This window comes from Nannospalax galili, unplaced genomic scaffold (genome assembly GCF_000622305.1).
Source record: "Nannospalax galili isolate Female #2095 unplaced genomic scaffold, S.galili_v1.0 scaffold63, whole genome shotgun sequence".
In the NCBI taxonomy this organism is placed as follows: Eukaryota; Metazoa; Chordata; class Mammalia; order Rodentia; family Spalacidae; genus Nannospalax; species Nannospalax galili.
The window spans coordinates 2552790-2624878 of NW_008355272.1; the positions used below are offsets into that span (position 1 = coordinate 2552790).

Here is a 72089-nt window from a genome sequence, read left to right on the forward strand (position 1 = left end):
CTGGCCCCTGCTCAACCTGATTTCTTATACAACATAGGCCCACCTGCCCAGGGGTGACACCATCCACAGTGGGCTGGGCCCTCTTACATCACTCAGTAATCAAGATGTCCCACAGATCAGACATGGCCACAGGCCAGTCCAATAGAGGAAATTCCCCAATTGAGGCTCCCTCAACCCAGGTGTGTCAGGTTGACACTAAAGCTATCCAGCACAATTGACCCCTTGTCAACTTGACACACAAACACATCACTATCAAATTAAAAGCCTTCCAATTCTTGTCCCCAAGATATGATGTTAACATTAATATCACAACATAAGGCAGTACAACCTTAAAAACCCCACAGTCCTTAAAAAATCCAAACACTTAAAATTCCATAGTCTCTTTTAAAAGTCTCAACTGTGGGTGGGCTTCTGTAAAATCCAAAACAAGTACTGTCTTATTTCAAAGGGAAGAATCGGGCACACCTAAGCAAAACCAAAGTCCAGCAAAGTAGCTCAGGGCTAGACATCTGGGCTTCACTCACGATCTTCTGGCCTCCAAAGGGTTCTGGCAGCTCCACTTCTCTGACTCTGCCATCCACTGCACAAACAGCTCGTCTCGCAGACGCAGGCCAGCTCCACTCTACACCTACTGAGGTCCTTGGTAGTCATCCCATGGTCCTGGCATCTCCAAAAAGCTGGGGTCTCTACTGAAACTGAGGCTACACCTTCACCAATGGCTTTTTCTTGCCTCTCTGAGTGCAAAACCTCAGATTTTCTCCAAGACGCCTTCAATCCTGGGGTCTTAACTGCAACTGAAGCTGCACTTTCACCTATGGCCTTTCCTGGCCTCTCAGAGTGCCAAGCCTCAGCTGCTCTCTATGACCCCTTCATGCTTTCAACACCAGAATCATGCAGGATACTCTTAAACATTACCAAGTCCTGCTTCCAGCTTGAAATAGAGGTGCGGGTCCCCTCTGTGTGCTGACCCTGAGGAAATACCTCCCAGAAGACTCCATCACAGTGATGCTAGTCTCTTGTTATTTACATCTGATTTTTCAGCCCCAGCTAACCAGCATCAATTGTCCCAAAGCAAAGGTTTTGCTTCAGGTTCTGGTCTCTTTTTAATCACAGCTGATTCTTCAGCCCCGGCCAACCAGAACTCACAGATTCTCAATCCAAAAATCTCACATGAACAGCCCTGATAGTCTCAGCTTCCCTTTGAAGCTTCACAAGCCAGGCCTCCATCGTCTACAACTCTTTAAGCATAACTGTTCCAAGCTCCACTGCAACAAATCCTGAGCACACAATGGCTTTTCCAGCCCAAAGTTCCAAACACTTCCACAGTGCTCCCCAAAACACCAAGGTCAGGTCTGTCACAGCAATATCCCACTCTCTGGTACCAATTTCTGTCCTAGTTTGTTTCTTCATTGCTGTGACAAAATACTGTGACCACTACCAACTTGGGAAGAATGGATTTATTCAGCTTACATCTCCCAGGTTGCAGTTCATCAGGGAGCCCAAGGTAGGACTACACACAGGACAGGAACCTGGAGGCAGGAGCTGGAGAACCAGGGGCCACAGAAGAATGCTGCTTACTGGCTTGCTCGACTGGCCCCTGCTCAGCCTGCTTTCTTATGCAACAAGGGCCCACTTACCCAGGGGTGGCACAACCCACAGTGGGCTGGGCCCTCCCACATCACTCATCAAGAAGATGCCCCTCAGACATGGCCACAGGCCAGTCCAATAGAGGAAATTCCCCAATTGAGGCTTCCTCAACCCAGGTGTGTCAAGTTGACACTAAAGCTATCCAGCACACCTTCCATCTTGTCTTCTGTAGAAACTGGCTTATAAGTGAACTTTGTACTTGTTTTATCTTGATGCACCAGATGCACCCTGTAAATTCCAGGAATAAACTACCCATAAAACCCTGGAATGTTCTAATCTAGGGTAAACAGCTAACAGCTAATCATAACTTCTGCTTCTGTAACTTGCTTGCTTGCTTGCTTTGGCTGGGTTGGCAACATGAGATTGGCTACTTTGAAAATAACCTAAGACCACTTCCTATTTGCCTAGAAAAACTGTGCTTGAATTCTGGTTGGGGTTGCTCTCTAAGTACTCACCTGGAATCCAGGGACAGCCGGGCCATAATAAAATTTTTACCTTGCTTTTTGAATTCCTTGTGTGGTTGCGGTCACCGCCAGTGGTGGCTGGTCCTCTGTTCTCATGGGTGCTGCTCCTTCGTTCTCGCAGGCATTGAGGCTGCTCCTCTGCTTGCCCTGGGCTGAGGCTGCTCTTCTACTCACCTGGTGCTGAGGCAGCTCTTCTGCTTGCCTGGTGCTGAGGCAGCTCTTCTGCTTGCCCTGTGCTTCCTCCTGTCATTCCTGCTTCTGCCCAGTTCCAGACCCCAGGGATGGTGAGGAGGCTGTGTCAGCAGAGCTGCATTCAGACACAGGAGACCAGGTTCAGTGACACAGGTCTGCTTTATTGCAGGAAGGCACAAGCTTATATAGGGGTAATGGTCCAATCACAGTAGAGCAAGTAGGATACCTCATTAGCATAACAGGTTTAGCATCCTATCACAGTACAGCAAGTAGGATACCTTATTAGCATAACAGACAGCATCCTATTAGCATAACAGACTTAATGTCCTATCACAGAATAGTGGGTAGGATGCCTCATTAGCATACTGGGTTTCAGATTACGGAGCCTTGATTCTTGGAAACCATGTGACCCTGACTGTTGCAATATCTAAGTGTTGCAATTTTGGATTCCAAATGTGGTGATTAGGGAGTGGAGAGCTCTAGGCATCAAGTCTCATGATCTGCCAATGGGAGCAAATGTCAAAGGCATTCCTTGTGGCTCCAGTGGTCCAGCCATTGCCTCGGGCCTGCTGTATGGCTGTCAATAAGACTTTCACCCTAGGCTCAAGCCTGTCTCCCACATGTGGTGACTCCTGATTTGCAACCTGTTACATTTGAAGGTCCACTGAGATTGCCTTATCTGAGGGGATTGTGGCCCTGAGGTGGGAACTGCCAGAGGAAGGCCTCTGAGAGACATTCCTCAGCTCTGGCCTTCCTCCCTTGGTGCCAATCACCACAGGCTGCAAGGTAAGCATGCTTTCAGTTTTTCTGGGCCTGGCTTCTGTTTTAGTGCCTCTGTTCTGTTCTGTTCTGTTCTGTTCTGTTCTGGTCAGATCTTAGTCTAGGTGGGAAGCTGGATGCAGCACTAATCCCCCTAGTCGGTTCTCAGAGAAGATGTCCCCAGAACTGCCTGAAAGTCTGGGACATTGACAGGCCCAGGATCTGGATTATTTTTCTTTGTCTCTCAGTCCTTCTTATTGGTGTGGTCCTTTGTCTGACTTTTGTTATGGGCCAGTCTCAGTCTTCCACGTCTTATTCCCCCCTTGAATGTATGTTGACTAACTTTTCTGATTTCAGGAAATGAGGAGGCGATATGGGCTTTAAGCCCAAAGGCCCCTGGCTATAAACCCTTTCTGAAGTCGAGTGGCCACAGATTCCAAATGTTGATTGGCCATTGCAGGGTTTGTTTGATCTTAAACTTGCTTATGCTGTTCACAGGAACTCCTATGACCACCATCCGGACCAGATCCCCTATATCACCACCTGAGTTGATCTTTTGGCGAATCACCCTCCCTGACTAGTTAAGTGTCAGGAGAGGCCAGTCCCCTGACACTTCTCCCCAGCCAGTTCTCCCAGTTACCCAACCCTCCAAGAAGATTTATCCAGTCTTTCAGGATCTGAGCCCTGAAGACAATATATCCAACCCCATCTACTTGCCCCTGCCCCTGACTCCCATCTGAACCCCTGTTCGCCCTTGTATAATCCCCTCCTGGACCTGTTCTTGGCCATTGCTTTTGTTGGAACACCCAGGAAATGACTCCAATCCCTTATTCAGTCCACCCTATACCCATTCAGGCAACCCCTATCACTGGGGACCCTTCTCCTGTGCTTCTCCCTCCTGCTGCTGTTCTGCCTCTCTGAGAAGTTGCTCTTCCTCCAGGCTGGGATCCTAGCTGATCCGTTCTTGTTTATGCCCCCTTTTTCACCACTGACCTTTATAACTGGAAGAGTCAAACCCTCGTTCTCTGAAAACCCTCAGGGGCTCATTGACCTTCCTGGTTCAATCTTTACCACTCATTTACCCACATGGGAAAACTGTCATCAGCTTTTGCAGATCCTCTTGACTTGGGAGGAGTGGACTGAAGTCCTCCGAGAGGCAGCTCACTCTGTTTTGGGACCTGATGGGCTTCCCACTCAGAATGCTGACAGACTTGAGCATGTGTTTCCTTTTACCTCTCCCCATTGGGACCCCAACACCGATCAAGGTAGGGAGCACTTGCTTCAGTATCACCAGACTCTGTTTCAGGGATTACTGGGGGCAGCTGGAAAACCCACCAACCTCACCAAGGTGAGTGATAATCTTCAAGAGCCAGATGAGTCACCTGCCACTTTTGCGGAGAGGCTTTATAATGCCTATTTCCTCCATTCTCCTATTGACCCAGAGGCACCTGAGGACCAAAAAACGAATAGCTTTCATTTCTCTGTCAGCCCCAGACATATGGAGAAAACTAAAAAAGTTAGAAGGGTTTGAGGGAAAGCTGATCTCCAAACTGGTGGAAATTGCCCAGAAGGTCTATCATGGTCGAAAGGAGATTGGAAAAATTTTGGTGGCAGCCTGGGGAAAGCTGCCTGGCACCTGGCCCTGACCCCAACGAGGTGATAACAGACAGCCTAAAGGGGCAGGCAAGAAATGCAAATTGGAGAAGAACCAATGTGCCTACTGTGAAAAAAAGGGCCACTGGAAAAATGAGTGTCCTCTAAAACAAAAGAAAGCAGCTTCTGTCTTGCCTGCCACTGAGCAAATGACCAGGCCAAGGCTTTTCCCTGAATCCCCTGGAGCCTATGGTGACCCTTAAAGTAGAAGGGAAGGATACCAAAGTCTTCATAGATACAGGGCCTACTTACTCAGTTTTAAAGAAACCTGCTGGGCCATGATGATCAAGGACAACATCTATATCCAGGGAGCAACAGGGAGGACCTAAGAATATCCTCAAACTCGGGCAAAAAATTCTGATTTGGCACAAGAACTGTATCCCATTCAGTCCTTCTTATACCTGATTGCCCATACCCTCTCCTTGGATGGGATCTGTTAATATAAACTAAAGACCCACATTTCCTTCACTGGAGACACTATTAATCTGTACCTCCAATCACCCACTGTTTTGGTGACTTGCCCTGTGACTGAAGAGTGTTAGTTATATGAAAACTGTGGTGAACAGGACTCCCCACTTCTAGAAAAGTGGAAAGAGGAAATTCCTACTGTTTGGGCTGAAGCCAACCCTCCAGGGCTGGCAAAGCATCAAGTGCCAATAGTTATCCAATTGACCAGCATTGCCACCCCAATCAGGGTTAGGCAATATCCCATAAGTCACCAAGCCCATCTGGGAATTGCCAAGCATATCAACCACTTGAGAGAAGCAGGAATTTTGGTGCCCTGCACCTCCTCATGGAATACTTTTCTGCTTCCTATTCCGAAACCAGAAACTACTGAGTTTAGGCCTGTTCATGACCTAAGCGAAGTCTAAAGGGTTGAGATTGTATGCCCCGCTGTCCCCAAACTTTACGCTCTGCTCAGTGAACTTCCACCTGACCGATGGGCCTACTCAATCTTAGACCTAAAGGATGCTTTCTTTGCTTTGCTGATAGCCAAGCAAAGCCAGCCCATCTTTGCCTTCCAATGGGCTGATCCAGATGATTCCTACAATGGACAATTGACATGGACTAGACTGCCTCAGGGGTTTAAAAAATTCCCCTACTCTGTTTGATGAGGCCCTCAGGAGGGATATAATCCCCTTCAGGGAAGCTAACCCTGAAATCACTCTGTTGCAGTACGCGGATGACCTACTCCTAGCAGCAGACTCAGAGGAGGCATGTATTCAAACTACCAGGAGTCTACTAAAGGAGCTAGATACTCTGGGCTACAAAATTTTTGATAAGAAGGCCCAGATGTGCCAGGACTCTGTGACCTGCTTAGACTACAGGATACATGATGGCAAGCACTTGTTGGGGCCAGACAGGATCCAGGCTCTATTAAATATACCCAAGCCTAAAACCAGGAGGCAGATCAGGGAGTTCTAAGGAGCTGCAGTTTACTGTTGCCTTTGGCTACTAAGCTTTTCTGAAATTGCTAATTATATGCAGCAACAGGAGGCCAGGGAACTGACCTGGTTTGGAGTAAACCGGAGGATAAGGCCTTCCACCAACTCAAGATGGCCCTAACCCAAGCTCTGGCGCTGGCCCTGCCTGATGTGACTATGCCTTTTCAGCTCTTTGTGCATGAAACAAGAGGCATATCCAAGGGGGTTCTCACCCAAACCCTGGGACCTTGGAGGAGGCCAGTGGCATATTTGTCAAAGAGATTGGACTCAGTGGCCACCAGATGGCCAAGTTGCCTCTGGGCCATAGCAGCCACAGTCCTACTAGAAAGGGAGGCCTCTAAGTTAACACTTGGACAGGATGTCCAGGTCATTGGGCCTCATGCAGTAGAGTCACTCCTCAGGTCCCCACCAGACCTATGGACGTCCAATGACCACATCACCCAGTACCAAGTACTGCTGCTGGATCCACCTCTCATCACCTTCCTGAGGACCGAGACCCTGAATCCTGCCACCCTGCTGCCTGATGATGATCCTGAAACTCTGCTCCATGACAGCCTGAAAATTGTGAGTACCCTTTCTGGATTAAGGTAGGACTTGTGAGACCAATTTCTACCTAATGCAGACCTTGAACTGTATACAGACGGTAGCAGCTATGTTAAAGAAGGTGTCAGGTATGAGGGGGCAGCGGTAGTGACTCAAGACTCTATTCTCTAGGCCCAAGCACTTCGGCAAGGAACATCTGCCCAAAAGGCTGAGTTAATAGCCCTCATGCAACCCCTAAGATGGGGAAGGAAAAACTGCTAGCATTTACACAGACAGTCGATATCCCTTTGCTGTTGCTCATATCCATGGAGCTCTTTATAGAGAAAAAGCACTGTTAACATCTGGGGGCAAAGAGATTAAAAACAAGGAGGAAATCTTGGCACTACTAGAGGCCCTTTGGTTGCCCAAAGCCATAGCTATCATCCACTGTAAGGTCCATCAAAAAGCAGACACCCCACAAGCCAAAGGAAATGCCTTTGCTAACCATGCAGCTAAGGAAGCAGCAGAAGGGAAAGTAGTGCTGATTAAAATTCCGCCTTTACTGCCCCCTTGCCTCCTCCCAGAGGAACCTGTATATATAAAGGAGAAAGCTCAGCTAGCAAAGAGTTTAAAGGCTAAACAAAGTGCCCCAAAATGGTTCTGGTTGGATGATGGGAGACCCATGTTGCCAAAGGTGTTGGGAAGAGAATGGCTACAAAGGATTCATGACTCTACACACCTGGGAACCACCAAACTCACTGAGCTGGTTCAAAGGGAGTTTTTTTTTTTTTTTTTTTTTTTTTTTTTTTTTTTAAAAAAAAAAAAAAAAAAAAAGAGGACGATAAATCTTTCACTGTGATATATCAAAATAACCCTGCCTCAACGTTCTAGTTTTCAGGGCAGAGACTGAGAGGACAAGCACCAGGAGAAGTTTGCGAACTTGACTTCAGGGAAATGACAGATGGGTAGTATGGCTATCATTACCTCCTGGTTCTGGTGGATACCTTCTCCAGATGGGCAGAGGCTTTTCCTACCTGAACAGAGACAGCTCAGATAGTACTTAAAAAATTACTAAATGATCTGGTCCCAAGATTTGGCATCCCTATCAGTCTGGGATCTGAGAATGGCATGGCTTTTATAGTTCAAATATCAAAAGCTATTGTAAAAAGCTTACAGATTGACTGGAAACTACATTGCGTTTATCATCCTCAGAGTTCAGGACAGGTAGAAAGAATGAACAGGACCCTTAAGGAAACTTTAACTAAGCTAATTTCAGAGACTGGTGAAAACTGGGTAAGTCTTCTTCCTTTGCCCTGTTAAGAGTAAAATGCACTCCTTATGTGAAAGGGATTACCTCATTTGAGATTATGTACGGGAGACCCCCTTCCTTGATTCTTAAACTAGGACTGGAACATGTGACCGAGGTTTCTAATCATGATCTTCTCAGGTCCCTACAGGCACTGCAGCATATGCTCCCCTCCATTCACAGCCTTATCAGGGAGACGAGCCAAAGCAGCTGTACCTCAGGGATCAACTGGACAGGACTTGGGACCTGGAGACTGGGTCTGGGTAAGGAAGGTGTCACTTCACACCAGACTTTGAGGCTTCTTGGGACAGACCATACCCTGTCATCCTGGTTATACCCTCAGTGGTAAAAAGTGGCCAGATGCAGTCAGTGGATTCACCAATCCCAAGTCAAAGAGGTTCATTTGGATCATGTTCCTCAGTCACAGAGTCTAAGGAAAACCAACAATCCCCTAAAGATCAAGTTAGTAAGTGACCTCTCTGGATAATCTTCATCTTAGGTAATTTACTCCCTGGGTCTAGAATGTCCCTCCCAGTGAAGCATAGACATGCTCCAGTACAGTATTTTTGGGCTCTGAGCCACACTACTGATGATTTTATAAAAAAAAAAAAATCACCTCAGTGGGGGTGGGGGTACGCTTCAGATGGACTTTGACTTCTGTGTTCTTTTTAATATATCACTCTACATGTCGATATCTCCTATAGACCCATGGCACTAGAGCATAGAAGGCCATAAATCAGATCTAATTCAGAGGTATTATAAATAAGCCAAATTTTATGTCTGTCCTGCTGGAGAAACCCCAAGCTGCAAGGCCCTTGGTGAATGGCATTGTGGAGAACGGTAATGTACGACTATTCCCTGGTTACCTTCAAGTCAAGATAATTGGATAGCTTTAGACAAACGAGTCCCCAGTCCTACAAATCCTTCAGGATGGAAATTAACTATAAAACAAAGTAGTCATGAAACTTGGGATACGGAGAAGACATGGGGAGTCTGTATTTACATCTCTGGTACAGATCCAGGGACTGAATTCACTCTTCAAAGATTTAAAATCTCTACCATCCCTTTCACTTCCATAGATCCTAATAAGGTTCTTAATCCACTCTCTGATAAAACAGAGGATCCCCTTCCCAAAGTGGTTAAAGAGTCTACCCTAAATCCTACTCAGCTCTCACCTGTTCCTGCACCCCCAACCAGGCACCCTTCAGCAGGTGCGGGATTTAGAATACCTAGAACTTTATGGGTCCATATATTGCACTTACAAATTCTTCAATACCACAAAACTCAGCCTCACTCGGGATTGTTGGCTATGCCTGGATCCTTGCCTGCCCTATTATGTGGGTATAGGGGCGCTGGCCTCTCTAGTGCCCAACGAAACTAACGTCAGGAATTTCAGTGCCATGGAAGTTACGAAACAGACCGCACTCTGCCCCTGAGGATCGCAGTCAACTCTTATCCTAGGGAGACCGGAAGGACAGGGATCGTGTCTTTATTCTGGGCACTATGCTATGAGCCAGTCCCAATACCAAGCCAATTGCAGCATACCTTACATCTAAACAGCTTGGCTGAGGGAACAAAACCCCATTATTCAGTTCCCCCTAAGGGCACTTGGTTCGCCTGTAAGTCAGGCCTCACACCTTGTATTAATCCTTATAGCCTTACGGAGGCAAAGTATCTCTGCATATTTGTCCACCTCCTGCCTCAAGTTTACTATTACTCTGGGGAAGGGGGAAGAGAATATCTAGGGCTCCTACCTGGTGGGACTAGACATCCCCAAGCATTATCAACTGCCTCTGTCCTGGTGCCTCTGGTGGTGGGTGTAGGTATCGCTGGATTGGCAGGAATAGGAACGGCAGCCTTTATAGTCCAGGATCAGAATTTTAAACTTCTAAGTAAACAGATTGATCAGGACTTGTCAGAGCTGGAAAAATCAGTAAGTCACTTAAGCACATCTCTTGACTCCCTTGCAGAGGTGGTCCTTCAGAATAGTCAAGGGCTAGACCTACTCTTCATGCAACAGGGAGGTCTATGCATGGCTTTAGATGAGCAATGTTGTTTCTAAGTGAACCATACTGGTATAATAAGAGGAATTTTGAGCTTACTAAAACAACATCTAAGAAAGAGAGAAAAGCTAAGGACAGAATCCCAAAATTGGTATGAATTCCCATTTTCCAGGTCCACCTGGTTTACTACCCTACTTAGTTCCTTAGAGGCCCCCTGGTTCTTATCTTATTAGCTCTGACCTGTGGGCCCTTAGTATTAAATGCTATAGCTAAGTTTGTTAATCAAAGAATTAGTTCTGTAAAACTTATTGTGCCCAGGAGCCAATACGATCAACTTAGACCTATAGATGAGGAAGAATCTTCAAAGGTTTGAATATTCCCCAACAGAAGTGGGGAATGTAACAGGCTAGAACCAGAGTGCTAATCAGAGCAACTCCATTTTGTTAAAAACCCCTCATCTTGTCTTCTGTAGAAACTGGCTTGTAAGTGAACCTTGTTGCACCAGATGTACCCTGTAAATTCCAGGAACTAGCTAACCATCAAACCCCAGAATGTTCTAATCTAGGGTAAACAGCTAACAGCTAATTGCGACCTCCACTTCTGTAACTTGCTTGCTTGCTTTGGCTGGGTTGGCAACTTGGGATTGGTTACTTTGAAAATAACCTAAGATCACTTCCTATTTGCCTATAAAAACCGTGCTTGAATTCTAGTTAGGGTTGCTCTCTGAGTACTCACCCAGAGTCCAGGGACAGCCGGCCATAATAAAAATTTTACCTTGCTTTTTGAATTCCCTGTGAGGTGATTCCTGATTTGCAACCTGTTACAAAGTCACTTCCTCTCCTTTACCTTCAACTGGTTGTCCATCATGACTGCACCTTCTGTTACATATGTAATCAATTGTGAACATAAACACTTACTCAAATGATATTAGTGATACAAATGACTGGGAAAACTATTGGAGTGGAGGAGTAAAGGCAGGGAAAGACAGCCAACACTGAAACCATATACATCTTAATTAGGAGGGTGACTATGGGGCTGGAGAGATGGCTCAGCAGTTAAGAACACTGGTTCTTCTTGCAGAAGACCCGGGTTCGAATCCCAGCACCCACACGGCAGCTAACAACTGTCCTTTACTCCAGTTCCAGGGGATCCGACAGCTTCTTCTGTCTTCTGCGGGCATTGCATGACATGGGTACACTTACTTGTATGCAGGTAATACACGCATACACAAAATAAAAAAAATAAATAAAAATAAAGGAGGGTGACCTAGGCAAGGTTAGAAGTGTAAAAATGGATGCTTGTCATTTTCTTCTCAATGGTGAGGCCTGTCTCTTCCCTTTCTCTGATGCCTTCTCATCCCTTACTGTCTCTTCTACTTTCTGATTTCAATAGGTTTGTGTGTGTGTGTGTGTGTGTGTGTGTGTATGTGTGTGTGTGTGTGTGAGAGAGAGAGAGAGAGAGAGAGAGAGAGAGAGAGAGTTATGTGTAGGCAGAGATCTTAAAATATTAGCATTTAAGTTTTCTTAGGTTTTAAGACATGTGTTTAAAGAGTGAAGATATTCTCAGAGGCTTATTGTGGAGCCTAGCACCTTTCTATCTTTAGGGCCCTGTTTCTCTGCTCACTAGAGACAAATAATTTCTATTGTATTTTCTTGTTTGTTGCCTCCAAGTCTGTAAATGACATGTATATCTCTTTCCCTCTCCATTTGGGGTATGGTACTTAAGCATTCTCTGATTTTCCTCTTCACCCCTTTTCTGTGCACAGGCACACATCTTGTCCTCTATCCCACCCTCTCCCCGAAGCTGGATCACTTTAGTTGATCAATATTCAGCATTTATGTTTTTAAAAAATATTTTATTATTTTTATTTTATTTTTATGAGTGTATTGCCTGCATGCATTTAAGTGCACCCATGTCATGGATGTCAGAAGTGGGCATTGGATCCCCTGGAACTGGAGTTAAGGATGGTTCTTAATTGCCATATGGGTGCTGGGAAACAAACCTAGGTCTTCTCCAAGAGTAGTCGGTGCTTTTAACTGCTGAGCCATCTCTCCAGCCCCAGCATTTATGATTTTGAAACTATGTATAAATCCTAGTCATAGCAGAGCCATAAATGTGTAGTATGATAAAATTACCTTTCTGGTATAATGTTTGCTTTCTCTGAGCTAATAATTGTTTTTTGAGTTGCTCTCAAATCCTCATGCAGTTATTACGAACTCACCCTCAACCTCTCACTATTGCTTAATTCTTTAACATTAAGTAGCACCAAGTATTCTATGACTTTTATCTGTATGAAAATGTCTCTTCTAGAAATTTCTTCTTTTATATAGTGTTCATTCTCTAGTCACTATAATATTGCCAACATGCAGTCTCCTTGTACTATAAACCTGGGAATTAATTTGTCCTTTCACATTTTACTGGGTTGGATCTCTATCTCTTAGGTCCTCTGTCCTTTTAAAATTTCGTTTACATTAGGTTGGAGAGATGACTCATCAATCAAGAGCACTTATTGCATTTTCAGAGTTTGATTTTCAGCATCCATGTCAGGTAGCTTAACTCCAGAGATCTGATGCCCTCTTCTGAGCTCTGTGGAACACCTGCACGAACATAGCATACACATATAGTCACACAAGCATACATTTTAAGACAATTTCTTTCACCCTTTCATTTGGTGGAATATACTCTCCAGTAACTTCTTAAAGAAATGATGTAGTGAAATATTTCTGAAAATGACTATATTCTTCATTACTGTTACATTATTGGTTTGGATATCGAATTGTAGATTGGAAATTTTTTTCTCATTCAGAATTTGAAATTATTTCCTGGTCCTGGTGTTGCTCTTGAGAGGCCTGAAACCATTTCACTTTTTATGATTTTGAATACTTTAAAATGTCTGGAATATTTTGTGGCCTCTTTATTTTGTTTTCCAGATATTCAAGATGGCATACCTTGGTATGAGTTCCATTTTTTTTTCAACTTGGGAAGTGTCTTTAATTTGTGTATGGATGTTTTCTTCCTGTCTGTGTCTGTCTTGAACTCCGATCACTGAGATATTGGACAGCTTTAATTTTCCTGTCTTTTTGCTTCTGTGTTTCAACTTTCACCTTTCAGCTTTATTCTGGAGCAAATATGGGACTTACAACCAATTTTGTCCTCTACCCCTTCTAACGAGAATATTTTTTAAAGACCCTCTGTAGTATCTTAAATTTCCAATGGCTTTCTTATTTTCTGAATCGGGTTCTTCTCTCATGAAAATAATGTCCACTTTTATCTCTTTGAGGATGCACTCTGTGGCTGAAGGTTTTATCTCCAACATGGTCCCCTTCCATTCAGGTTGTTTTGTTTGTCTGTTGGCTCTGATCTGTGCCATTCATGTTGGAGCTTTGCTTAGATGTCTGGTGACCCATAGTGCCTGTTCCTGCTAAAAAGTAGAACACAGAAATGCTAAAAGCCGATGAAAGCTCTGGGATTGTTGTTCACTTGGAAGGTGAGCTGGCTGGGTCAGTTTCTGGGCCTGTTACCTCTTCTCATACCAGCAGCACCTTCAGAAATTTTCACTTGGGATGGTGAAATTCTCTCTAAGAAGGACTTAGTTCCTGCTTGGGAGTGTTTCATATTCTCCTTGGAACTTATGGGGAGGAGAAGTGGAGGCTTTCAGTATTTAGGATGGAAATGATCCCTGTGTGTCCTGTTCCAGCACTCTGTGTAGAGAATCTAGAGACCTCACACTTCCCCTTCAGAGAAGACACCTCCAGGCTGCCCCCATGAAGGGTGTGGGAACTTCTTGCTACTTCAATAAAATCCAGTGGAATTCAACCCTCATTTCATCATTACTTTTGTTTTTGCCTCAGAGATAAATAATGTTGCCAGTCTGAGTTTTGAGGGCGTGCCTTTGCATTTTCATTTCTGGCTTACAATTCCACCTACTTGCCTCCACCAACGGCAGGCACCACGTCCATATTTTGCATTCTGTCCCACTAAATGCTGTAGGTACTGTCCTTTCAAGTCTTGTTTTTTTGTTTTGTTTTTGAAAAATATGCCCATGTTACTTTAACATGCTTTATTATATTAACAATTATTTATTTTGTGTGTCTGTGGTATATGCAATGTCTGTGTGGGCCCGAACTTGCCATATTGCACATATGGAAATCAGAGAACAACTTTCTGAAAATTAGATTTCTCCTTCTACCATGTGGGTCCTGGGGATCGAACTCAGGTTGTCCTGTTTAGTGGCAGGTGCCTTCACTTGCTGAACCACCTGATTGGAACTATTTTGGTATGGTTTAATGAGCAAGTGGATGCATACATGTTTATTCAATCATCCATATTAGCTGAAATCCATATATTTATCCTAAAAATATGAATTTAGAGAGAGTGAGTTAGAGTGAATAGTGTGACAGATGAGTCTAGAGGTTGGTATAGCTGAGAGTCAATAAGGATTTAGCTCTGTTTCCTCTTTGAAAATAGACACTATTTATTCGTTGATTTATTTATGGACACGTAGGCTGATCTCACAACTGCACTATTAAGAAGGGTGAATCATCAAACATGTATGTTCAAGTATTTCTGTGGCATGCTGTCTTAGAGTCCTTCGGGTATATGGTATATACCTAGGAGTGGCATAGCTAAGTCATATGCTAATTCCGTTTTTTTTTTTTTTTTTTTTTTTTTTTTCCTGAGGAACCTCCACAATGGTTTCCATAGAGACCAGACCAATTTGCATTCCCACCAGCAGTATGTAAGGGCTTCCCGTTTCTTCACACGCTCACCAGCATTTGTTGTTATTTGTTTCTTTCATGATAATCATTCTTACTTGGGTGAGACTGTCTCTCAATGTAGTTTTAATTTGTACTTTCCTGATGGTTAAGGTTATAGAATAAATACACAATGGAGTCTTATTTAGCCATAATGAAGAATGAAATCAGGTCACTTGCTGGAAAATGGATGCAACTGGAGATCATCACATTAAATTATATAAGCATTATTCAGAAAGACAAATATCCAATGTTTGCTGTCATTTATTGATCAAATCTCTCTCTCTCTCTCACACACACACACACATACATTCATATATGACATGTACAGTAAGGGGAGTGTGGGGATGGCAGGACACTAGTACAGAGAAGGGTGAGGGCATTGGGGAGTAAATATGATCAAAGTATAAGATACACTTGAAAGAAATTGTCTTATGAAACTCATCATTTTGGGCAGTGAATAAATACCAATGATTTTTAAATTTTAAGAAAAGGAGATTAGAAATAAACAAGAGGATTTGCCAAGATTGTTTTTTAAAGAAGCATTATTGAGAAAGTGACCCTAAGACAGTTCACAAATCTCTGGGGCCATGTGGGCAAATGTTCATGCGTTCAGATTTTAGTCTTTAAACTGAAGGAGAGAATATTTTTAAAAAATGCATTTTAAAAGAGTTTTCCAAAGTACTTTCTGATTAGTCTTCAAATAGCTGCACTTGAAAGCTGGTCCACATGTCTTTGAGGTGTTCTCTGCCAGTGAGTTCTGTATTCATATCATTTCTCTTCAGCTTAGCACCAAAAAGAGAGCGTAGGGAACTCAGAATAGTTGAAATAAAAGGAACAGCTCACCCCTACCTCCCACCCAAACATCATTAACGTCTTGCTATATTCTCTTTCAGTACTTTATTTTAAGCACCATTTTTCCCCAGGTATTTTTGCTCATGAAATGTCTTACATGTTAACTAAGTTGCCTCTAATCCTCACATTCACTCTCCCCGCCTTGAAGGTGATTGACTTGGGAGTCTCGTATCTGAACTTCACAGTGTTGATGTCATGCCTTGTCTCTGTCTGCTCTGTGGTGTTCTCATTATCCTTCTCTTCATTCTGTTTCTGAATCTCTCTCTGTTTCTCTCTGTCTCTGTCTCTCTCTCAGTTTCAGACCTCTACCCACATGCAATAGGTCAGAGCAGTTCAGGTAAAATATTTGTAACTGTTCCTCTCCAAAAGGAGCGGCAGTCACACATTTACAATAGAAAAATTCAGCTCTGTTTCTGAAGGTTTGGCAGGGTTTTTCGTTTTCTATCCAATTGGAGTGTGTGTGTGTGTGTGTGTGTGTGTGTGTGTGTGTGTGTGTGTGATGTTTGATCGTGCACCCGTGCGCACATGGTGGCGGGTAGATTAAATGACAAGTGCATTGTGGGAAGTTCATCCTGATTGAACTGCGAGCAGGAAACTGCACAGTTGTTAATAGGAACTTGGAATGCTTCGTGGTGCCAAGCCTGTCAGAAACTACTCCTGGGGTCTGAAGGACTACAGCGAGATTCTGTGTTCATCTGACAACCACTCAAAATAGAATGTGGAGAAGCAGAAAGAAGCGAAGATGTGGGACAAGCCACCAAATTACTTCCTGCTTCTCCATGGATGCCTAGGATACTGGCCATGTGAAGGGCATGGACGGGAGCATGCTTTGGACAGGTGGAAACAATTCTGTTGCCAAGCCATGTGACTACTCTTGCAAAGGTGAATTTTCTTAAATAATTGGAGAGACTGCTCACTTACTGACATGGGTTCTAGTTTCGTTTTTTTTTTTGAAGTGATCATGTGCTTGATGGTGGCAGGGATCAGAAAATGTTTTCAGTGAAGGTCTAGGTAGTAAATATTTTGGGCTTGGTGGCCATATGGTCTCTGTTGCTACTGCTTTGCTCTGCTGTTGTGTGAAAGCAGCCATGGAAATTCATAGGAGAGTGTGGCTGAGTTCCAATGTAAATTCATTTGTGGACAGTGAAAATTAACTTTCATGTAATTTTGTATGTGATGAAATATTCTTATTCTTTTGAATTTTTCCAAACATTTAGAAACATAAAATACATTTTTCACTCGGGTTGTACAAAGCAGACCACAGGTGGGGTTTGGTCCCAGGCCATGTTTGGTTAAACCCTGGTCTATGTCCAAATCATGGCAAGGTAGAGGGGAACAGAATGTCTGAGGCTTCTTCTATCCCTCACCTTTTCAGTCTCCTATTGGGCTTATTTGGAAGTCAGAAATCTTAGACTACAGGTTTCGTGAAGGGTTTCTTGCTGAGCCAATTAGTTTAGTATTAGGAAATAACTCCAGGACTGAAGGGACAGATTTTACAGTCCAGACCAAGAGTGTTCTGTAATTTTGAGATTCCAAAGGGAAATTTATCCTCTATCTCCTCAGGGTTGTAGCACATCGGAAACTTCCTTCTGTGAAGTACTATTTGTTAAGATGTTACCTTTTGGGTTTTTGCTATTGGAAATGAAAATTAAAAATAAAGTAAAACACTTTTAAAAGCTAGCTGAGGCATCTTGCTGAGGAATAAAGTTTATGTCAAAAACTTCTTGAAAAATACATTGTGAACAGGAGAGTTATTTCAGCAAAAATTTCATCCAAATTGTTGAAGCAGAAAGGTAAGAAGAGGAACTCAGATTTTAGTCAGCCACACACAAATTTAGATCATCTCCATTATGTATTAAATGTATAATGTTAGAGACGATGCATTACCTCAGTTTTCCTATTGTAAAGTGGGACTGTGAGTACTTTCCAGGTTGTAAGGATCAGAGATGCTGTGTATAATATACTCTAAAGTATTTAACATTCGTTAAATGTGCTCATCAGGCCCAAAATGAGTTTGCTTTTTGGGATTAACTCTGGAACAATGAGATAAATTAATCAAACTATCTTCATTTCTGTTTTTGAAATACGTGTCTTCTTTGATTGGGAATGAAGTTTTCTACAGAAAAATGTGACACTTCCCTTCTGAATTGTACTGGAAAAACGATGTTTCCACATTGGATACTATCTTTTGAAAGTGTTATTTGTCCAACTTCACTTGAAAGAATAGCTAAATGTCACATCATAGCTTTTGCTAATAGCTTTCAATCATAGCCATTTTCCTCCTGCTCAAGGTTATTTAAGAAACATTCTTCAAAATATAGCATTGTTGAACTTTTATATAATAAAAATTGTTTTTTCCCATATGAAATGTACATTCCCTATAAAACATTTGGGAAACACAGAAAAGTTCTAAAACTTGTTTCTAGTTAGGATGCACAGAACTAGCTATGGTTAAATCACTGCTCCTGTTTTGATGTTTATTATTATTTCCTTTTTGCTATTTTTATTCTTTTTCTACACCATAGTAGGTTGAGGTGATGTATGTTTGTGTAAATGCATACGCATGTAAGATGCACACATGTATCTTCCAAATGGTATCTCTTTACTGAGTGCTATACTGTCCATATTATCACAGAGAGGTTGAGAAGTACTAAAAATGATACAGGATGCTCTAGGTTCGTCTCTGTTGCTGTGATAAACCACCCTGACCAAAAGCAACTTAGAGGAAGGGTGTTATGAGTCTCACAGTTCCAGGTTACAGAGCATCATTTTAGGGAAGTCCAGGCACAAACTCAAGCAGCTAGTGACATCACATCCACAGTCAAGAGCAGAGAGAAACGAATACCTACAGACTGTCTGCTTTCACTGAGCTTTTTTTCTGTTCTACGTAGTTCTGGAGCCCCTGCCTGGGAAATTGGTGCCACCTGTAATGGGCTGGGCTATTATATCAATGAAAAATTCAGACAATCTCCCATAGACCAAACTGTTAAGGAAAATTACCTAGTTAAGATGCTCTTTGCAGGTGATTCTAAGTTATGACAAGTTGACACTTAAAACTAGACATCCACGGGAGTTATGCAAAATACCGTACAAGCTTAGCATACAGAAATAAATCCTTAACATTCTTTTTGTTGTGGTTTTAGAGTACTAAGACTGTACTACATTCTCTGAGTTTTGAGTTATTATCATAAGAAATACTCCAGAATAAGTTATTTGGAAAAGAATTTGTTCACAATTTGTTTTTTGGCCAGAAAGTAGTCTTTTTGCCTAAAGAAAGGTCAGTGTGAATGATCCAGATTATTCAATAGGAATTTTAATGACAAACTCCTCTACATAAAAGTTAACATTGTGGCCGGGTGTGGTGGTGCACACCTTTAGTCCCAGCACTTGGGAGGCAGAGGCAGTCAGATCTCTGTGAGTTCGAGGCCAGCCTGGTCTCCATAGTGGGTTCCAGGCCAGCTGGGGCTGCAGGAAGACCCTGTCTCAAAACCCCTGTCTTTTCCAATCGTAGCTTTATTGAGTAATAACTGACAAAAATATAATATATTTAAGGCATATTACATCGTTATTTGCTATATGTATGTTTTTCAAAATGATTACCACAGTTGAGCTGAATATTATATATATTTCCTCTTGTAGTTGACATTGTGTTTCAACAACTTAGTATGTTTTGAATAAATTTATTTTATATAATAGTTTTAGATGAATAAAAAAGTCAAAAAAACCGAGAATTTCCACATGCCCCACCCACTCAAATGCACTCCCTCTTCTCTACCAACAACCCATCAGACTGGTACATTTGTTTCAGTGGATGAGCCAACAATGGCATATCTTGTCACCCAGGATCCCTGGTTTACAATGGAGTCATTTTTAGTGTTCTGAACTCCCTGGAGTTTGGCAATTTACAAAGAAATTTGTCCACATAAGAGTGTTACAAAGGACAGTCTCACTGCTCCAAGCATCCTCTGTCTTCAGTTTTTTCACTCCATCCTCTTCTCCCCCTGAAGTGACTAAGGTAGTTCTCATGGGTCTCCTTATTAGTTCTTTCAAGAGGGATATTGTAAAAAGAGCAAGACTGACCCTACTCCTCAGTCTGGCTTTTGGATAACTCCATAATCTCTTCCTCTTGCATGCATTCCTGTCTTCCAGAGACGAGCCTCTTACCGGAGACCAAACCAATGGAGCCAGCCTGACTGTGGACCTCAGCCTCCAAAACTGTGTTCTAAACAAACCTCTTTGTAAGCACCCACCTTTGAATATTTTGTTATAGCAATGGAAATGCATATAATGATAGAAATATATTTTTTCCTTTAACCAATTGAGGTGATATGACAGGGAGTATTGATTTTGCTATTTAAAAATGTCTTATTTCACAATCAAATGGGACTTATTCCTTATAGTGCTGGAATAAATAGCACTCAGTTTTAAAAATTTAATTAATTTATTTACTTTTGAGATTTTCTTTTTTTTCTTTTTTTTTTTACTTTTGAGAGTTTCATGCATGAGTATTGGGTTAACATTATTTCCACTCTTCCCAGTCCCCCTCCAATTCCTCCCATGTCCTCCCACTCTCTTAAAATTTCTTATCCTCTTCTTTGATTATTATTGTCTTTGCTGGATAGCTTTAGCGTCAACTTGACATACCTGGATTGAGGGAGCCTCAATTGGGGAATTTCCTCTATTGGACTGGCCTGTGGCCATGTCTGAGGGGCATCTTATTGATGAGTGATGTGGGAGGGCCCAGCCCACTGTGGGTAGTGCCACCCCTGGGCAGGTGGGCCTGTGTTGCATAAAAAGCAGGCTGAGCAGGGGCCAGGGGAGAAAGCCAGTAAGCAGCGTTCCTCCATGGCCTGTGCTCCAGCTCCTGCCTCCAGGTTCCTGCCCTGAGTTCCTACCTTGGGCTCCCTGATGAACTGCGACCTAGGAGATGTAAGCTGAATAAACCCTTTCCTCCCCCAAGTTGGTAGTGGTCAGAGTGTTTTGTCACAGCAATGAAGAAACAAACCAGGACATTGTTACACACACACACACTACACACACACACACACACACACACACACACATAATTCAGTGGTGCATATATGTACCTGTGTTTAGGGCTGCCCACTTGAGATTGCCTCTCAGGGAGCTAGTCCCCATAGAAAACTGATTATTCCTCACTCAGCATCCATTGACTGCCTCTAGGTCTATATCTTGATGTGGGACCTAATGAAAAGCTTCTCATCCACTTTGGCATGCCAGTTGATTTTGTCATTATCTAGATCTTGTTAGACTACTATACTGTGGAGATTTTGTTGGTGCAGTTTCCCTATCATGTCTAGAATGTACTAATTAGTAGCAGGTGTCTTGTACCTCTGGCTCTTCCAGTCTTTCTGCCCCCTCATCTGTGAAGGTCTCCAAGCCTTAGGTGTAGAAGTTGCATTGCAGATGTATCACTTATGGCCAGGAATCTCACAGTCACTTATTCTCTGTGTTTGATCAGTTGTAGAACTTTGTAGTAGTCACCATTTGTTGCAAAAAAAAAAAAAAAAAAAAAAAAGCCTCCTTGACGAGTGCTGAGAGGGGTACATTTGTCTGAAAATATAATGATATGTGTTTAGAATATAGTATATAATGATATGTATTTAGAATATAGTAAGAAATTACATTGGTCTAGGAAAGTGACAAAAGAAGCTTCTTCTCTAGGGTCTATGACGCATGACTCTCCGATCGTATGTACCTGTCTATGTTTATAGCACCACACACAAATTCCCTCCTATTGAATGTGCCTTAAGTCCAGTTAGACAGACGTTTATTACTCCCAGGATAAAAGTGCCACTACCGCACCAGTAGAGAGAATTCGCTGGATCAGTCATTGTTGTCGTTCTTAGGTTTTACCGCTGAGTAGGACCACTGGTTGATTTTCTCCCTTGGCCGCTTGCACAGTATCTTCTATGAGAGATAGCCTTCAAGGGAGGAGGCTTCAAAATCAGTTGCAGCTCAATTACTTCAAGTCCTGTGTCTGAAGTATGTCATATATTCAGCAATAGTGTCTAACCTTTCAGTTTGGGGAGGCAATCAGGAGATGTGGCAACAGCCTATATTATTTTTGGAGTCTCTTGAACTACCCTGACCAACAACTACAAGGGAGGTTTCCCATGCCTGGCACTGTGAGTTATAGCCATCAGCTATACACACACACTCACATACATAGTATATCTGTATTTTTCAGTAGCCTTATGAATGCCTTATGAATTTGCCTTTGGCTTTTCACAGCACCTAAGCATCATTTATGTCTCTTTCCTCTCTCTCCCCAAGAATAGCCCTCCCTCTTGCCTCCCCAGTTAAAGTATACCCCGTTTTCCCCATTTCCTCCTTGATAAAGCCTGTGTCCTACTATCTCCCTTCTCTCAAGCTCTCAAGCTCTTTCATCCCCTCTCTCCCATAGTTCATTTCTAGTTTCCTGGATCTGGATCTTGTGGTTATACCAGGAAAGATATATATTCATCTCTAAAGATTTTGGAACTAAGATCCACAAATGAGTGAGAACATGTTTGCTTGTATTTTATTTTGTGTGTGAGTGTTTTACTTGCATGTATGTAACTGCACCTGTGCATGTAATGCCTGCAGAAGCCAAAGGGTCTGTTGGATACCCTGGAACTGTAGTTATAGATGGTTGTTAGCTGCCATGCAGGTGCTGAAAATAAAACCCAGGTCCTCTCCAAGAGCAGCCAGTGTCTTAAACAGTATGCCTTCTCTCCAGCCCTCACTTGGTTGTTTTCTAAAGCTCTTTTTATAAATTGTTATATTTGATTGTATAATATTTTGTTGGAAGTGTTTGTATCTGTGCTCATGAGAGATACTGGCCTGTTTGTCTTGTTTTAATATTAAACAATGCTGGTCTATTAGGATGAGTTAGAAAATATTTCTTCTGCTTTTCCTTCTGGGAGAGATTATAGGGAATTGATGTCATTTCTGACTTACGTGTTTCATAGAATTCACCAGTATCCCATTTGTGAAAGGCTCAATTTTGAAAAAAGGAACAGCAAAGGTACTTTGCATAGCTGTTTCTTTATAGTCTCCTAATCTCATGGAGACTCTTCTCTTTTCTCTAGATAGAAGTGAAGGTAAAAAGTCATTTTGCATTTAGTTAGGTAGAGTTTTTACAAAAATATACTTTAAAGAATAGCTGTAGGAGAGAAAGATGCAGAGATTCGTAATATATTACTTCCTTCTCACAGGCTCTGGCTCCTCCGTTAGCACCCCTCCCCTACAGTGGTACATTTGTTTCACTGAGAAGCCTACATAGACATAACTATCTAAATTCTGAAATCTGCATGAGGTCCACTCTTCATGTTACACATTCTATACCATTTGACAAATGTGTCATGACATGTACCCCCACTGTAGTAGCAAAGAGCATTTCCCCTCCCTAACAATCCTCTGTGCTCCTCCTCTTCATCCCGTCACCCCATCCCAGGCTCTGACAACCTCGATCCTTTTTACTTTCTCCATAGTTTTGCATTTTTCAGAAGCCATATAGCTTGCGATCATATCAGATGTACATTTTAGATGTACACTTAGAGGTTTGCATTTCAGTGTTCCTCCATAGTGTTTCAAGGCTTGATAGCTTACTTCCTTTTAGCACTAAAGAGCCATTTATTTCTCACTCCCTCTCACTCCCACTCTCTCTGTGCACTCGTGTGTTCCTGTGTGTGCACACATGTACAGGTGTGAAGTGCAGAGATCAACCTCAGTGCTGTTCTTGTTTTCTAAGTCAGCGTCTTTCATTGGCCTAGAGCTTGCTGAGTAAGCTAGGCCAGCTGACCAGGAATCCTTCTGCTTTTGCCTTCCCAGGACAAGCTTTGTGGGATCCTCTTATCACCCAACCCAGCTGAATTCCCAAGTGCCAGAAGTCTTTCCCTGACTATTCCATTCTTTTTTTTTTTTATTAATTTTTATTGCGCTTTTGTACATTTCGTACAACAGTTCTTTTTTTTTTTTAAATTTTATACATGCATATAAGGTGTTTTGATCAAATCCACACCCACTCCCTCCCCTCTGACTCCTCCCATATCTCTCCATCACTTTTTCCTGAATAACTTCGTGTACTGTTTCTTTTTTTATGGGGCTTTTTGCCACTCAAGATCATTTATTAGTCAGTGAATTTCTTCAGTGTTTTCAAGGAGGATGTGTACATGGAATGCCTCCTGAAACTGCTTGTAATACTGACTTCTGTAAAAATAAGGTTACATATTTTGCACATAGTAAGAAATCACATTAGTCTAGGGATTTGAGTCTTGGGTTTTCTCTAAGATCTATAACTACTCCTGCCATGTGTATTTGATTACGTTTACAGTACCATACTTGAGTTTCCTCCATTGAGTGGGCTTTTAGTCCAATTAGGTAGCTATTGATTGCCCCCAAGATAAAAGTGCCACTACTGCACCAATGTTGTATGCTATGCTGGCCATTGATGTGGTTATTGTGTTTTGAAGCTGGTGTTGGATCATCCATTGATGTTTTCCCTTGGCCTCTTCATAACACTTTCCAAAGCTATGAGAGCTAGCCTTCAGGGAAAGAGCCTTCAGGTCAGTTGCAGCTCTATTGCTCCAAATCTTGTGTCTAAAGTATGTTCTGTCTTAAGCAGTAGGGTCTTCTCTTCAAGTTCTGAGAGGCCATCAAGGGCTGTGTTAATAGCCTGAGTAATTTTGGGAATCTCTTGGACCACGATGGTCAATAATTCAAAGGAAAGCATCTCCTGTCTGGCACTGTTTCTCGGTATGCAGCCTTTATCTATACACATAGACTCATGTAGGGATGCTGTATATGTAAGTTGTCATTAGGTTGTTGGACTAATATGATTCCCTCTGGTTTTTTAAAACTAGGTATGCATTATTTATCTCTCCTCTCTCTCTCACTGTGTAACCCTTCTGGCATGGTTTCCCCATATAAAAGTCCCCATTTTTCTCATTTCTCTGTTGATAATACTAGTCTCCTATGATCCCACCTCTCTTGAGCTCCTTCTTTCCCTTTATCCACAAGATTCCTTATATAACCCTTCCTCTCCATTCCCATTTAAATAGCCTCAGTTTTATTCTTTTGTCCCTTAGTAACATCTGTCTCCAACTGTTCTCTCTCAAGTTCTTTCTTTCTCTTTACCTTCCTGGTTCTTTTTCATATTCTGGTTCATGAAGTTACATCTGGATACATACTCACATATAAAGATTTGGTGCTAGGATCCACATATGAAGGAGAACATATGCCATTTATTTTCTGGATCTGTGTTACTTCATTTAGTATAACAGTTTCTAGTTCCATCTATTTACCTACAAATTTCATGATTTCACCTTTCTTTACTGCTGAGTAGAATTCCATTGTATGAATGTACTACATTTTCATTATTCATTTAGCAGTTGAGGGACACTTAGGTTGCTTCCAACTCTTAACTATAGTGAAAAGAGCAATCCCCACTCATCAAAAAAGCATTTTGTACCAGTTGGACATTATTACCAAGCACCACAACTGGTCACACATGAACACTGTCTATGAATTACCCAGGTCTAAGTGACACTTCTACAATGCAACCTCTATACCTAAGGCTCATAGAACATAGAACAGGGGTAAAAAAGAGGACACTAATGAATCTCTCAGTTCTCATTAATGAAGCTCCCTCATGCAGCAGAGGGTCAGGAACACAAAATGTCACAAATGACCAAAGCATAGAGATCAAAAGTCTTCTGAATACTGGTCCTTGGACAGGTTTCCTTTATTAGACTTAATCCACCCAAAGTTGAGGGACCATCATGGAAGAAGTGGTGGAAAGAGTATAAGAGCCAGGGAGAAGGTGCTGGACCATATTGAAACAAGAGTCCTACAAGCTCCTGGGACCTTGCTCATATGATTTTATGGCAATGGTATCAGCATACACAAGTCCCATGCAAACTCAGACAAACAAAAACCCAGCCTAGAACTGGGAAAATGACAACAGATCTCAATCTTATTTGAAGAATATTGGCAACTCATTGCTGCTAGATGAAGAGCTGATCTTCCTAAAACAAGGGACTCTAGATAGGCTGATTAGACCTCAGTGGATTGACTTGCACTGGGGAACGCCTGAGGACACTGACTTGACACTGAGGGCCTTAACAGGGATGACAGAGTATATGGATTCCAGTGGGAAGGCTATGGGAGGGGGCCAGTGAAGATGGGGGTATGAAGATGACTAAGATTGATTGAGATGCTCTGTATAAAAGACACAAAAATTCAACAAAAACAAAAAAAAAGAATACTGATTTCTGTTGTTTCATACATAAAAATGTGTCTTGTGTTCTTAGGCCACAACTCTTCATACTCAAATTTATATAAAGATTAAATTATCTTATGTGGGTTGCTTATGAGAATTTTCTCCTTTTTTTATATTTATTTATTTTTACAGGAGAAGCCAGGAACAGTGATGCATACCTTTAAATCTAGCACTCAGGAGGCAGAAGCAGGAGGATCTCTGTGAGATTGAGGCCAGCCTGGTCTACATAGTCAATTCCAGGCAGGCTGGGGCTACAGGAAGACCTTGTCTCAAAAGCAAGACAAACAAAAAAAAACAAAACTCAAGACAAAACAAACCAATAAAGAAATGCTAGGACAGATGTGGCTTTTTTTCCCCCCATGCTGCTTTTGTTTGGAAGATACAAGCTTGTTGGGAAACCCTGCTGTTAGGGTTGTAGTTCTCCATGTCAGGATAGCCCTAAGGGGCTCGGCGCCAAATGGAAGGACTCCCCTTTTCAGCAGGGGGCCTCCTGCTTTCTTCCTGGCTTACCTGGAAAGTGCCACCAAGCACGGATGCCTGACTTTATTCAGAACATGACCTTTGGCATAGTTACCTGGAGTAAAAACTACCCCCAGGTTTTTTCTATATGATAATCAGGCATCGCCTGGTAGTTGGTCGATAGGAGCCTACTGCCACATGTAAATAAAGCATACCATGAGCACCTATCAACTGAGGCTTTCACTACTGCCTCCACACTATAAATTCTCTAGTTCTCCCACTGAATAAACGGAGCTGTTTTCACTGTGTCTGGAGCTTTATCACTACTGTTTCACTGCGCCTGGGACCAGTCTCCCCGGGAGGGCTTTCTTCTGTCAGCCCTCACTGGCTGTCCTGACCCCGTTTGCCGCTTCTGCTCCCCCTGCCCTCGTGGGCCAGTGGCCAATGACCCACGAAGAGAGGGAGAGACTCCCGCACAGTAGTGACACACACAAGCTTCAGAAATTTTATTTATGTTTTAAGAGATATTCTCAAGTCAGCATTTCTTTTTCAGCATTATTTACTATTTATTTTTTTGACTTATGGCCCTGTTACTATTTCGTGGAAATTCTTTTATATTATATCCATTTTATAAAGCTTGTTTCCTAGCCTTTCCCCCCCCTTATATGGTATGATTACTGCCACAACAGGATTGAAAAAATTAAACTTCAAGTTCTGTTCAGCATGTAACAAAACCCATTACCTGTTTATTTGTATAGCAGCTCTGATTCTTATGATGGACCATGACTTCCATGGCTAATTGAGCAAAGCATGGGATGAAATGGTAAAGCGCACAGATGCTGTTAGTTTAACAGCCTCCCCACTTAATCCAGTTTGGCGAAGCTATTCTGGTAGACTCACTGTCTTTAGGGAAAATACTCAGTCTTCGTCTCCTGTTCTGCCATGCAATTCTTTAAGACCTTGAGAAACAGGAAATTTGGATCCGTAAGGTGTACTCTGGATCTCTAGTGGTATCTGCTGTGCAGGGGTGGGTGAATCTGGTCAACCTGGACTGAAGTTGACTGGGGAGCAACAGGCTTGGACTGAGGCTTGTGGGCATGGGACAGTGGTGTCTGCTAGTGAAGTTCTGGCCATTTGTCTCAGGTTTTGAGGTCCTTACACTCAAAGGCCTTTTTGTGGCAATTGAAAGTTCTGCTGATCCTCCAGCACAGTTGGCAGCTTCCCTTTCTCTCCCATGGGCACATGGAGACTTCTATATCCTTTAAGCTACTCTTTGGGCATATGACCTCTCTAGCCATATTCCTTGATAGATCGGTTTTTTTAGGTGAAATGCTGTTTTGATGACAAGCTATATGTCAGTGTTTAAAAGACTTAAATCAGCACACAACAGAGATCCCTACATATCCATGTTTACTATGCAACTGTCCACCATAGCTAAGTTATACAGCCAGCTTAGGTGCCCACCAACAGATAAATGGAGACAGATGTGTTATATATACACCCCAGAGTATTATTATACTATAAAGAAACCATATCATTTGTAGAAAAATGGAGATGGAACTGGAAGATCACCATGCTAAGTGAAATAAGTAAAGCTCAGAAATACCATGTTTTCTCTCATGTGAAACCACGATTTAAAAAAGAATGAGACATGAAAGCAGAAAGGGGCCATTTGGGAAGAGAAAGGGACCAATGGAAGGGTTGAAGTTTGAACCAGAGTATAAGGGGGATGTGTAAATGTGATCAAACTTCATTATGTACATGAAAATGTCAACCAAACTCATTATTTTGTACAATGTATGCTAATAAAAAGGAAGATGACATAGCAGAGATACTTGAACATCAGTGTTTATTATAACCTACTTATAATAGATAAGTTATGGAACCAAGCTACATGTCTGTCAAGGAGAGATGAACAAAGACAATGGAATTCTATTTATCCATAAAGAAAAATAACATGCCGTCTTCAGGAAAATGGATTCAACTAGATATAAGGACAATGAAGTCAGCCTCAGACAAACAGTGTGTTTTCTTTCATGCGAGGATCTTGGATTTTATGTAAAGTCATGTGGATAGGTGACATGAGAGCAGAAATGAAACTGTTAGTGGAATGGAGGGACTAGTGGGAGGAGGGTGGAGAGAAAGGGTGGAATGAGGGGACAGGCCAAGTACAGGATCCACTTGTGTGAAAATGTCTTTATGAAACCCATTATTATTGCAATAAATATATGACAAAAAGGAAGAAAAGACAACATTTTCTGGTCTAAGAGTGCGGGGGAAAAGTCCCACTGCTCTGGAGACCTTCAGCATAGTTTGTTTGGGTTCTCTGCTTCTCCCTGTTCTAGAGACAGCTGCATCTTCTCATGCAGTGCCAGCCTCATCCCTGAGACCTGGTGGTAAAGGCTAGAGTGAATGGATCTGGCCATATTGGGCACCTGCTCACCAGGGCTGCCTTCACCTCTGGCAAAGTGGACATTGTTGCCATCAATGACCCCTTCATTGACCTCAACTACATGGTCTCCATGTTCCTGTATGATTCTACACACGGCAAGTTCAACAGTACAGTCAAGACTGAGAATAAGACATTTATCATCAATGGAAAGGACAGCTCCATCTTCCAGGAATGAGATCCTGCCAACAGCCAACATCAAATGGGGTGATGCTGATGCCGAGTATGTTGTGGCATCTACTGGGGTCTTCACTACCATGGAGAAGGCCAGGGTCCACTTGAAGAGTAGATTCAAAAGGGTCATCATCTCTGCCTCTTCTGCTCCCATGTTTGTGATGGCTGTGAACCATGAGAAATATGACAACTCCAAGATTGTCAGCAACTCCTGCACCACCAACTGCTTAGCCCTCCTGGCCAAGGTCATCCATGACAACTTTGAGGGAGTCATGGCTGCAGTTCATACCACCACAGCTACCCAGAAGACTGTGGACAGCTTCTCTGGGAAACTGTGGCATAATGGATGTGGGGCTACCCAGAGCATCATCCATACATCTACTGGCACTGCCAAGGCTGTGGGCAAGGTCATCCCAGAGCTGATTGGAAAACTAACTGGCATGGCCGTCCATGTTCCTATGCCCAACCTGTCAGTCATGGATCTGACCTCCTGCCTGGAGAAAGCTGCTAAATATGATGACATCAAGAAGGTGGTGAAGCAGGCATCTGAGAGCCCCCTAAAGGACATCCTGGGCTATACTGAAGACCAGATCATTTCCTGCAACTTTAACAGTGACAACACTCTTCTACCTTTGATGCTGGGGCTGACGTTGCCCTCAATGACCACTTTGTCAAGCTCATTTCCTGGTATGACAATGAATTTGGCTACAGCATCAGGGTGGTGGACCTCATGCTCCACACAGCCTCTAAGGCATGAGAAGCCCGGAACCACTAACCCCAGAAAAAGTAAAAGAGAGGCCCTTGGCTCGGGGGGGGGGGGATCTCTTCCCCAACTCAGCCCGCAACACATTGAGTATCTCCCTTCACAGTTTCCATAGTAGACCCCCAGAAGAAGGGGAGAGGCTTAGGGAGCCCTACTGTCGTGAATACCATCAATAAAGTTCACTGCACCCCCCCCCACACACACACAAAATGCAATTGGTTTGTCGGCACAGCCCCCTGGGGTGCTTTTTCTTGGCCTAGGTCCCCATGTCTGTTCATGGATTCATCCTTCTCTTCAGATGCTCGATCTTTTGCCCTAACACTTCTCCATTTCTTTCGTGGGCAACTTGAACTTCTCTCTATCACATGCTGAGTTCCCCAGCTTCTTACTGTAACACTCTGTGCATTAGGCCTCAATACGTTGATGAATTCAGATTTCATTCATACCTTGTATTTGGCTGGATTAGCAAGACTCATTTTCTTGTTTCTTAGTTTCAATTTTCTTTCACTATTGACAAATGTTGACTTCCAACCAAAGTAAGTAAATTTTTAAATTTTATTTTTATTTTATGTTTAGGAATGTTTTGCCTGCATGTATGCAAAGTGTGCCCATATCATGCAATGTCCACAGCGGCCAGAAGAAGGTGACGGATCCCCTGGAACTGGAGTTGTAGATGGCTGTTGCCATGTGGGTGCTGAAAATTGAACCTGGGTCCTCTGCAAGAGCAGCCAGTGCTCTTAACCACAGAGCCATCTTTTAAGCCCCCAAAGTACAGTTTTTAATAAGTTTCTAGCTCTCACCATTCAATACTATGGGTGATATGTCATGTGGCATCACGATTCATGGCATTTACAAACACATCTGTAAATCCCAAGTGTATCTGGTCACTAGCTATTTGGAATATTTAGGGAGGTCAGTGCTCTATGGAAAACATTTTGAAAGTTCTGACTTTCCTAAGGTTTGAAAGTTTTCGTTGTGAAACCAGCAGAGAAGCTTTAATAGCTCAGAAGGGAGAAAGAGGGGGATCCCTGGGGCTAGTGTGACTAATGCATTGTAAAGTCACAGAGTAATTCAGCCTCTTAAATAAGAGCATTTACAAGTTCTTTTCTTTCCCTCACTATATTCACAGAAGGCGTCCACTGCAGTGACTCAGGGGTCTTGGGAGCCAACATGCAGCACACAGAGGATCTGGAGGATGGAAGAGCACAAACTCCCAAAAGGTCTTGGCTTCCTCAAAGACTGCTGTTGATTAGGAAGACTTTGTTTGGCTTCTCAGACTTAACAATTATAAAGCGAGTATTTATTTTTACAGCTCAGTTGCTTAATCTCATCTGGTAGTAATAAAAGCTGTTGTTCAGCTGTTAGAAACATGTCGCTTCTTTCAAAAACACTTGGGCTTCCTTGAATCCAGGCACCAAATTTATCAGCTCTTATCTAACTGGTGTTTGTTCTTAGTGATAATATGTATTTCTGTCTGCCTTCTAGTCTTTTTCCCAGGCCCTGTTTATACAATTTCTACCAATGACAATGGAGATGCTATACTCACCTTAAATCCATACTGTAAGTCTATCCCTAGATTCCCTAGTGTGCTTCAGAGCCCCCAGGAGGCCTCCAATTCCTAAACACTTTAGTCTCTACCTGAGTTCTATGGAAAGATGGGTTTGGTTGAAGGTAACATAGAATATGACCCAGCAATATTTTTAAAACTTATAAATGTGTATTAATTGTATATATTAGTGGGGTTCTGCATGGCATATCTATGCATGCATATAGTGTGCACTGATATATCTAGTCACCCTTTTTCCATACCCCACCATTTCTAGTCTCTAATTATTACTATTCTACTCTCATTAGACCTATGAGGAAGAGCACGCATTTCTTGTCTTTCTCTGTCTGGCTTATTTCACATGGCATAATAATCTCCAGTTTCATTTTCCTGTAATGACAGAATTTCACTCAATTTTATGACTGACCAGTAGTCTGTTGTACATCTCTACCACATTTTCTTTACCCATTTATCCACTGACGGGCACCAAAGCTGAGTTCATATTTTGGCTGTTGTGCATTAAGCATGGACATGTAAGTGTCTCTGATTTGCTAATACAATTTCTTTTGGATAGATATCCCACTGTGGAAGAACTTGGTTTTATGGTAGATTTGTTTTTAGTTTTCTGTTCTCCATAGTGGTGGTATGATTTACATTCCCATTAAGAGTATACGTGAATTCTTTTTTCTCCACATCCTATCAGCATTTGTTATTTAAAAAATAATAGTTATCCTACCTGGAATGAGAGAATAATTTTGATTTTGATTATCTTTAATGATATCGAGCATTTTCCATGTATTTGTTGACCATCACTCTTTCTTTCCTTCCCTTCCTTCCTTCCTTCCTTCCTTCCTTCCTTCCTTCCTTCCTTCCTTCCCTCCCTCCCTGTCTATACTGGCAGTACACTTAAGGATGGGCTAAGAAGCTGACCTGGGACCTTCTTCCTAACATCCCATTGGATGAATATAGTCACATGGACACCCCTAGCACCAAGGAAATCATATGGAAGAGGGCAGACTTATCAGAGGATAGGGACTGAGCATTCAACAGCCTCAGGTACAGTTGAAAAATTATTTTTTCTATATTTCTGATTGTTCTGGTTAGTTTCTATTATCAAGTTGACACAATCAAGAGTCACTTGGGAAGAGGGCCTCTCAACTGAGGGATTGGCCAGATCAGACTGATCAGACTGACCTGTGGTCATGTCTGTGGGGAATTGTCTTCATTGCTGATTGATATGGGATGGCCCAGTCCACCAAGGGTGGCGCTGTCCTTGGGAAGGTGGTCCTGGGCTGAGCACAAGCCAGAGAGAACTAGCCAGTAAGCAGTACTCTTCCACGGTTTCTGCTCCAGGTTCTGGTCTTCATTTCCTACCCAGATTTCCTTTGGTAAAGGACTGTTACCTGAAAATGTAAGTCCAAATAAGCTCTTTCTTCCCCCAATTTGCTTTTGGTCAGAGTGTTTTTAAACATCTTTTATTGTTTTTATTTTATGCATATGATTGTTTTGCCTGCAGAGACCAGAAGAGGGTGTCAAATTCCCTGTAACTGGAGTTATAGACGATTGTTACCCACCATGTAGGTGCTGGGAATCAAACCCAGGTCCTCTGGAAGAACAGGAACTGTTCTTAACTGCTGAGCCATCTCTCCAGCCCCTGGTCAGAGTGTTGTATCACAGCAACAAAAAGCAGCTAGAACACTTATAAACTAGTCTATATCTAGAGCTTTTTTTTTCATTAGAGGCAGGGACTCTTTTTATTGATCAGGCTGCTTTTATACTTGTGATCCTGTGTCAGTCACTTGAGTGCTGGGATTGCACGTTTGCACCACCATGCTTGGTCACAAGTGTTTTTATAAAGGCATCAAATGTTTTCATAAAGGTACTTCCCTGAGTCACGTTTCTGACCTACTTGATTTGAAAATGGATGCTTATTTGATGAGTTTTATTTATTTGCTCTTAAAAGCTGTATTTAGTATTATTAAAGTTCTATTAACATTGCTGCGTTAGTTATCTTCTCTTCTGAAGGCCTGTCTTTCATTTGACATGTTAGTGTGCCATGCTGTGTTTTGAAGAAAGGAAATTCTAAAACCAATCTTGCAGGCCTTTCACAGAGTAACAGTAATAGCTCTCCAGTGGGCAATGGACTTCTGGAATATTTAGGTCTGCAGTGTTACTGTTGGAGGGTGGCAGAGCCCAGAGCAAGGAATGATTGACCTAAAGGGATTCGGGTCACAGGTGTTTGGGTTAGTGGCGTTCCTCTACAGTTCTGCTGAGAAGCTCTCTCATAAGCTAGAATCCCCTGAGCAGACAATGGAGCTCAACAGCATAAAATGAGACATCCCAAACTCCTTTATTGCTTCTTAACAGCTAACAGTAGGACAAAGTTTGCCCAAGGCAGAAGTTCCATTGTCTGTTGCTTCCCTTTGCATCCATGCTAGAACCTGACCATAATAAATGAATCCTCATTCACTCAAAGAAATTCTGAGGGCAGATCCTGTACTAGATGACACCCAGAAATCTGACAGACTGTATTAGGAGGCATGGTAATGCTTTGATAGTCCCTGATAGAGCCCCTTCTATGCTGCAAACTACTTTCTCAAGCTGCCTTGCCAACTAGTTGGGTTCAATGAATGGAAGGAAATCAATGTTGGGAGGAATGGAGAAGCTGGAGTACTTCTTATCTGTGTCAGAGCTCTAGGTGGTATGTCCATTAGCAACTGTGTCTGGAAGTTCCAAACATCTCCACTATGAAAACTCCAGGTAGCCCAAGATTCAGATCTCTGGAAACACCACTTTGTCTCTCCATATACAGTGATAGACTTTCACTTCTCACTAACTGCTTACTTTTTCAAAATTATCTTTTAATTCATTTGTTAGTAGTTGCCATTATTAAAAGTTTCACAGAGCTTTGGACAAACTGCTACAGGACACAGATAACAAGCAGATCTTTGGATATCTACATCTCTTTTGTTATTATCTTTAGTAACCTTATTCTGAGACAGAGTCCCAGGAAGACATAGGTTGTTGTCTTTTGAAATGCAAAAAGATTTGACAGGTAAATTGTGAATTTTATATTATTTGATTTATCAAATCACAAGCTTGCCTGTATCAGCAACCTATGCCTTCAAGTGGAAATGGGAAACACGAGAACAGGGCTTAGAAGCGAAGAAGGCACAAGTAAGGCACATGGGCAGGTGCCTTATATCCCCAGTGTGTCGTCTACTTCTGCAGTGTCGCCACCTTTCCTTCAAGCTTCTTTTATGCCTAAAGGACAATTTCCTCCTACTTCTTGATGGAGGACAAAGAAACTTGGAGTGGGTGAAGCAATGGGTTTGAAATACAGGCAGGGAATAGCTAGGAGCAGATGGCTGCATCCAGGAGGGATGATGGAAATTCTTCTATGGAGAATTTCTGAAAATATGTCCTGGTGAAGCAACGGGTTTGAAATACAGGCAGGGAATAGCTAGGAGCAGATGGCTGTATCCAGGAGGGATGATGGAAATTCTTCTATGGAGAATTTCTGAAAATATGTCTGACTACTTCACAGTAAAAGAGAGATAGCTGTCAGTCTGTGTATATACTGATTTGTGGTAGTGGATTAATGTATGGCTGGTGAGTCAGGGACTGGGGATGGACTGAATTAGGAGATTGCCAGAAAGTGTGGATGGGAGCATGGGAGTACTTCACTGAAAAGGCACAATGTGAATATATTCACCTTGGAAATATGGTCACTAAAGTTCTCCTAGTGACCTGGAGGCTCTCAGTAATTAATGAAGAAGATATCCTCTTCTATGGACACCAGTAAAGTTCTTCTGACACTCAAAGTACGCTCAATAGTCTTATGGACAAAGAATTCAGGGTCATAAAAGCCATTTATAGGTTCAGCTAGATGCACTGCATGACAGTTGCCAAGGCCAATTTTGCTGCCATTGCTGAGCACCAAGCTATCCTTTGTAGGATCATTGCTGTGCAACTGGACATCAGGTTGATCATTACAGAACTCCTGCTGTAAGAAGAGAGCAGAGATGCATCTGCTCTGAGAGATAGCTATTCTGGAAAATCTTTTTTGCTTCTCTGTTCCATAGTTTCTGAAAATGCTATATTTGTTATCCAGACATCTAATTTAAATTTGCTCCATGACCACAGATTTTATAGTGGGAACAGTTATCAGACTAGAACAAAATTCAATGTCTTTATGTCATAACCTGCTGTCCCACAGGATAAAGCATTTGCTTTGAGCAGCTAGGGAGAGGTTGCATTCTTTCATGATTGAAAAGACTCTCTCTCTCTCTCTCTCTCTCTCTCTCTCCTCTCTCTCAGACTTTTTTTTCCTTTCCTTTACAACCACTATTTTTTTCAATAAGAAAAGTTAGCTTTTTCAGTTTGGTGTTTCGGTTACAGACTGTCAGGTGATTGAAGTGGAGAAGAAAGTGATGTTGTTCAAAGTTGGACATATGCAGTTCCTGTTTGCAGAAAAATGATGAGGGAGCCTTGGTCTGCATAAAAGCATATGGCTGCGGTGGTGTGAAGGAGGGGCGCTAAAGCAGAGCAATGACTACACCAGTCATTCCCTGCTGCTCTTCTCCAGCGTCTGGTAAGAATTATTAGGGATGATGACTATAAATGACTCAGTCCTGTTTCTTACCTGTCTTCTTGGTTTGGCTGATGGAATCCATTGGCCAAAATCTAAGGGTAGCATAAAAGGAGAAACCAGGATATTATTATTATTTTAATTTTTCTCTTGCTTTGAATGGAGTCTGCTGCACCCATCTCACCTCCAGGAGCCCTGGATCCCAGGTTCCAGCAGCACACCTTCCCTGTTCTCTTGCCAGTACTGGGGTGGGTGTGGGTTTCCACAGGTGTCCATGTCTGGCTTGCCACCCTTCTTCCTACTCGCTTATTCAGCTCTTGTAACAACTTTGAAAAGCATTGTCTGCTTAGATTCCCTCCACTGAAATCACTGGCATGCCATTAAGTTTCTCAAACTTTAGTAGGTAAAACAAAGGTGAGCAGACAGTGGACGTGGCAGGGTATAAGTGTCTCCTAGGAGCACAGTGGAGAGATGCCTAGACCTTCTTCCACATCAGATAACTGAAGTCCAAGAAAGAAAGCTTCCGGCAAGTGATGGCATCTAAGCTAGTCTCTAAAAGACTGACACAGCATCTGACAGTATGTATGGCATGGGGAAAGGAATGGTCATGATTCAGAGAAAGGACTAAAGGCTAGACACTTTCACCAGTACATCAGACGGAATTCTGCTTTCCTTTGCAAAAAGTGTAGAAATGATATTCATGGCTTAAAGTTTCGTGCATTCTATTGGTCAGTACAGAAATGCAGGTTGAAGTCAAATTCAGCAAGTACCTTTTGTTTCTATTAACCATCCTCCTCCTAATTTTATTGAGGTTAAATTGAAAAAGATCTGTGTATTTTAAGGTGTACGTTGTTTTAATGTACGTGTTCACTGGGAGAGGATTACCACTATTAATTAAGTGGCAGTTAATTAAACTATCCATTACCTCAAATAATTTCCATTTCTCTATGTGGTGATAACATTAAGATTTATTCTCTCCCATTGCACTTGTGAACGCATTACGGCTGTGATTACCTGCGTAAGAGGTATAGGGGAAGAGAGGAAATTAGTCTATTTCCATACTTTGGCTGTGGTAATTAGTGTTGCAGTGCGCATTAATTGAAAAGTTCAAAGTCTAAGGTCTCATCTGACATTTGAAGTAAACCACAAAACCAAGTTGTCTAAATCTAAGATCAAGTGTCAGCATAAGCACTAATAGGCACTCAGGTTCTCAAAGGGACAGCAGGTAAGGAGATCAAACCTGAGCAGGGCAGCCACAAAATCTCCAAGTCTCGTATCTGTGCACACTGATAATGACTTTATTCCTCTGGATATACTCTCAGAGTGGGATAGCTGGATCATATGGTAGTTCTAGTTTTAATTTTTGGGGAACTTCCATACAGTTTCCATAATTGCTGTGCTAATTTACATGCCCAGCAGCAGTGTACAAGTGCTCCCTTTTCTGCCCATCTTTGCTGACGTTTATCATCTTTTGCCTTTTGGTGACAGCCACTCTAACAAGTGTAAGAGGAATCTCATTCTTATTTTGATATTCATTTCTATGATGGTTCATTATACTTAGAGTTTTTCAGATACTCATTTGTTAGTCCTATGTTTGTTTCCTTTTGGTAAATGTCTATGTATCTATCTCATTTTAAAATTGGGTTGTTTTCTTACTACTGAGTTCATTACGTATTTTGGCTATTAAAACCTTATCAAGGCCAGGCATGGTGGCACACACCTTTAATCCCAGCACTTGGGAGGCAGAGGCAGGCAGATCTCTGTGATTTCAAGGCCAGCCTGGTCCACATAGTTCTAGGACAGCAGAGGCTACAGGGAGACCCTGTCTCAAAAAGACAAAAAAAAAAAAAAAAAAAAAAAAAAAAACCCTTATCAAATGTGTGGCTTACAAATATTTTCCCATTATAAAGGTTGCCTCCTTAGTGTGTTGATCACTCCCTTTGTTATTGCATAAGCATCTGTTTGCTGAAATCCTATATGCTTATATTTCATTTTTAAAACCTGTGCTTTGGGGTCATATTAAAAAAAATGTGTCAAGAGTCAATATAAAGAAGTTTTATTTTGTATTTTCTTCTAATAGTTTTACAATTTTTTTATCATACATTTAAACCTTGAATCTATTCTGAGTTTATTTTTATACATTTGTAAAAGAAAGGTTCGTTTCCATTTCAGTTTGTGCCTATGCAGGTTAACTAGCACACTGTATTGATGAGATTGTTATTGAATTATTGAGTATTTCTAGTCCATTTGCTGAAGACAATTGACTATTTTGATAGTCTGTTTCTTGTTACTATAGGAAAATGTCCAAGCACGGGCAACTTTATAAAGAAAAAAGGTTTATTTAGCTCACATGTCTGGAGGTTTAAGGTCCTTCATCTGATGATGTCCTTGCTGGTAGAATTTATAGGCAGTTCAGGGTATTACATGACAAGCATATTTCTTTGTTCATTTATTTCTTCTTGTCTTTCTTCCTATTCTAACAAAGTCTAGGATTCAGTCATGAGGGCTTTATTCCCTTAGCCACGTCTAATCCCTTCTCAAAGACTCAACTTCTCAAGATCATGGTCAGATTAAGAATCTATTCTCTTAAAACCTCACATTAAGGGTTAGATTTCTACACACAGAAATGTGGGAGGACTCATTTAATCTATAATGTTTTATCCCTGGCCTTTCAGGTTCATATCCTTTTTTTTTTTTTTTTAGCAACACAAACACAACACAACCATTCCATCTATAATAGTTGTAAAATCTTAACTTTTTCCATCATTAATTCAAAAGTTCAAAGTCTGAATTCTTACTTGACACTTGGAGCAAACCACAAAACCAGGTTATATCCATCCAATATCAAGTGTCAGCATAGGGACTAATAGACACTCTCATTCTCAAAAGTAAAAGACATATGGTTATTTAAAAGAAATAATATGGGCTGATATAACTTAAGGGAAATATGCACTGCTATTAGACCTTGTAGAGAAAGATAAAATGAAAGATAAAAATGAAGAGGAGGGAATGGAAGGATGTTTACACCCTTGGAATAACAGGAGCAAATCAGAACCCTGGTAGAGCTGGACCAGATGAGCAGACCTGGCAACTGAGACTGGGCTGAGAATACAGCATCCTGCATACTTTGCAACAGCAGCTAATAACATTTAATGAGAGAACTTCATCATCAATAGCCCAAAGAGGCAATCACTAATGGCTTAAAACCAGCATAATATCCATAGAGGAAGGTAAAAGGGTGCGGTGGCACCAGCAGCTTTCAGCTGTGTCACAGTGACTATCCTCTGCCACATGGCTGCTTTTCTAGTAAAGGTACAGAATTAAAGTTTAAGGTAGAAACTTAAGGAAAAGGAGAATTTTAATAGTGAATGAACCAGGTATTTTCCCAAGCCTTCCAGAATAATCAGTCATATTACTTTAGGTATGTTAATATTTGGAAATAAAATCCAAAGTAGTCTTTTGAAAATTGGTAGATTTCTGATTTCCTAGACAGAAATTCAATTTCATAGTTCAACTTTATACTAATTACCAATCTCTATCATAAATTTGTGTCACCGATCCACCTGGTAAACCCCTGCCCCCATCCCCGTGTGTACGCATGCACAATTCCTTTCTTTTTCTTTTTTGCTCTCATATAACCCAGACTAGTCTTGAGCTTGCTATGTACCTAAGGATGGCCTTGCACTCATGATCTTCCTGAATCACTGCAATCACAGGTGCGATGCCCAGCTTATGTAATGCTGGAGCTTAAACCCAGGTGTGAAGCCAGATAAACATCTACTAATGGAGTCACATCCCCAACCCCTATAATTTTGTGGAAAAGAATTAAGGTTAAAAAAAAAAAGAATTAAAAGTTTTCCTTTCAGTCTTCTCTCCAACTGATTCAGAGCTGCAACTTGAATGCTATCAACATTACTAACTTATTGGGGATCCTTCTAGAGAGAGTTTATACATTCATATGATTTGTACAGTGCTCTCAATCGCTGGCTCCATTTTTTCACTTGTCCTATGCAGTGACTGTGCCAATTTCTGTACCAAAACAAGGAGAGGGTAAATATCGTCCACTCAACTGTTATGTGTCAGCAGGACACACACACTTACTCCTCACAGTGTCCTTCTGAAGTAGACATCCACATGCTTCGGTGTGTCCCGAGGGGTACTTATTCCTTTGAGGGGTGGGGCCTGCTGCTGAGAATTGGCTGCAGAGGGTTAGCTACGGAGAGGGAGCTGTGGAGAGTTAGCCCTGGAGGGAGGATTGTTGGCACAGAGAGGGGTGGAAAAAATGGCCCTGGTGTCTTGCCTATGTGAACATGAGAGGGGCCGTTTACCAGAGACTGCAGGCCCATGAGGTGTGGGTGAAAGCTAACGGAGACTGTGGGTGGGGTGTGGAAGCAATCTGGAGTGGCAGGCTGCTGAGCCACAGAGCGGAACTGACGCAGGGTGTTAACCTTTTGTGCGTCGCTGGGTGTTCACCTTTGTAAGTTACTCTATTTCCCTTACCCAGGATATAAACTATGAAAAATTCAGATAAAGATGTGCTGTATGGTTTGTCTAATAGCACCAGGAGCAAGGGACCCTGAGAGAACTTGGGCAACATCAGATCTGAGGCTTCAAGACGTTAGTCGATGCACATTAGGGTTGGAGCTTATGATGTTTAATTTTGGTTGTCACTTAACTGGATCTGGAATCAACTAAGAGATACCCCTCTGGGTGTTTCTGTGAGAATATTTCTAGGAGAGATTAACTGAGGGAGGAAGACCCTCCCCTAGAGTGGGCAACACATTCCACTGGTGGCTCAGGCATAAAAATATTTAAGTGTTTTTGTCTGCTTGCCTTCCCTCCTGGCTGGTGAGTAGACCTACCCTGTTGCTGCTGCCATCCTTTGCTGACATTGGGCTCCAACTTCTTTGGCCTTTCTATGTGGACTAAGGACCAGCAGTTCTCTAGGAATCCTCTAGGCTTTCAGTGTCAGACTGGGATTGCTAAGGCATCCAGCCTTATGGACCGAGAAGCTACTGGTTCCCAGGCTCTCCAACATATAGACAGTCTAGTCATTGTTGGCCTACCCAGCCAGATCATGTAAACCAATCTAAAAAAATCCCCTTTGTAATAAACGTTCATTCTTTGGGTCTGTTTCTCTAGAAAACACTAACACAGAGCTAGAATAGAAATCCCTGTGTGTTTTGTGCCTGTCTCTGATGCATTTGTTTTTGAGCTCCTCCAGCTCTGTGTGTCTAATCCTTTGATCCAGCACATTTCAGCTGGACTAGCAGCTTCCCTGCTGCACATAACTGCTTCCTTCTCTCCTGCAGTCACTTCTAGCTGTTTCTCTAACAGTGCATGCTTATGGTTGCCAAAATTTGGCCTCCTTCCTTGTGGCATGGAGAACAGTATCTTGCAATAGTTAATGGTCTCATGTTAATGTCTATTAATTAAATTATCTAGCATTCCCTCTGTCCTCAGCTTATATAGCCTTTGCTTTTGCTTCCTCTGCTTCTAATTCCTACATTGTTGCTTGAGTTTTTTCCCTTTTAGGATTTCTTCTCTTACTATGCTTGGCTGTAGAGACCCTTGTTATTTGAAGTGAGGTAGGAGGGCCAGTGGCAGCAGACTCAAATAATGTGCTGGGAATGCAGATTCTTGGGCCACTCAGACTTACCAAACCAGAATCTGTTTTCTCAACAGGCTTTAGTGGTTATGTACATACTTACATTTGAAAATCACTGTTGGAAATATAACCACAGGTCAGATCTGGCCAGATACGTGTAGTCACCTTTGCAATGGTTATATAAGTACCCACTTTACATAATCTCCTCCAGTCTCATCACATTACGAAACCATCCCTTAAGAAAAAGTTTGCTGACCTTCGTTTAAGGACATATGCCTCACTGAACCTAAGTTCTAGGTAGCCTTTCTGACAAACATTGTTTTTACTCAGATTCCATCAGAATAGGGGTGGGCACTGTTTCTACTCTGCCTCCTTATTTTGTGCCCTCCTATTTTTTTTTAATGACGCTTCACATCATGAAGATTCCTATGTTTTATGCATATTTTCATGAATGATTTCCTACTTGGCCAGCACACTGAAAGAGCCCCTGGAAGGACCTGTTAGAAGGAAGTCTAGGAAGCCGAGGTGCTGTGTCTGTCTATGCTGGATCCAGCCTCATGCTGGTTCCATGCAGAGTGCCAGAGGAATTTGAATAGAAGCAGACAGGTGCCCTGCCTTGTGACCAGGGGCTGTGGATTTTGGAACCTCTGGTCCTTGGCCTGGTGTTCATGGGGGAAGGAACTTCTTGCCGACTACTCTGGAGATGGCTGCTCTCCGGCAGGAGCCACCCCTGAGCCTTTGGCAGCCATTACGCAAGCAGCTGCTGAGGAAGGCCTTTTAATTTCTGTGTCTTTGGTTTTGAGTACAATCACTGGCAGAAAGGAAGCAAGAAGTGAATGTTTATTTCATGGACAATTATTGGTCTAGATTCATTCTGTTGTTATAAGTGAACATTCTGCCTAAAAACTTAGGGAGGAAAACATTTATTTGGCTTATACTTTTAGGTCACAATTGAGTTTCATCATTGAGTTCCAGAAGTCGGGGCAGGATATCAAAGGCAGAAAGCACAGAGGAATTCTCTCACTGGCCTGATCTCTGGCTTGCTTACATGTTCATGCTTGACCAGCTTTCTTATATAACCCAGGACCACTTGCTTCTGGATAGTGACATCCACAGTGGGCTAGACTCTCCTGCAGCAATTAGTAATCAAACAAGTCTCCCTCAGACATTCCCAAAGGCCAATCTGATCTAGGCAAATTCTTAATAGAGGCTTTCCTCTCCGATGACTGTGTTGACAATTAAAGATAACTAGGACAAGCATTTTCCTAACATAGGTCTTACTTGTTAATTAAAATAGACAGTTCCCACTGTCTTTTTAAAATGTTTATCCAATTAATAAGGCAAATCATCTCACTAGTTAGAGTAACAAGTCTAAATGAGATATTCAGATGAAGATGCCTAGCATTCTGCCTGAACTATAACAGGCAACAATAAATGTTGGTTTATTTCCCCTTAAGATTAAGTAGGTTATGTATATTTTATTAGGAAGAATTTCAACTTTCCTGTTTATGGCTTGTAACAATTTAAATGAATGGAGAGAGATTTTGGCTTCTATTGTCTGTGCAGTCTCTCTACTTGAAGTTAAGATCATTGCCCTCAGCATGAGAAGTGTCATGATGCTATATCTGAGAACTCATAATGAGAATGATATTGAAAAGTGTGGGAGGCATCAATAGAAACCTTGCCTATGTTGCAAACAGTGATGACTCCCAGATAGCTCCTGCCTGTTAGAAGACAGGCAGTGGGCTAGGTGCCATTCATGGTATTATCAATACCCAAAACGCACCTAGAAGGTAGTAGATACTCAGCAGGTAGATAAGGCACATAATGAACACAGCAGCAAAGCAGAGGCTAAATATATGTCTTATATTTAAACAGCATTAAAGTAGTCATAATTTTATGAATGCATACAAAAACATTTGTTATTTTGAAATTTGAATTACACATGCAAATACATCACCTCTTTAGAGCACAAAATTTCCAAATGGCTTAATTTCATGCCTTATTTTTAAAAAACTTTACTTTGTATGGTGTACGTGCGTGCACACATGCGTGCGTGTGTGCGTGTGTGTGTAAATGCTGCTGCATATGTATAGTAATCACGGGACAACTTCTATGAGTAAGTTCTTTCCTTGCACCATGTGGGTACTGTGGGATGGAACTCAGGTCATCAGGCTTAGAGACAGACACCTTGACCTGCCATCTTGCTGGCCCAACTCCACACTTTCTTATTCCCAGGGATTATTAGCCCAGTTTTAGAAATGAGGAAATAGCTACTCAGAGACAATAGAGCCATGGAATCAGTCAGAAGTTAGGAAGTTTGTGACAAAGGGGCTGGCAGGCTGGAGGAGAAGAAGGTGACATGCAGGTGTGAAGAGCAATAGCCCCTTACCTGGTACCCACACACCTGTACCACAGCTGCTGTAATCACGGTAGAAGTCAGTTTTGAGTCTATTGATGAGGTGCCAGTGCAACTGGGCCTGAAGGACCTTTGGGTTGTGAGATTCTAGAACAATCCAAACAAAGCACCTTAGCAATCTCCAGTAACTGCTACTCTGTTGGTGTCAAGCACAAGGTCTCTTCTCCCAGCATTCTTACCTCTGGCTAGTTCTTCTTATTGGAAGAATGGACCAGGAAGTCAACACTTAGGAGAACCTGAGAGACAGAGTCTACATTGCCTCAGCCCAGTGAGTAGAACGCAGAAATTTGAGAGATGAGTTTGAGAGATGAAATGCAAATAGCTAGGACACCTGCACAGCTGGAAAGAGATGAGGCCGGGCTGTACCACACGGCCCCTCTCTAAAATGCACACATTCAATGGCAAAGCTGTACCAGTGAGTAACCTTATTTGCTTCACTTCACTTGGAAATTCATGTTTGAATTCATATAATTCATTTTTCTTGAAAATTCATGTTTTGTGTGACTGAAAACTGGTTCATTTGTTCTCTGATTTAGGCTCTTATTAAACTTTCAATATGATCTTTCAAGAGAGAAAAGAAATTTTCTCATATGGGTGACTTCCTGAACATTAGCATTGGTGCTGAGGCCCCGGCGTGTTAGAACCCTACTGATCTTCAGCTGCTACCAAATATGACATTTTCTCAGGCCCCAGAAAGAACACATTTAAAATGAAATAGTGATTTCTATTTCTACTTGCAGCATCTCAGTTATTTGGTAGTAATTCTTTTTTATGCATTTTATTTATTATTGATATTATTTTGTTTTTTATGTGTATGTATTACCTACATGTATGTAAGTGTACCTGTGTCATGCAATGCCCAGGGAGGTCAGAAGAGGGTGTCAGATCTTTTGGAACTGGAGTTATGGAAAGCTGCTAGTCACCATGTGGGTTCTGGGAACCGAACTCATGGTCTTCTGAAAGAGCAGTCAGCACTCTTAATCACTGAGTCACCTCTCCAGTTCCCTTGGTAGTAATTTTTTAAAATGCATTTATAGCCATGTGGTATTGGGATTTAATCATTGTTGCTGCTCATTCAATCATGGCAATCATGGTCATTTATTAAACAGCACAGAATTAGTGTTTATTAAAACAGATAAGATGCATTTCTTATTAAAAGGGAACTCGTACTCGTGAGTGTGTGTGTGTGTGTGTGTGTGTGTGTGTGTGTGTGCGTGCTGTGCATGCCTGTGAGTGTACAGGCACTGGAGGCTAGAGCAAGATTAGGTGTCTTCCTCTAGCTCTCTCCACTTAATGCCTGGAAACAGAGTCTTACTGAACCTGAAGCTTGCTGCTTAGGCTAGACCGAATGGCCAGCATGTTCTCAAGATCTACCTGTTTCCACCTTTCATGCTGGGGTTACAGGTATGCACAGCCATGCTCAGCTTTTCATGGTGGTACTGCAGATATAAATCAGATCCTCATACTTATAGAGCAACTGTTCTTGCTCACTGAGCATCTCTCTAGCCCCTCATACTCCAAAGTGTGATTACAGAAGCATTCTATCAAACATTCTCTGAAAGAAAGAAATTAACTTAGGTTATATGGCTTGTTTGTTGCTAAAGATGCCAACTCTGCATTCTAAACAGAGTTGAATTAGTAAGGTTCTCTAGAGGAATAGAACCATAGAATGAATATGTATTACAAGAGGTGATTTATTAGATTGGCTTACATGATACGGCCGGATACAGCTGAGTAGTCCAAAAATGGCTGTTTGCATGCTAGAGAGTCTGAGACCATGATAGCTTTTCAGTCCAGAGGCTAGATTCCTCAGTAGTCCCAAATCTGATTCTGAAGACCAGACAGATTCCTGGAGAGTTCCCAGCTTTTAGTTCATTTTGGAAGATTGAAGAAACTGCCTTCCCTTGTCAGCGAGGCAGCGTGTAGCAATAGCAGCAGCAACAACAAGTCGACACACTTAACCAGCTAGGAGTGAAAACAGGCAAGCAGACAACATTGATTTTCCTGGACCTCTTCATACCTGGACAACTTACACAAAGGTACCACCCTTTCTGGAGGAGGGCCTGCTCCCCTGTTAATCACGTCTGGAAACAGCCTTACAGCTCCATCCAGAGGCATGCCTTAATTGAATCCAGATCTCATCAAGTTGGCAAGATTAACTATCACAGTAGTCAAAGACAAAGAACATACATAAAGGAGGGTAAATTTGCTGGGATGATTGCCAGATTAGCCTGATATTCTTCCTAATTTGGAGTAACAATGACTAAGAAGTGACTTTTTCATGAAAGTATTTATTATATGATGTGCTGGATAGCTTTGGTTGTCAACTTGACTACCTGGGTAGCAGGAGCCTCAACTGGGGAATTGCCTCCTTTGGACTGGCCTGTGGCCATGTCTATGGGGCATTTTCTTTATTGCTGAGTGATGTGGGAAGGTGGCCCGCCCACTGTGAGGTGCTACTCCTGGACAGGTTGTTCAGTACTGCGTAAGAAAACAGGCTGAGCATAGGCCAGGGAAGCAAGCCAGTAAGCAGTGTTTATCCACGGCCAGTGCTTCAGCTCCTGCCTCCAGGCTCCTACCCTGAGTTCCTACCTTGGATTCCCTAAATGATAAACTGTGACCCAGGAGATGTAAGCCAAATAAACCCTTTCCTTCCCAAGGTGGTATTGGTCAGAGTGTTTTGTCAGAGCAATTGCAGAACATAAGATAAAAGACGGTCAGGAAATAGTCCATCTTGGCTTCATTTTGATGCTGCTGGTAGGCAAGGATCACAGATATGACAGAGATTAGTAAGAAAGAGTGACGTCATAATGCAGGAACATCAGAATATTCCCCAGCAAGAGAGTAGCATAGGACCAGCCATGAGGCACCCTTGTCTAGTCCCCATCCTTGTTTTACAAATCATGTCATTCATCACCTACTGAGTCAACTGGGAATCCATGACATGGCAGTTAGATAGCTGATCACCTTCTTACTTTCCAATCTTCTGATAGTTGCAACAATTCCTATCAGCTCCAGCTTCAAGTTGTTTGATAAACAAAGCATTTCTTCTAATTAAATAAGATATTTAATACAGAGCTATAAAACAAAATGCAGATAAATCAGATTGTTTTGGTTAAAAACTACAGGTGATGCAGAGTCCAAACATTTCGTGCTTGTACCATGACCATTGGCATACACTGCCCTGGCCAGATGTTTTGTCTATTTCTATCTGCTTATTGTTGCTGCTGCTTGGGACACCATTTTCAACAGTAGTTTTTTGTTTTGTTTTGTTTTTGTTTTTTTGTGCAAGTCTGTCTGCAGCCTATGCTCTGTCTCTTCTAGGAAGTGCGTCATTATTTGCTCCACACAAAGTCCATCTGTTCCCAAAGGCTGAGTTTCAGGAAAGGTTGCCATGCCATGTTATAAACTGTTTTGTATCTTCTTGTTTGACATATAGAATGTATTTAATGATTCAATTACTTTTAAAGAGGAGGATGTTTATACACATATAGGTCTTTGATGGTTTTCTCTCTTTCAACTGGTTAAGACTTTCCACATTTGTTTCTCTATTCTACCGCATGGAATAGCTTTTCCTTCTCATTTAGGCCCCACTCAAATGTCATATCATAAACAAAACGTTTCTTGAATCTTTCCAGATGGAAGTGTGTCAGTTCGTCTAAATGCCCGATAACACATTTTCTAACCCTCTTTGAAGACACTATATCACTTGTGTTACTCAGCCACACATTTATCTTATATTCTACACAGTATTATTTAAGGAAACATTTGTGGCAAGAGCTGTAACAGTATCAAACCTGCAGTAATCACAAATGTGCATTCAACCCATGGCTAACGCCGAGTGGGAGACCTGACTGCTTCGCATCTTTGTTTCTTCATTGTAAACCGAGGCTAGAAACATCTCTTTCAGTGACTTTTTGGTAAACCTCAGATTTGATAAGACTAAAATAGCTCACAAAAGTTGGGTGTTCAAGTTCTAAGTTCCTTCTTTCAGATTCAACTTTGAGACTTCTTCAGGATCTATAACAGTCTCTTGCATGGAGTCTACCCTCAATGAATGTTCATTTGATGGCTGAACTGAATTAAGTCAATGGATTTACTATCCCAACAGATATTAGTGAGATATGTAAAAATTGTCTGTTAAGAAATGTGAGGAATATCAAATGTTATCTGAAAAAAATTGGAAATATGATTTTAAAAACCTTTTAAATATAGAAGTCCCTTGATCTGTGGCTTTTCTGTCTGAGGCTTTAGTGACCTGCAGTCACCCGGAATTTTCATGGCTCAACAATTCTTCTCACGTATTGTTAGAAAGTATAGTCACCTCATGCTATGTCATAAAACCTTCATCATTCAGCTCAGCTCATCAAGTTGCATTGGCATTACATCATCTCACATTACCATAGGAGAAAAAGGTGAGGACAATACAAGAAAATATTTGGGGAAATAGAGGGACCACATTGCATAGGTTTTATTACAGTATGATTATTCTCTTTATTGTTAGCTATTTTAATCTCTCATCACACCAACTTGATACATTAAGTTTTATCACCAAGATGTAAGTACAGGAGAATAGAGTCTCACATGCTCATTTTCATCAGAGGTTTCAATCATCTCCTGGGGGCTTAGAATGCATGCTTCACAAATAAGTGAACTCTGCAAAAGTACATTATTTGGTCATATTTCTTATTAGTCACAGAAAACTTCCAGGTCTTTGCAGCAGAGTTTTGAGAACTATAGAACCAGGTTACAGGCTCTAGAAGATAGAGAGAAATCTCCCCTCAGCACATCTTTCCATGTAAGGCAGGGGGTAGTGGTACAGAGTTAGTGTAGCTGCCTTCCATTAAAGTGTGCTGGCGGCTGCTCTTAAAATGCACTGGGAGTCAAGTGGCTTAGGATTTCTCCAGTACTTCTGAATCATGACCGTGTACTAAATACCACTGAATTAGCCCCCAGGGATATTAGAATAAATAAAATATCTGCTAATGGGGAGCGTATGCTTCTGTATTTGACCCCAATTGAGTCAGCCTCTATTAGCCCCCTGGCCACCAGTTCTCTGTAAGAGACCCTGAAGATGGGTATTACTTGGACACATTGACTGTGGCCTACAGTTCTATCTTGTTAGCTCTTAAAGATATCATGTTAGAAAAATGATGTGGGCTGTCTCTCATGGATTGACTCACCTTAACCAAGTTCAGAGGCTGATGAGTAAACATCAGTGTAAATTTGTTTAGCATGAACATTCTTACGTCAGGTGGAATATACTGTATAAACTAGCCTGATCATGTAATTTATTCCCCGATTGGCTGATCTACAGAGAAAGTCAGTTTAGAGTTAGAAGGCTCAGAAGAAAGCATGGAATAATTGCCAAACTAATGTTAAGAGAGGCCCCAGGTCCCTCCTCTTGTTTCCTCTGTCCATATGACAAATATTTCTTGAAAACTCAATATGCTGGGCTATATAACAAAGGGCTCTGGAGCAAGGCTTCCTAGTTTTCAAATCACAGACTTTCTACATGCTAGCCAAGTGACCTGAGAAGGGGGTTATTTAATTTCGAGGACTGCAGAACTCTCAGGTAGTAGCACCCATCCTAACCGGATTCAAGATGTAGAGTATGTAGGTTACTTAGGATGGTACCCCACACTGATGGTTCATAACCCTCCTCGAGTTCTGGAGGTTAGGTAGATTGTAAATTTCCTTTCTGTCTTTTGCACATTGTGAGTTCAAGAGCTTCAAAGTGACTAGCCCTTTTTCCCTAGGCTATACTCAGAAAGAGGCAGAACTTGGTCAGGACCAAAGAGTGAAAATCTGTTTGCTTTAGAAGATCATGAATGTTGGCACCCCGGAGGAAGGAATTAAGCACAGCAGTGATGTGGGCTCTCATTTTCCTTAAAATTTTCTAAGCCTTTAGCAATAAAGGGTGGACTCTCGGTGTTCTGTTTATCATCAACTTTTGATTGATTTTGTCATTTCCCATATTTATCTCCTGTAATTTAGACCTCCCTCAAATGATGCCCTAAAAAATGAGATCAATTTTCCTCTGAAATGTGTTTTTAAAAGAAATTACAGTCATCCCAGACTCATGTTCTTAGGGAGGAAACAGTACCTTTGGCAATTTCCATTGCTTCTGGTTGTGATGAGATTGGATTTCAGGCAGTCATCTTCAAGCTATGTCCTAATTAAGATGAACAGATATTGTTAGTTGGCCTGTTTAATCAGTTTCCCATCTGGCATAATCATGTTTATGAGCAGGATCTGCTTTTGCTTGGCTTGGGCTGTAGCTAAACCAACAGAACAATGCAGACACATCTCCTCAGACGTGGAGACAGTTTTGCTCTAATCCTAGAGTAAAACGTTTTTCAAACTTGCAGAATAAGCATTTGAAATGCTTGTGTATCTGGAGCCCCATTAGTCTGGTGCATCAGTCCATCCATCCATCCATCCATCCATCCATCCATCCATCCATCCATCCAGCATTTCCCACTATAATCATCCAAACTCACTGAATTGTAGATGGGGATGAGGAACCAAGTATACAACATTTCCCTAATTAAGAGCCCACAGTCCTGAGTTTTATTAAAGAAAGAAGGGCTCATTAGACCTGTACCATCCAATATCATGTCTTTCCATACTTCCTTTTACTAATTCCATTCTGATAAACACCCCAAAGCCCTCATTTTTTTCTGGGCTCCCTGCGACCCAGCACATGCTATTATGAGAAGGAGACTACTCTTATTCAGCATGCTCTTGTTAGATTGGAAAAGTTTCAAGAACATGTGGATTTAAAGAAATGAAGACTGGTGTTATTTTTAGAATCTGAAAAATTGCTGCATTGAAATAACTGTCCATATAGCTCTGTGCTATGTCTCTGATAATGTTGATTATGCCAGAGAAATGCATGGAAGTTGCCCTTTATCATACAATTTCCTCAGAGGAATATGGTTTTGATCAATGACTTGTATCTATATGTTGGATTATTGATCTCCTAATTAAACAAAAAATTCAGACAATGTTGGGAAAGAAATTTCAAGTTAACACGGGTGTCAGTGAACAGATATGAGACTACTTCCTGCTTGAGGAACAATTTTGACAATAGGAAAAAATTAGTTGGGGAGCATTGTCATCTTCTAGCCCATCTTATCTACTATAGCACAGGAGAGCTCAGTGGTGTTCTAGCTTTTAAACATAAACAGGTGGAGAGAAGCTGCTGCAATATTCCCCAACTCAATAATTCTAAACTTCACAATGCGTTTAGTAAAAGTAACGTTAATAGGAGCCGTATGAGGCCAGAATATGTTTTAGTTGCTAAATGAAGTATGTGCATATATGTGGGGATTCTGTTATTTTCAGACTACCATCCTTATTGGAGGAGAAAATAATTTGTGGTGGTTTGAATGAGCATATCCCCCATAAGATCCAGGTATTTGAACATTTTGTCCCCAGTTGGTAGTGGTGTTTTGGGAGTTCTTAAGAAGTGTGGCCTTACTGGAGGAAGCATGTCACTGGGGGCAGACTTTGAGAGTTCCTAAGCCTTGCCAGTTTTCCAGCCTTTCTCTGCTTCTTGGGCCTGCTTGAAGATAGGATTCCTTGGCTCTCTGCTCAGGCCACCTCTTTTGGCCATGCCTCCCCCACAATTATAGACCCTTACTCCTGGAACCATAAATTCAAACTCTTCCTTCTTAAGTTCCCTTGGTCATAAGTGTTTAATCTCAGAAATGTTCTTCTTTCTCCCATTCTTAAGGCCTAAGCCTTTGAAGCTTGAGCTCTTTTCTGAGCTTGCCCATCCTGGGCAGAGGAAGCCAAAGTAGCAAGGAGGAAGGCAGTATCCTTTCATCAGTAAAGAGAACAGGGGTTTCTCCCAGGAAGAAGATGGTAATACTTGGACTTAAGGAAGCTGTGGGAGGAAGGCAAGAACAGTGAACAGGAAGGAGGGTCACTTAGAAGAAAGAAAATGAGAAGCTGTCAGCCCTTCAGCATGTCCTCTGAAAGTCATGCATTATCATTAAGTCCTAAGAGCCAGTCTCTAATACTGTAGGAAAACACTCCTTGTACTTTTGGCTTGTCTGTTTCTTCTATGGAGGAGAGGATTTTTTCCCCCACAAATGAAGCAGTTCCAGATAGGACATGGGGCTACCTGGTCATATTCTGGGGAGACACCATAGGGGGAAAGGGACATATGGGTCTTTCCCTGAGAGTTAGCTATGTGGAGAGAAGCACAGACCACCAGGTATCTGTGGACAGCAACACAGATCTCTTGAGTTTCCCTCATAATTTCTTCCCCACATAAGGGCAGAAGGGGGACCTATCATAATCTTGTTATATAAAATCACACATCAAAATAGACTAAGTTTTTAAAATAGCAAGTGAACCATGGAAGCAGGAAGTGAGGCTCTGCAGGAAGTGACACATGCTGTCAATGAATGAATTGGGAGGGCTTTTTGAGGTGAAATTCAAACATTGCTAGGGTGATCAGAAGTTCGCAAACTGGTGCATAGCAAAGCCAGATAGTAATAGAGATACAGAAATCTGGCCCCATTCCAAGACTAGCTGCACTAAAATATCTTAAAAAGAATCTATGTATTTTTACAGAATGACATGGTTTAGAATCCATGGTCCAGATGATCTTTAAGACAGAAATTCAACTTTGAGATTTTATGTTTTATGTGAAAAGCAGCTGGACTTCCAGGAGGTAGTTCTGACATTACCCTATAACAATGGCAGCTTCAAGGTGGGTAAGTTCTGATGCTACCATATCTCGGCTTCACTCCTTGTGTAGGTTGTAGGAAATGGATCAGTTTTTACAGAGTGTTGGAAGATTTTCACAGAGAGAGTGATTGTGCTTCAGTTGCTTCCCTCTGGGACTGGCAGGTAGAGATGTGTCTGACCTGGTGCGTGGGCTCTGAGACATGGGTAAATAAGCTGAGAGAGGATGTTGGAAGCCTTCCTGGGACACTGAGAGTTTGTACCTCACAGCACCATCTGGCACTCACCTTCTTTCTTCCTTGTGTAGGCTGACGATGGTCAACAGTGTGAGAAAAATGCAATAGAGGAAGCAAGGTGTATAATTCAAGCATTTCTTTTTTAAAAATATTTTTTAAGTCTTTGAGAATTTCACACAATACATTTGATCATATTCACCCCTTCCCTACCTTTCAAATCCACTTCCACCTCTCTAACACCCCCAACTTTGTGTTCTCCTTTTTTTCATGGCCCATCAAGTTTGATTTGTGTTGCTCAAGTGCTCTTGGGTGTAGGTCTATCCCCTGGAGCAGGACCAAGCCTTTCTTAACATTGGATTTCCCACATCAGTACAAGGTAGGCAGTGGACAGTGGCTCAGGCATGTTGGCCATTAAGGAGACCCTGTCTCAAAAAGACCAAAAAAAAAAAAATTATAGAGGGCTCTTTAAACCAACAGAGCTATGTACCTAGCCCTAGGGAATGCAATTCTCAAAAACAGTATCTAACTATATCTCATTTCTACAAGACTTCTTGCTATACTTTCTACGGCTCCAATATGGGAGAGGGAAGGGTACTAAGTACTAGAGAAGAGATTCTTGGTATTCACCGGATAATCTCCTGTGGAAAATAGCAAAAAGTAAATCTGAAAGATAGACGCTTTGAATCCAATGTGACAGCGAGATTTTAGGCTAATTAAATATTGAACTCTTTCCTTACCAAGTCCTTCTCTTTGAGACCTGGTTGGTATTATACTCATTATCAGATAACCAAGGAAAGATTAATGATAGGCTCAGTCTGGACCCCAAGGCAAAGTCCTCTGGCATTGTTAAAAAATGAAAGAAGCTGTGGAAGTCAGGACTTGTGCCTGAGGTCTTATTTTTGGATTGTGCTAGACTTCTGCATCCACTTTAGTAATCCAGCTGTAACACAATTAGTCTGTTATGCTTTGTTCTGTGGACTCTTCTCTTCAAACTAGCCTCAACCTTCTTGCCATGATCATTTCTCCTTTCTCACAGTCCTTCAGTGGCTCAGAAAAGACAGGTGTTGAAAAGATCCAGTGTGGTACATGAAGATGCCTTAGCCGTCGTTGGAGCTTCTCCATAACTCCCTTCCACTGTCTATAACTAAGCAGAGTTGAACTGCAGACTTGAGTCCACTGTCATGCCTAGAACATAAATTTCTATAGTATGTATTAAAATCTTACAAGCAGTATTCTCTAAGCAGTACTCTATAAGTACTGTGTTGGACTATCATTTAAGTGGTGACATGCTTTAATTATCTTTTTTATTAACATTATCTCCATTTCTTGTTCAGTGTGTGGCACAAAGAGGCATATATATATATATTTATATGTTTGTGTATATTTATATGTGTGTGGAAAATGTGCCAATATTTAGGAGTTTTTTTTTTATCAAGACAGCACGTTCTAGACACTTTGGAAGATAGCCTACGATTCAGATTAATCTGGATATTCTAGAAGACCAGAATACTAGGTATTTCTAGGAAGTAATTATGTCATCAGAAGAATTACAAATGTATTCTGAGGAAAATTGTGGCAGTCAGGAAGGAAGGGTGATTTTAATACAGAACCTATTATTTCAAGCATGATTTGTCTTGGTCTTCATGAGTTGAATTTTAAGTTGGGAGAAAGAGATACAATAATTATTGGCAAAAAACAATAAACTAGAACCTATGCAAGATATTCAGTGGCATTTTCTTGCAAAGAGAAGCCCCAGGAAGAGTGGAAACATAGTTGTTTCATTTGGGATGACATTGTTGAAATGCAAGTTGGCATAGAGTAGATGTTTTAGTCAGGAAATCAGACAAACTGTTACCTTTAGCTTTAGCTGGGAGGAGGGTGGGTATTATAGTGGGCATGTAGTGATTGAACCTGTGCTAAACACCCCACAGAATTCCCTGAATTATTTGAGAAAAAACCATTGCTCTTCAAAAATAGGAAAAAATCAGAAGCAGAGAAACTGATTTTTGTGACTGTGTCCATATGTTTCTATTCTCTTACCCTCTGGTGTGGTCTTCAAAAACACAAATTGCAAAAGGGGATGACGTAATGTGACTCCTGCCAAGTAGTTCTGGAGTTATAATACATAAGTTTCTTCTCCTCTCTAGCTCAAATTTTCTGGCAGATAACTCTTAAGATTCGATATTGTCAAAGGGCCTGAAATGTTATTTTGTCCCAAGGAAAATCTAAAGATAAAAATTCCTCCCATGCAGTCTCAAGTTTGTACCAGCAAATGTCATTGCTGGCATCCTATATGTGTCTAATTTTCAAAGAATAGTTAAAAACAAAGTAATGTAATTTTATTCCCCAGGAAAAGTTCATGTGAATGAGAAATATCCCCACAGTATTTGTACATGTGTGGATAAAAGGGCAGCTTCCAGAGACACTGGCTCACACTGTTGTTGAGGGAGATGCTTTAAGAGTTTTGTTTAGGAGCTGCTTCCCTAATAGGAACAAAACAGTGACTCATTTTCAGTATTTTAACTTGGAATGAAACAGTGAGGATCTGCCCTCAAAACTGTCTTTTGACTTAATCCTCTGGTGACAGAACTCTTCTCTCAGCTGAATGGTAAAGAGTCTGCTTGCATTTTCCGACATGTTTAATCCAGCTTATAAAAGGAAAGGTCAAACAATTTAGTTAGCGTTAAGTTTAAAGAACCAAATAATCACCCCACCTCACAGAGATCAGTAACGCTTGCAACATTAATCTAAATGCAGAGCCCGTCTGGAGGGTCAAGAGCTCACAGCATCATGGTCATTATGCGCAAAGAAAGTCAAGGCTGTCCAAGTCAAAGTAGATTTTTGATGGTTATAATTAAGAAGGATATGTTTCACTTCTTCATCTGAGTAGGTAGCTATCAGGAAAATGGTTTAAAGCCTTGTGTTAGCATCAGAGCATTAATATTACATTACTAGAGTGATAGTATACATATTAGAACCAGATGGAAAAACTGCACAGTAATTCTTTAGATTCCCTAGGATAACAAAGGATGTAAGTAGAATAGTAACATTATGCTCAACTTTTAGCAGTGACAAAAATTCCCCAGAAGTTTCAGTTCATCTGTGGTTCTTGCTAATTTTTCTTCATTTCTAACTCTGAAAGGAATTAACGCTTCAAAATTATGGACATCAGCTGTGCTCCTTTGAGAAAGTATTTATTGCTTGGTTTAACTGGAACCCAGTCCTTTTTTCACTCAAGGAACTCCTTTTTTCTTTCTATTTCTGGATTTACTTTCTATTTTTAAATTTTATTTTATTGAATTTTTGCAATTTTCATATGATATGGTGAGGTGGTATTTAGATCCCCTCCCCTATCCACACCTCCCTCACTGCCCCCTGCCCAATTTAATGAATTCTGATACACACACATATATATATATACACATATATACACACATATATGTACATATATATATATATATAATGCTTTTATAGATCAGTTAAAAGTAAGTTAAATTAAAAATAACAAAAATAAAGACAAATAAAAACAAAAACTGCACTTGAAGGAGAGACTTAATACACCTGGCCATTTCCATACCAGTGCTTGGGCTGCAGAATCCCAGCTTGACAGTCAAGTCTGTACATGGAAAAGTACTTTGTCAACTTCAAAGCTCTGATAATTATTAGCCTGGATGCCTATTGTGTGGGTACAAATACCTAGGAATGTTTGTACCATCTGGGTAGAAATAAAGAGCTTCTGAAAGTTGATGTTATAACTCTCAACTCATTTTTCTCTTCTATTTTTCTTGCTTCTAAGGTTGACAACCGCCCACATGGCATTTGCTGGTTCTCAGCGTAGCCCACAGAAATGCCAGCTGGCTGTGTGCCAGCATGGGGAGGATGGGACTGTTGAGAGCTTCCTCATCGCAAAACCTCCTCAGCGACAAGCATTGTCTCCAAGTCTGAAATATTTTTCTTTTCCTGTCCCTTTGATTTCCCTTCCCACCTGGGAACAGGCCTCAGAATGGGTTGCTAATTATATCATGGGAACTGTGATTCTTAACAACATGCATCCACATTCAGAGGCATCACTCAACTGAGCTGTACCAGATAATACCTGCCGAGGGCCGAGGCTGTCAGTTTGAAGAGCGACATGGCAGGCCAGTCTGGTGTGTGCCCTTGTAGTTCTATGCTTGCTTTTAAAAATACAGTTTGTTTTCTGCAAACCTGTCCAACACACCGCATCCGGAGACAGGCATGGTGAAAATTTGTGTCCCCAAATGTTCTTCAATGTGGTTCCATCGACTGGGTCCACCAAGAGTTTCATCCTTGTAAGACACTGTCTTTCCTTCTTCTTGCAGCCATCAGTTGCCAAAAGTTCCTTAGTTGGGATTTTTATCCACTTCTTCATGACTGTGCTGCATTCTGTCTGGCTTGAGCTTACATAGGACTTGTGCATGCTATCACCATTGCTGCTTATTCTCAGAGACAGTGGTTCCAGTGAGGGAAGTAAATTATAGTGACAACGGGGCATTGAATGTTCTACGTAAGGTCAATCATAACATTCCATTGCCACAACTTCACTGATGCTTGGTAATGGGCATAAAACACTATCTGGGCAATGCTTTAACTTGGAAATGTGATCATTATCTATTGTCATCTTGATTGGATTATGAGATACCTCAGAGATTAGTAAAACACATGTGTTAGTGTGTCTACAAGGACTTTTCCATATGTGGTTAGATTGTGAGGCCTTTGACTTAATCAGTGGTTCAATACAATGATAGATTCAAAATTAGAATAGACTATTGAGAAGTGGAGGAAGCAGAAATTTGGGGCCTGATTGAATGAAGTGGGTCACTATGGGAATATTTCAAAATTATAACTGGTCCTTAGTCCCTTCTTCTCTCTGTTTCCTTTCTGCCATGAGTTGAGAACTTCCTTCCCCACATGTTTGTGCTGTCATACTAGTCCTTTAACCAGGGTCCCAGAATCAATAGATCCAAGGACTGTGGACTGAAATCTGAGTCTGAGCTAAAATTATCATTTCCCCCCTTAAACTGATGGGTATTTTGTCACAATGATACAAATATAACTAGTAGAAAATTGGATCCAGATTTGTAGGGCAGAATTGTTTCTGTTCTGAATGATATGACTCAGAACCTGTGGAACTGGTTTGTGGGATGAATTTGAAATTGAGAAAGTTTGGAGATGTGGGTTTCAGAAGCCCTAGAATAATGTAAGCAGAGATTAATAGTGATTTTATTGGTATTTTGTCCTGACCCGCAGGACAGTCAACGTGGGTATCTGGAGGGAGGAGAGGGGACGGAAAGGGACAAGAGATGCAAAGAATGGAGACAAGACAGGCTTTCTGATCAAGTCTCATTTAATGAACATCTACACAAAGTTTTTATAGTGAGGAGAGGGGGAAGTTGGCAGGGACAAATCCATTGAAGTAGAGCAATTCAATTAACAGAACGATTATCACAATAACACCACACCAATTGATCACAGAGTAAATTCCATAGTAACACCACAATTTTATAGCAAGTTATAAATCAATTATAAGGTTACACCTGCATGATTACAAGGTAATACAAAGATGTTTTCTAGGCAGTTCCATGAGAAATGAGGGAGTCTCTCAAGCGATAAGTGCCCATAAGTGCCCGAGTTAGAATAACATGTTTTCATGAGGCTTTCAAGTATAGTCATCTGGTTAATCTCAAACCAGGCCAGCCTTGATGTCTGGAAAACAGCTTTGCCAGGAATCAGGTCTTGCTATTTCCTGGGGTAGGGGCCTACGGCTCCCGACAGTATTTCAGATGAGAATTTTTATAGACAGGTGGACAACAAGACTGTGCACCTAAGATTTAAGATGGAAATGAAGATTCTGGTAAGACTTGGTTTAGATGTCATTTGTGTTACATTATGGCAAATGATTTGTCTATATTTTGTCAGTGTTCTGAGACTTTGAATGAGGTTATAGGTAAAGGTCACAGACTAATCTGGTGAGGGAAATTCCACAGCAACCAAGCGGTAAACCTGTGGCATGGTTATTGTTAGATCATTTTAACCATGTTTACAATGAGAATCAGGAGCAAAACCAGAACAGAAAGACTCGAAAGAATTTTAGAGTTTAGCCAGAGAAGTCATCATAAAGTTGAGTTTAAGGAATTAGTGGTTTCTGAAGAGACTAGTGCCATTATAAAGGGCTCAAGTACTTTGCATTAGGGTAATAGGAAACATGCCTTGAAGGGCTCTCAAGAATTGGCCAGCCACCACACATTTGAAAGACTTTTATTTGAGAAGAAAGAACCTTCAGAATGCCCTGATCTCATAGGATCACCTAGGAAGTTGTTTCCCCAGGATATTTTTCACCATGCTCATCCATCTATGCACTCAGCAGCCAATGTGACTGTGGTCTAATGTGGCCTGATTAATCACTGAATGGGCAGCAGAGGTTGGCATTATTTATGTAGTTCTAGTTTTGCATGTATATGGAATGGAAGATTTACAGAATCACGAATGCTTCCACCCACATTTAAAAGGAAGCCTGAGGAGGCTAGCTGATGTTATGTATGGGAAGAACACTTGCAAGAAGCCCGAGCATGCAATGTTTGAAGCTGTAACAATGAAGCCTAGGTGACAATGGAGATCTCGGGAAACTGGAGATGCCAGGTATGTAGACTGTCTACAGTTGCAAGCCATATGTAGTGAACAGAGCCAGCATGCAAGAGAGAAGCCATAAGGCTAAAAACAGTACAGTCATAGGACAGGGTTACTAAGCCCTAGGGAGTTTACATTATGCCACCATATGCCATAGATTCAGGACATGAAAGTAGGATTTGGTGTCTACCTTCTATGTTCACCTCAGTCTTGCTTTGATCAAGTCCTTCTGTGCTATTTTAATATTTTTCCTTTTGAGATGGAAATGTAATGTACTACGTCACTGTATATTAGAAGTATATAACTGTTTTTTTTTTTTTTTATTCTCTACAGGTTTACAGCTAAGTTTCCCTTGAGCACCAAAAGAGATTCAGACCTTGGGACTTTCACCAGTGTTGGAAATGTTAAGATCATGGGAACTCTTGGAGGTGAACCAAATTTTGGATTCCGAGATGAATATGAACATATAGGGGGCCAGGGGTAAAATGTTTTGGCTTAAGGAGATAGATGTAAGTATCAAGTTGACAATGGGAGCCCTGTGGTACTTAATCTTGATTATTGACTTGTTTGGATTGAGAGATGCCTAGGAGATTAGTGATGCACATCACTGTCTGTGTCTATGAGGATATTTCCAGAGATGATTAGAAAACAAGGGCTTTATTATATTGCTGGGTTCAAATACTGGATGGACTTGGGAGGTGATGGATATTATGGAAGGTGGGGCCATGTTAGAAGAAATACGTCACTGGAGGTGTGTCTTTAAGGGTGTACTCCCCCTTTTTTTTTTTTTTTTTTGGTTATTTCCTGAGTGTTGGAAGTTGAATAGCACTACTCCATTGTGCCCAACCTGCATGAACTGAAATAAACCTTTCTTCCATTTATATTGTTTTCTCAGGTAAATTTTGTTTACAGAGATGCAAAGTCTGATTAACATAGACTCCCAGCTGACTTTCTATCACCTGTACCAAGAATCTTGAAGAATTGTGTTTCTGTCACTATTTTAGAGTCAGTTTGATAATTCTGTAGTAAAAGGATAATTTGTCAGGAAAGGACATTTATTGCCCAGACCTTAGCAGACTGCCTGAGAGTGCCTGGATCTGCTTGGTTGTGAGCTTCACCAAATCATGCCTTGTCCAACCACCAACATTGAGACCACCTATGGCTCTTCCCACTGCTCCAGGGCTAAGCTTCTCTGCCCTTCAGTAGGTGCCTATACTTTCGCATACTGCCTCAGAGTGCCTGGATCTGGCCTCCATGTGGTGGTGAGCCTTACCAAATTGTGCCATGCCCATACCCCTACATTGGGACCACCTGAGTCCATCCCACCATCCCAGGTCTAGGCTGTCTCAGACCTTTGAAGACTGCCTGAGAGCACCTAAATCAGGCCTCTCCTTAGTGAGCTTCCCAAACTGTGCTGTTACTGCTCCCTAGTAGGTGTCCAGACCTTAGGAGGAAGCTTGAGATTTCCTGACTGATGCCTGACTTGGGCCTCTGTGAGAGCTCCTGAGTAGCTGGACTGAAGACATCTGGATGATCCAATATAAAATCAAAAGAGAGAACCTGAGGCCTAGACCAACAAGCTTTACATACCCAATAAGAAAACAAGCAAAGCACAACAATAATACAAACAGAAGCAGACTTCAACTCAACAAAAGAATGATTAAAATATCATACTAGAATCACAGACAACAAAAGAAATTCACATGCCAAAATCACAACTGAAAGGCAATGATATGGAAAATCAAAATAATATGTTCCAACCAAACACCACCAGTCAGTCCTACAGAGGAGTTCTACAAGGAGAACCCCCTAAAGATAACCCAGGATACAAAATTTAAAAGAACAATCATAAACATGATCAAATAATTCAGTGAATTTAAGGAACACACAAAGAACTAAAAGAAGATAGGGATAAACTTCTGATTGAATTCACAAAAGAGACAGAAATATTGAAGAAGGAAGTGAAAAATTCAATAAGCTGATTCGAATCAACAGGAGAAAGCCTCACCAATAGAATGAATGAAATGCAAAACAGAATATCAAGACTGGACAATAAAGCCAAAGAAATTGACTGCTTAAGCAAAGATTGGGGAAATTTTTAAAAAACACAGGAATGGAATATGCACTAAATGTGGAACACTATGAAAAGACCAAATTTATGCGTCATAGGCATAGAGAAAGGAGAAAATTTTCAAATTAATGGTACAGACCAGATCTTAAACAGGATTGTAGAATAAAATCTCCCCAAATTAAGGAAAGACATCACATAAAAACACAAGAAGCACTCAGAACACCAAATAGACAGGACCCAAAAAGAAATTCCCCACGAGATACCATAGTAAAAATACTAAATGTACAGAGCAAGGAGAGAATACTGAAAGGTACAAAACAAAAACAAATCAAATGTAATGGAAAACCCATCAGAATTAAAGCTGATTTATCATTACAAACTATGAAAGCCAGTAGAGCCAGGACCAAAGCATTCCCAGTTCTAAATGACCATAGATGCTAACCCCAAATACTTTACCAGCAAAAATGTCTATTATAGTTGAAGGGGAAAGAAAAATCTTTCATGACATGAACAGCCTAAAGAATACATTCCACAAAACAGGACCTTCAGAGAATACTTGAAGCAATACAAAGAATGGATAAAGGAACAGCTATACCCAAGGGACAACAGAGTGAAACTAAATGAAGGTATAATTGTGGAAGCACAAAATTAGACCGAAAATGCAAACAGAAATCAAAATGACAGGAATCAACACACGTCTTTCAATAATAACTTTAAATATCAACAGACTGAACTCCCAAGTTAAAAGACACAGGCTAGTTGAATGAATTAAGAAACAAAATTCATCCTTTTGTTGTTTGCAAGAAACTCATCTCACCTTCAAGGACAGGCACTACCTTAAGGTGAAAGGATGGAAAAGGATATTTCAAGCAAATGACACTAAGAAACAATCAGAGGTTGTGTTGCACTATATTTCCTCCTTCCTGCTCTCTTTTTGACCCACCCTCACTCTCTTCAGGGTCTCATGCTCCTGACGTAGGTAGACAAAACACCATAACACATCTTTATCTGAATTTTGCATAGTTTACTTACAAAGAAACATCCCACACTCAGCACTGCACACAGCTCAGTGGCCTACCATTCTGGATTGCTTTTGCCCATGGTCTGCCTTATCTCACATCCCCGCATGCCCCCTCACCCTGCAGAGTTCCATGCCAGGTCCACGGGGTCCTGCGAGGTCCCCCAGCATCCCACAGGGTTCACGGCAGGCTGGCTTGCCCGCTCCATGTTCCCTGCTTCCCAGAATGGTGCTCACACTCATCTCTGAAGCTAACTCTCCACAGCTAACTTTCTACAGCTAACTCTCTGCAGTGGGCTCTGCCCCTGGCTGGCTTACATCTATTGGAGGAATAAGTATTTTGAGGACTACAGGTTGCAGTTTTAATAGCTGACAAAATAGACTTCAAACTAAAACTAATCAGAAGAGATAAAGAGGGTCACTTCATTCTTATCAAAGGAACAATTAACCAAGAAGACATTACAATCATGAACATATATGCACCAAACTCTGGTGCACCCAAATTCATGAAAAACAAAAAACAAAAAAAACAAAAAACAGTGCTACAGGACTTTTAAGACACAGATCAACCCCAACTCAGTAATAGTAGGGGACCTCAATATCCCATTGTCTCCATTAGACAGGTCAACTGGACAAAGAATAAACAGAGAGACATCTGAATTAAATGATACTATACATCAAATGGACCTGAACATCTACTGAATATCCTATCCAAGCACCAAAGAATACACTATCTATTCAACACCCCATGGAACTTTCTCAAAAATTGACCACATATGGGGAGAGGGCACAAAACAAACCTCAACAAATACAAAAAATTGAAATAATTCCATGCATTCTATCAGACCACAATGCAATAAAGTTTAAAGTCAACAGTGAAAGAAGCACTAGTAACTACATGAACTCATGGAGATTAAACAACACACTCTTGAATGATGAATGGGTCAAAGAAAAAATTAAGAATGAAATACGAATATTCCTAGAACAAAATGAAAACGATATTACAACACAACAAAACCTCTGGGACACTTTAAAAGCAGTCCTAGGAGGGTAGTTTGTAGCTCTAAGTGCCTACCTTAGAAAATCAGAAAGAGCAAAAATAAATGATTTAACTTTGCACCTCAAGACTCTGGAAAGGAGAGAACAAATGAAACCCAAACCCAACAGATGAGAAGAAATAACAAAAATCAGAACAGAAATTGATGAAATATAAAAAATAAAACAATACAAAGAATCACATAGCAAAAAGATCATCCACCATGATCAATGAAGTAGGCTTTATTCCAGAGATGCAGGTATGGTTCAACATATGTAAGACAATAAACATCATAAATCATATAAATGGTCTAAAAGACAAAAAAGACATGGTCATCTCAATAGAGGCAGGAAAAGCCTTTGACAAAATCCAGCATGCACTCAGGATAAAAGTCTAAAAGGGAATTGAACTGGAGGGAACATACCTCAAAATTACCCACAGCGGACATCATTCTAAATGGAGAAAAACTGGAAGCATCCCCATTAAAATCAGGAACCAGACAAGAATGTCCGCTATCTCCACTCCTTTTCAACATAGTGCTTGAAATTCTTGCTAGAGCAGTAAGAAAGAGAAGGAAATTGTAGTACTAATTGGAGAAGAAGAGGTCAAACTATTCCTTTTTGCCGATGATATGATACTATACCTAAGAGATCCCAAAAGTTCCACCAGAAAACTCCTAGAACTGATCAACACTTTCAGTATAGTGGCAGTAGCCTTTCTATATACCAATAACAAGCAATTGGAGAAAGAGTATAGGGAAATGCTTCCATTCACAATAGCTGCAAAAAAAAAATCAGATATCTTTGAATAAACCTGACCAAAAACACCAAAGATCTCTACAATTAAAATTTTAAATCAATAAAGAGATTGAGGAAGACACCAGGAGATAGAAAGACCTCCCATGCTCATGGATTGGAAGAATCAGTATTATGAAAATGACCATCCTACCAAAAGCAATATATAGATTCAATGCAATCCCAATAAAATTCCCCATGACACACTTCATATAATTAGAAAAAACTATCCTTAAGTTTGTATGGAAGCACAAAAGGCCCCAGAGAGCCAAAGCAACCCTGAGTACAATAAGCAATGCTGAGGGATTACTATACCAGATGTCAAACTATATTACAGAGCTATAGTCATTAAAACAGCATGGTACTGACACAAAAATAGACACATAGATCAATGGAACATAATTGAAGCCTCAAACATGAGTATACCCCATTTCAAACACCTGATATTTGACCAAGGTGCCAAGAACACACAATGGAGGAAAGACAGCATCTTTAAAAATGGTGCTGACAGCACTGGATCTCTACCCATAGAAGAATAAAACTAGACCTCTATCTTTCACCTTGCACAAAAGTGAAGGCAGTTAGGGTAAAAACAGACCCCAAAGAAGAGTAGCCATTTTCTTGGCTAAAACTTACAATGCCCTTGGGCCTCGTAGCAACCTATTCCGTTCCAAAGGCCAAAAATGTCAAAAATATTTGGGAGCTTTTATCTAATCCTTAAAAGATTTTAGAGTTACCTCTTTGAGGGGGGTGTTAGAGTAGCCAAAAGCCCCATAAAAATTAATAAATCAAAGAAGAAAGTGTACATGAATTTATCAGAAAAAAGTGATGAGGAGATACGGGAGGAGTTGGAAGGGAGGGAGTCGGCATGGATTTGATCAAAGCACCTTATACGCATGTATGAAATTCTCAATAAATTATTTATTTTAAAAAAAGACCAAAAAAAAAAAAGTCAACTCCAAATAGATCAAAGACCTCATTATGGAACTTGAAAGTCTGAAACTGTTAGAAGAATGCATTGGCAGTGACTTATAAGATAAAAGTGTAGGAAAGGCGTTTTTAAATATGACATCAGGGCTGGAGGGATAGCATGGCCATTAAAGGCTAAGGCTAAAAACCAAAACATTAACTATGACATCAATTGCTCAGGAATTAAGGTGAACAATCAATAAGTGGGATCTCATGAATCTAAAAAGCTTCTGTATAGCAAAAGAAGCAAACAAAGTGAAGAGAAAATCCACAGAATGGGAGAAAATCTTCACCAAAGACTCATCTGAAGGAAGTTTAACATCCAAAATATATAAAAAGAATCAAGAAAACAAATGACCCAATTAAAAGATGGGCTAAAGGGGACTGGGGAGATGGCTCAGTGCTTAAGAACACTGACTGCTCTTACAGAGGACCCAGGTTCAATTCCCAGGACCCACGTGGTGGCTAACAACTGTCTGTAACTCCAGTTCTAGGGGAAGCCAATGCCTTCTTCTGACCTCCGTGGGCATTGCACAACACAAGTGCACTTACACACATGCAGGCCATACACTCATATATAAAATAAAAGTAATAATAAATAAAATATAAAAAAGGTTAATCATTTTAAGAGAGAGTTCTCAAAAGAAGAAATAAAGATCACTAAGAAGCATCTTAGAAGGCATCAACATTGTTAGTAATTATAGCAATGCAAATTAAAACCACCTTGAGTTCATCTTACCCCAGTCAGACTGGCTAAGATCAGGAGAACAAATAAGACCAAATGCTGGCAAGGATGTGGAGAAAGGGGAATCCTCATTCACTGATGATGGGATTGCAAACTCATACAACCCCTATGGAAAACAGTGTGGAGAACTCTTAAAAAACTAGAAATGGACCTACCATATTCCCCAGTTATATTATCCCTTGGTATGTACCCAAAGGACTGATCCTATTGCAAAAATACTTGTACAACCACATTTGTTGCTGTTCTTTTCACAATAGCTAAGAGATGGAAGCAACCTAAGTGTCCCCAAATTGATGAGTGAATAATGAAAATGTCATACATTTATACAGTGGAGTGCTACTCAGCAGCAAGGAAAGATGAAATAATGAAATCTGCAGGTAAATGAATGGAACTAGAAACTGTTATACTAAGTAACACAGACTCAGAAAAACAAACGATGTGTGTTCTCCCTCATTTATAGATCCTAGCACTAAATCCTTTGAGTGTGACTGGGATGTTCCTCTGATAAGGCCTCACCCCACTTCCTTCCCACCTTTACTGGAGGAATCCAGTGCTTTAAGAGGCAGGGCTAAGGACAGCTGTGCATGTACACTGGGAAGGAGAGTTAGCATGGCCATTTTGGAACTCCAGGAGAGAGGGGTGCAGCCCTGGAACAGCAAACAGCAGGGGTGAGAACGGCTGATGGACGCCCTGCGCCAGCTCTGCCCATCTTGCAGGCTGTGCAGGGCGAGATGAGGCAGACCGTGGGGTGAGATGGCACATGGGTGTGGGGCACAAAAGCAATTGGGAACTGTGGTCCACAGCATGGGGGGCTTGAATGGTATGGGAGTTATGAGGAGCCATTTCTTTTGAAGTCATCCCCTTCCAATGTCATATAAACTATGCAAAATGCAAATAGAACTGTGTTATGCCGGTTTCTCCATCTGCATCAGGGCCATGAGACACTGAGTGAGTGAGGGCAGGTCAAACAGAGCAGGAAGGGGAAAATTTAGTGCAACAGTGAGTATATATCCCAATGTGACTGAAGGGGCCAGGAAAATGAAAAGTAACTAGGGGGGTAAAGGGAATAAGGAACCCAAGAGAGAAAAACAGTAGGAGACAGGTGTTATTAGGGGAGAAATGTGTAAAATGGGAGTAGTTAAATGGAAGGGGAAGAAGGAGGGCTATACAAGGACTATGCGATAAAGAGGAAGAAGGGGGTCAAAAGAGGTGGGACCATAGGCAGACAGGAATTATCAAGGGACAAATGGGGAAAATGGGGATATTTTAAATGGGGAGGGTGTGGAGGGAGGTTAAGTTAGAGAGAGAAATAATGCCTAAGATAAAAAACAAAACACAACAAACAAAAAACCCAGAGGGAATCGTATTAATCCAAAAACCTACTGAAAAATTAGACATGGAATATCTCTACATTAGTCCATGTGTATAACTGAAGGCTGCATAATGAGAAACAGTACCAGACAGGAGAAACCTTCCTTTAAGTTGTTGGCCAGGGTAATTCAAGTGACTTCCACAATTACACAGGCTATTGCCATAGCCCTAGATCGCCTCCCAGCACTTGAAGATAAGACCCTATTGCTGAAGACAGGATATACTTCAAACACAGAATTTGGAGTAATGGAACTGGAGCTGACCTGGAAGTCAACTCCTTTGAAAACTAGCTCTCATAGCTTTGGAGAGCACTATGCAACCTGCTAAAGGAGAATATCAATCAATTGTCCAACCTAGATTCAAGGCCTAAAAACCACATCAATGACCAGTACAGCAAATGACATTGGTGCAGTAGGGGCACTTTTATCTTGGGGGTAATCAAGAGCTACCTAGTTGTTCTTAAAGCCCACTCAATGAGAAAGAATTCATTTGTGGTCCTGTAAACCTAGTCAAATACACATAACTGGAGATGTCATAGATCTTAGAGAAATCCCAAGGCTGTAACATCCCTAGACAAATGTAATTTCTTACTATGTGCAAAATATGGATCCTTAAATTACAGACAATTATCCCAGCCACCATCCATCAAAGAAGCTTCTTTCTCAACAGACAGATTGTTACAGAGTTCCACAACTAGTCACACATAGAGATTGTCTGTGAACTACCCAAAGCCTAAGTGGCACATCTAGGATGCTTCCTCTACACCTAAGGCTTATGGAACATAGAATAAAAGTTGAAGAGAACACTAATGCACCTTTCAATTCTGAACAATGAAGCTCCTTCATGCAACAGGGTCAGAACACAAAAGGTCACAAATAGCCAAAATATACAGAATAAGAGTCTATAGAGTGTGGGTTCTTAGACAGGAATCCTATATTAAACTCCACCCACCCAGGGCTCAGTGACCATTGCTGAATGATTGTAAGAGCCAGGGAAGAGGTACATGACCATATACAAATAGAGTCCTACAGGATTCTGGGATCCTTCTCATATGAGCCTACATCAATGGTGTCAGCATGCACAAGACCCATGGAAAATCAAGCAGATAAAAAACCCAGCACAGAACTGTGGAAATTGACAGCAGGCCCCAATCTTAGTCAAATAATTATTTGCAACTGATCAATGCTGTGTGAAGAAGAGCTGATCTTTTTTAAGGGAAAGACTCTAGATAGGCTGACTAGACCTTAGTGGATGAACTCGCACTGAGGGACATCTGGGGAGACTAACTTGACATTATAGGCCTTAATACAAATGGCATAATGTATGAATTTCAGTGGGGAGGGGCTATGGAAGGGGGCAAATGTGGAAAAGGAGTATAAAGATGATTAAGATGTTCTGTATGAAATACACAAAAGTTCAATAATTTTTTTTAAAAAAGAAAGGACATTTATTTATGCATTTTCAAAAATACTAAAAGTAAGTCTCTCCATGTCATGTTTCAGATCAAAGTGGATGGGGAGATTTGGGGGATGATATGGCAGTAGACTATACAGTGTTTTCAAAGGATTGTACTTAACCAGAATTTGACTTTAAAGGAATAAACATCTGGATATAACTAAGTAATGTTACCTTCATCTTATTTACCAAGCTGTAGTAAATAATGCAGAATTTAGTTGCAAAATTTTTAATTAAACCAATTGTCCTGGGCTTCTTTGGTTGTCAACTTGATACACCTGGAAGAGGGAACCTCAGCTGTGAAATTTTCCCTATCAGACTGGCCTGTGGTATGTCTGCAAGGCATTTCTTGATTCTTGAGTGTTGTGGGAGGACACATTTTACTGTGGGTGGTATCACTCCTGAGCAGATCGCCTTGGGTTGTTTAAGAAAGCAGACTGAACACAGGCTGGAGGAGCAAGCCAGTGAGCAGTGTGCCTTCATGTTCTGTACTTCAGCTCCTGCCTCCAAGTTCCTGCTTTGAGTTCCTGCCTTGGCTTCCCTCAGTGATGGCCTGTCATTTGGAAGAGTTAGATGAAATAAACCCATTCCTCTCTAAGTATGTTTTAATCAATGTTTACATTATAGCAATAGGAAGCAAACTAAGATACCAACTTAGTTGACTTAAACAGAAAATATTTCATAAAAAGGAATCAGGTATGTTTTGGTTCTATTAATGTCAGAGAAGCTTGTGTGGGACAACCCCTCCTTTTTTTCCAAAAGCAATAATAAACTCTGAGTAAAATATGTATTAAAAATTCCAACTATTTGAAGCCATGGGAAGAATCCAAGGGAGGCAGAAACTCAAGGGAACTAGATACTTCAGAAACTCAGAGTAAGAAATCCGATGAAATCTTCATACAGCTTCCTCCATGCAGGCACTCACTAGTCCTCATGACATGGGGCAGCTAGAACTCAAGGGAAAAGCTGTAGTTTTGTTGATTTAATCTAAAGAATAGAATTTAGGGATGGTTCAGCAGTTGTACTTAAGAGAATATGCCTTAAAAGGAAGTACTTAAAAGTGTATATATATATATATATATATATATATATCTGGTGGTGCGTGCATAAGGAGAGGCTTCAAATATGGCTAGGGGAGGAGGTGTCACTTTCTTCAATGGTGTAGCCACTGATAATGTGCCCATGCTCCAGTGAATAACCTCCCTCCCTTGCTCATGCAAACAACCTTCCTAAACTCAGTGTGTCACACAACATCACAAAAGACAGGAAAATAGGAGGGAGACCTTGGGGAGAAGTGGTTCAGCAGGAGAGGGAGGAGGGACTAGAGAGGGTCATGTATGGAGAGGACATGGTGAAGACCACTGACCAGGAAACTCCATGGGGGAGGGTTTATTTGAGAGCAAACAGAGTGCTGGGCTGCTTCTTGAGGAGCAGGGAAACAGCAACAGAGAAACAGCAGGGAGCAGAGGGAGTCGGACATCTTTTATAGGCAGTTAGGAAGTTGAGTAGGCTGGACAGTTTAGCTCAGGATTGGTCAGTCTCCCAACAAGAAGAGGGACTTGCCTAGGCTAAATTCAAACCCACTTTTTTAGAATATTGCAAGCTGCACTGCCATTTTAGGAGCCTGTCAGAAACCTAACAGTCATAGGCGGTAACAATGACTACAGATTTATATATATATATGAAATTGTAAAAGAATTTTTTTATAAAAGATAAAATATTTAAGGGACTTAATAGATACCTTAAACCTTTCCTTGACACTCCAGATGGGAAAATACCTGAAGGGTATTTCTTAAGCCAAAGTATTTTTTCTAAAACTATAGAAAAATTCCAACCACAGTCATCAGAGCCAAATACACCACAGTTAAAGGTTTTCTTCTAGCATTGCATGTATTTCACCACACCAGTGTTCAATAATAATAACAGTGAACTACATGTCCAAAGAAACTGAAAAACATGACCAACAGTTAAGAGACAAACTGTCAAAAGGACCAGATATTAGGATGGTAAGTGTATTGAAATATTAGTAAACAAAGACACTAGGTGTTATGAATATATTTAAGGACTTAAAGGATAATACTATCTGTTGTAAAAGCAAGCAGATAGGGGATTTCAGCAGAAATACTAATACTGTGAAAAGAACCAAATTGATAGTTGTCAGACTGAAAAGTATAATGTTGAAATTAAAATGTTTCCTGTGGGAAGGGAGCCTGGCTGAGTCAGCCAAAGATGGCGCCTTAGCTGGCTGTCAAGTCTCGTGACTCCAACCCTTGGCTGGCTGCCAAGCCTTATGACCCTCGCTTGTTTACTCCAACTCTTGGCTGGCTGCCAAGCCTTATGACCCTCGCTTGTTTACTCCATCTCGCTGAAGAGTGAGGAGCCTGATCATGTCCTGCCTGCCTGATCAGAGACATCATCAAGCATGACCCTGCTAGCCTTAGCTGGCTGTCAAGTCTCGTGACTCCAACCCTTGGCTGGCTGCCAAGCCTTATGACCCTCGCTTGTTTACTCCAACTCTTGGCTGGCTGCCAAGCCTTATGACCCTCGCTTGTTTACTCCATCTCGCTGAAGAGTGAGGAGCCTGATCATGTCCTGCCTGCCTGATCAGAGACATCATCAAGCATGACCCTGCTACGTGGCCCAATGAGCTGCCACTCTGCCTGCCTGGGAGGAGGGCTGTTGGGAACAAAGGACTGAAGTGCGTAATAAAGAAGAAGAAGCCTGAACCTCACCTTGGTGTCTGTGTCGTCTTTCCTCGGCTCTGCTGGACGGAGTCATGGCTTGCAGCAAGTGGTGGCCTGTACGGGGAACTCTTCAAGGCCTAAGAAAATTTAAAGGTAAGGTCCACGGGTAGCGGTGAAGGGGTAGCGCAAGTTAGGTTCCCGGAGACAGGGACGAAGTTAGGTTCCCAGAGACAGGGACGAAGTTAGACTTAGAATAACCTTTGTAAAGAACGCTCTTACAGCATGGGCCACCTCCCTGCGGGAACTCTAGCAGTATGGACGCTGGTGAGGACATGTATTACAGACAAGACAGGGAAGTATGAGAGATATTGATCAGAGAGCTCAAGCCTTAGAGGAAGTAAAGGAGGAGCTCTCTAACCGAGAGCAGCAAAGTCTCCCGCAGGGGCAGGAAGGGGAGGAGGAGCTTTG

The 72089-nt window shown here is 41.4% G+C and overlaps 1 pseudogene; it reads left to right on the top strand.

The window, feature by feature from the left end:
- Window positions 1-24311: 24311 nt before the first annotated feature.
- Window positions 24312-29724, top strand: LOC103749474 (annotated as a pseudogene).
- The last annotated feature ends 42365 nt before the right edge of the window (window positions 29725-72089 follow it).